At 43.4% G+C, this 60,948-nt stretch overlaps 1 protein-coding gene across 3 annotated transcripts; it reads left to right on the plus strand.

Annotated features, from left to right (window-relative positions):
- Window positions 1–32,691: 32,691 nt before the first annotated feature.
- On the plus strand, window positions 32,692–58,804 carry LOC143767705 (uncharacterized). Of its 3 annotated transcripts, none has more exons than XM_077256215.1 (7): window positions 32,699–32,789; window positions 33,057–33,206; window positions 33,336–33,515; window positions 33,598–33,721; window positions 33,805–33,902; window positions 39,700–39,790; window positions 58,520–58,804. In XM_077256215.1, exons 2-7 carry the CDS (start codon window positions 33,129–33,131, stop codon window positions 58,801–58,803), a joined length of 855 nt encoding a protein of 284 aa, XP_077112330.1. In that variant the 5' UTR covers window positions 32,699–32,789; window positions 33,057–33,128; the 3' UTR covers window position 58,804. The 3 variants fall into 3 exon arrangements, with proteins under 3 accessions (XP_077112328.1, XP_077112330.1, XP_077112329.1); XM_077256214.1 differs by having other exon boundaries at window positions 32,703–32,789; window positions 32,994–33,206; XM_077256213.1 differs by having other exon boundaries at window positions 32,692–33,206.
- Window positions 58,805–60,948: the final 2,144 nt, after the last annotated feature.

Raw genomic sequence — 60,948 nt, forward strand, 5'->3', positions numbered from 1 at the left:
GGCCTTGACCCCAATCGGAGGTGTCATGTTCTGGGACAGATATGTTTCACGTATAGCCCTCTTGATCCAATTGGAGATGGTACTTTTTGCCACCTTCCTCCCCTTATTCTGACCTGACAGATGGACGAACAAATTCTGATCAACTCCTAAGGGGCTGGTTTGCTCAAGGTAGTGTAAAATAGTCCGCCTAACATTAAGAGTATGGAACTTTTCTTCTTTTGAATTTGCCGGATTCTAGCAGAAGGAAGGGAGGATAATGTCCTGAGATCGGTGAAAATCGGGCACCACTTTCGGAAGAAAAGATGGATCAATACGGAGGATTATAGAGTCATCTGTAATTATTAAATAGGGTTCTCTAATCGATAAGGCTTGCAGCTCCCCCACACATCTTGCTGTGGTTATCGCTACCAGGAAGGCAGCTTTGTTTGAAAGAAGTTGAGGAGTACATGAAGACAAAGGCTCAAGCGGCGGGCGTGTGAGCCCCCTGAGGACTAAATGTAAAGGTACCGTCACACTAAACGATATCGCTAGCGATCCGTGACGTTGCAGCATCCTGGCTAGCGATATCGTTTAGTTTGACACGCAGCAGCGATTAGGATCCTGCTGTGATATCGCTGGTCGTTGAAGAAAGTTCAGAACTTTATTTGGTCGTCAGACCGGCGTTTATCGTCAGGTTTGACACCAAAAGCAACGATACCAGCGATGTTTTACGCTGGTAACCAGGGTAAACATCGGGTTGCTAAGCGCAGGGCCGCGCTTAGTAACCCGATGTTTACCCTGGTTACCAGCGTAAAAGTAAAAAAACAAACAGTACATACTCACCTGCGCGTCCCCCGGCGTCCGCTTCCCACACTGACTGAGCGCCGGGACTGGAAAGTGAAAGCACAGCACAGCAGTGACGTCACCGCTCTGCTGTTAGGGCCGGCGCTCAGTCAGTGCGGGAAGAGGACGCCGGGGGACGCAAAGGTGAGTATGTACTGTTTGTTTTTTTTACTTTTACGATGGTAACCAGGGTAAACATCGGGTTACTAAGCGCGGCCCCGCGCTTAGCAACCCGATGTTTACCCTGGTTACCCGGGGACCTCGGCATCGTTGGTCGCTGGAGAGCGGTCTGTGTGACAGCTCTCCAGCGACCAAACAGCGACGCTGCAGCGATCGGCATCGTTGTCGGTATCGCTGCAGCATCGCTATGTGTGACGGTACCTTAAGTCCCATGAAAGTACAATGGGTTGTTTCCTGGGATGTGATCTGAGAGCTGATATCACAAATCTTCTGATCCAATGGTGGTTGGCTAGGTCCTGGTCGAACACGGAGCTGAGAGCAGAAACCTGGACCTTTAGTGTGCTATATCTAAGGCCTAACTCTAGTCCCCGCTGAAGGAAGTACAATATTTGTGAAATATTTGGATGAAGCGGATCTGGACTCTTAGGAAGGCAGAAAAAAAAGAAAATTTGGTCCACACTTTATTATAGATCGCATTAGTAACTGGCTTCCTGGATCTTTGCAAAGTAGCAATTACAGCATCCAAAAGCCCTTTAGTACTCAGGACCTGGGCCTCAGTAACCAGGCAGCTAGGTTCAACTTTTGAGGGTTTAGATGTTGAAGGGGCCCCTGAAGAAGATGGCTTCTAATGGCAGTCCGTCTACCTGTAACTCGATGATGAGGTTGAATGTTGTGAATTCCGTTCTTGGGCTCCCTCCGGTGGCTGTAAACGGTATTTTTGTGAATTCGGCCCTTGGGCTCCCTCCTGTGGTCTTAAGTGGAACTGCTGCTCTTTGGACTTAGCATTAGCAGCTGTATCCACTGATCGTCTCTCCTGGATTTGTATTTAGTCTGGCTCTGGTCTTTAGTCCGTGCCAGCTGTCAATGTTCTTGGCTGGAGTCAGATCTCTCCTTGGATTTCTCTGATAGTCGGTCCATTTCTGCAAAGCTAAGTCCATGTTTGTTCTTGTTGTCCACTAGTTGTGGACATAATCATTCAGTTCATTTTGTGCTTGTTTTTGTCCAGCTTATCAGTATGAATTATTCAGTTTAGCTGGAAGCTCTGGGGAAGCAGATTTGTCCTCCACACCGTTAGTCCGGTGTGGAGTTTTTGCAATCTCTGCGTGGCTTTTTAGCTTTTAATACTGACCGCACAGTACCCTTTTCTGTTCTGTCTATTTAGTTAGTCGTGGCCTCCTTTGCTAAATTCTGATTTCATTTCTGTGTATGTCATTTCCCTCTCCACTCACAGTCAATATATGTGGGGGGCTGTCTTTCCTTTGGGGAAATTCTCTGAGGCAAGTTAGCTTTCCTTTTCTACCTTCAGGGGTAGTTAGATCTCCGGCTGTGACGAGGTGTCTAGGGAGTGACAGGAACATCCCACGGCTACTGCTAGTGTTGGTGCTAGGATCAGGAACTGCGGTCTATATAGTTCCCACCTCCCCAGAGCTTGTCTCATGTGGTTCCTTAACCACCAGGTCATAACAGTTGAACCAGCTTCTAACTGGTCCTTCTACCTGTAACTCGATGATGAGGTTGAACCAGCTTCTTTTTGGCCATACTGGAGCCACTAGTATGGTCAGAACCTGGTCCTCCCGAATCTTCCGAAGGGTTTTTGCCAGTATTGGGATTGGCGGAAAAGCATAGGCCAACTGGAAACTCCATGGCTGTACAAGGGTGTCCACTCCTCTGGAGTTGTCCCTGGGATTCAGGGAAAAAAAGGCTTGGACCTGCGTATTTTGGCCTGAGGCGAACAAAATGATTTCTCGTAGGCCCCATCTGTCCACCAGCATTTTGATGGCTCTGGAAGGGCCCTTTTCCTATCTGTGGCCTTTTCCAGAATTTGATCCAAAGCAGGACCAAACACATAATCGCTTCTAAAGGGAATTGAGCATAGCTTAATTTTTGAGGTGATATCCCCGCTCCACATCTTGAGCCAGAGGGCTCTTCTGGCAGAATTAAGGTACCGTCACATTAAGCGACGCTGCAGCGATATAGACAACGATGCCAATCGCTGCAGCGTCGCTGTTTCGTCGTTGTGTGGTCGCTGGAGAGCTGTCACACAGACAGCTCTCCAGCGACCAACGATGCCGAAGTCCCCGGGTAACCAGGGTAAACATCGGGTTACTAAGCGCAGGGCCGCGCTTAGTAAACCGATGTTTACCCTGGTTACCATTGTAAATGTAAAAAAAACAAACACTACATACTTACATTCCGGTGTCTGTCGCATCCCCAAGCGTCCGCTTCCCTGCACTGTGTAAGCGCCGGCCCTAAAGCAGAGCGGTGACGTCACCGCTGTGCTCTGCTTTACGGCCGGCGCTGACACAGTGCAGGGAAGCGGACGCCGGGGAACTCGACAGATGTAAGTATGTAGTGTTTGGTTTTTTTTACATTTACAATGGTAACCAGGGTAAATATCGGGTTACTAAGCGTGGCCCTGCGCTTAGTAACCCGATGTTTACCCTGGTTACCAGTGAAGACATCGCTGAATCCGCGTCACACACACCGATTCAGCGATGTCAGCGGGTGATCCAGCGACAAAATAAGGTGCTGGCCTTCTTGCTCAGACCAACGATATCACAGCAGGATCCTGATCGCTGCTGCGTGTCAAACACAACAAGATCGCTATCCAGGATGCTGCAATGTCACGGATCGCTATCGTTATCGTTGTTAAGTTGTTCAGTGTGAAGGTACCTTTAGACTGGACTAAGGATCTGGCAGCAATCCTAATTGACTCCATGGATACGTCAGCTAGAAAAGCAGTAGCCTTTTGGAGAATGGGCAGAGAGTCCAGCAGTTCCCCTCTTGAGGTACTCTGTGAAATATGCGTTTCCAGCTCATCCATCCATCGGAAGAGGGCTCTGGCCACACAGGTGGAGGCTGTATTGGATTTCAACCCCGAGGTGGATGTTTCCCATGATTTCCTCAATAAGTTTTCTATTTTCCTGTCCATCAGATCCTTCAGCAGTGAGAAATCCTCAAAGGGGAGCAAAGTTTTTTTTGCTACTCTTGCCACCTGTATGTCCACTTTAGGTACGTCCCATGTAGAGGAACCAACTTCTAAGGGAAACCTATGTTTAAATTCTGAGGGGGTGGTCAGATGTTTCTCAGGGAGCTCCCACTCCTGAGATATTAGATCCAGGATGTTTTTATGCACTGGGAAACCCATTTGTCTCTCCAACTTCAATCCTCCAAACATTTCGTCCTGTATGGACTGAGGAACTGACTCCTCCTGCAACCCCATAGTGCTATGTACAGCACTCACTAGGTCTTCTATATACTCAGAAGAGAAAAAATATTTTCTCGCCTCCGTAGTCTTAGATGATGAAGATTCTCCCCATTTCTCTGAAGATGATGAATAAGAGTGCTCAGACTCAGAGCCAGAGTCCTCAATCAGAATTTTCCTTTTTTAGAAGGAGATGGACCTGGCAGTGGAGGTGGCAGAGGGGGAGGATTGAAGACAGCTAGAGAGGACTGGACCTCATGTTTAACCAGGGCATGGATTTCTTCAAGGAGAGAGGGCTGTTCAGCTCTGACAACTTTATCCGTGCACCCCTGAGAAAGCTTCTTCTCTCATAGAGAGGGAAGCTTCAAATTGCAGATGGCGCATTTGGGAGTCTTTTTGGCCAGGGCTTTCTGGGCAGACTTGTCTCCCTGAAAAAGAGGGAGAGTGGTGAAAGAAGGAACCCTTAACACTACCTGTGGCCTCGGACCCACCCAGCATCAGACTTACTGGAGCCGGGGCAGCGCTGGGCTCTGCAGATGCAGGGCAGGAAGCACCTTCCATACTGAAGGGATCAGTCTTACCTGGAGGTGTCTTCAGGCAAGTTTATAAAGAAATAAACCCTGACCCCAGCGCAGATGAAGAAATTTCCCTCCTCCTCCCCGGGTCCGAGAGAAGGCCTACACGTGCATTGACGTACTCCATGTGGCGTTCGGAGCTCCGGAGGCCGCAGAAGGCTGAAAATCCGGAAGTGTATGCATTCCAGCAGGTGGAACGCAGGGTCCAGAAGTGACGTGCGTGCTGCGATGACGTCACTTCCGGGACGCCGAACACCGCTGCTGAGGAGGAAAAACCGGTGAGCTCATGGAGGCCACCAACTGGGGATCACTGGCCCGCTTTACCTCCCACGGAGGCGCAGGTGGGCCAGGAAGGTTTCAAATTCCAGGGAGACGGGAGGAGCAAAGGAGGAGGAAGGCAGAGCTCACGATCACCACTGCCTGGCAGGAAAAAAAACAGGTACAATGCAGTCGCCGGCCATGCAGCAAACGAAAACCTCTCCATGCTCCATGGGGGACAGGAAAGACACTGGCGAATAAGAGGTAGTATGGGCCTTTTAACCTCTTGTGCTTCCTGTCCCCCATTAGGGAATGGAGACATCCTCCTATGCTGTTGTGGAAGGTGACTAGAGAAAATTGGCCTGAGGATAAAGTTGAAGATTTAGCTCGCCGGTCACGCTGCTGCCTGTCTCCCTGCACTACAGTCACCTACTACAAATATACTCCAAGTAGCTCTCACAAGAATTTTTGTGTTTTTGAGATGATTTATGGACGATTTGCAAAAGCAAAAGCACAACTCTTCTAGCAGCTGATCACATTCTCCCTACGCTAGCACTGGTTGTGTTCTGAATACAATGTGCAGAAAATGGCGGCGGCAGGGCTTATATAGAGCATATGAATCATAGGCTGTGACGCTGCGCGGTCAGCCAATCATAGTAATGCCACAACCAAGAAGGCTGTGGCATTACTGTGATTGGCTAACATGCTGGGCGAGAGATCCGAATATTGCGGGGCTAGTAGAGAAGTACTCGATATGTACCGTATTACTCGCCTGGTACCGAATACTTGCAAATATGCTCGCTCATCCCTACTTAAAGGCCATTTACCAGATGATTATGATAAATACGTCAGAAATATGAAAATTAATCACAATTTTTCTAATAATAAACCAACAAAACTCACGACAAGGAGGATCAAAGAGCAAAAAGCCAAATCAAGAATTGCACTAATTAAAAATGAGGAAAGAGAAAGACATGAACACCGAAAAGATAAATCAAAAGCATTTCCAGAATACTATGAGGCATTATATAATATAAAAAATGACAAACAACTCATCCAACAGAAAAAAGCATAAAGAACTTAATTAAGAACCTTCAGTTACGAAAATTAGATTGTGAACAACTAGATAATCTAAACAAACCATTTACAGAACCTGAAATAAAATAAATTATAAGTAAGCTAAAAAACAATTAGGCCCCAAGCCCAGATGGGATCAGTAATGAATATATAGCATACACAAACAAATTAACCCCTCACATACCTAGAGTATTCAACAACTTTTTAATTGAAGGAAACATTCCAAAAGAAACGGTAGAGGCAATTATAGTAGTCATACCAAAAAAAGTTGATCAAATATTAGTAAAAAGTTACTGGCCCATATCACTACTAAATTCAGACATCAAAATATACTCAAAAGCTATTGCCAATACACTAAAAAAAATATTACCCAAAATTATACACCGGGATCAAGTAGGATTTGTATATGGTTGGCAGGCCTCTGATGCTAACAGAAGGCTTATCAATCTCATTGCCTAGTAGATATTGAGCAAATGCCTTCTCTGCTCCTCTGTTGTGAACACTGTTCTCGGACTCCCTCCTGTGGTTGTGAGTGGTACTGTGTGAGTTATATCTTTGGGCTCCCTCTGGTGGCTCTTTTGTCATTCTGCGGGTCTGTGGCTGGGATCAGCTGCCTCGTTACCTGCTAGTCAGGTTTCCTATTTAACTCACCTGGACTTTCATTTGTTGCCTGCTGTCGTTGTATTCAGTGCTGTTCTGATCTCTCCTGACTTCATTCGTTTTCAGTCTCTCCAAGAGAAGCTAAGTTTTTGCTCGTTCATTTTTTGATCATCTGTGTTCTATATGTTTCTCAGTATACGATGAGTTCTGTCCAGCTTACTAATATGTGATCTTTCGCTCGCTGGTAGCTCTGGGGTGCAGAGTTTCTCCCCTCACATCGTTAGTTGGTGTGGGGGTTCTTGCATTCTCTGCGTGAATATTTTTTGGATAGGGTTTTTTACTGACCGCACAGATTCTTTGCTATCCTCTTTCTGTTTAGTGATTAGTGGGCCTCCTTTGCTGAACCTGTTTTCATTTCTGCGTTTGTGCTTTCTCCTTTACTCACCGTTATTATTTGTGGGGGGCTGTTCTAAACTTTGGGGTTATTTCTCTGAGGCAAGTGAGGCTTTTATTTCTCTCTAGGGGTAGCCAGTTTCTCAGGCTGTGAAGAGACGTCTAGGATTTTAGGAACGTTCTACGGCTGCCTATAGTGTGTGCGGTTAGGATCAGGTTTGCGGTCAGTCTAGTTAACACATCCCCAGAGCTCGTCCTATGTTCTCGTACTTAGCTGGTCAGATCTGTGATCCTAAGCCACTAAGGATCATAACACTCCTCATCCTGGATGCAGAGAAGGCATTTGATAGGATTAATTGGGGATTTCTCCCACCCTTGAAAAATTAGGCCATCATGAATGGAATAATGGCACTGAATAAAAATCCCACAGCTAAAGTAATAACAAATAACTATGCTTCGGAAATCTTTAACATCACTAATGAAACAAGACAAGGTTGCCCTCTCTCCCCCATATTATTTGCAAGAGTAATGGAAATATTTGCAGAATAAATGTACTAATTAAAGGTATTTCAACAAAAGTCAGAAACTTCAGAATAAGTCTATTTGCAGAAAATGTAATTCTCACCATAACTAATCTTCCGGCACCTTTGCATCTTTTCCGTACCTCTCAATCCTTTCCACCATTGTCTGTTTGCCCGCAGGTGGAGATCTTTGTCAGAGTTGTGAGAAATGAATTTGAACATCTTAATGATGAGATTAAATGAGAATCTCACAAAAGCCCAAAGAAATGCCATTAAGGAAGTTTCATATTTTAAAGATATGGTGATAAAGAAGGCAGAAATATCGTTTTATGGCCAACAATTGCTTATGAAAAAGAGGCATTCAAACAGTTAAACTCCTCAGCCTGTTATAGGAATCTTAGTTCAAATCCCGTACACTATTGTAAAATAGAACTGGTAGACATTGTGGAAGGAGGGGTTGAAAAAGGCGTGATTACAAATAAATTCAAAGATTATTTGATACAAGGCTGTCCAGTTACACCAACGTTCTATCTTCTCCCTAAAATTTACAAGGACCCCCAAAACCCACCAGGGAGACCAATAGTCTCAGGGATAGGGGTCTTTGTGAACCCCTATGTAAATATATTGACTACTATTTGCAAGGATATGTTGAAACTCCATCCTATACAAGAGATACGACGGATATTTTGAGGAAATTGGAAGGGGTTCACTTGGAAGAGGATACGCTTCTGGTAACCTGCGATGTGGAGTCCCTGTACACTTCAATAGGGCATGACCACGGGATGAGGGCAACATAATTCTTTTTGACCATGACTAATATGGACCCTGATTTGATTGATTTTATCCTATTATTTATTATATTTTGTTTTGACACATAACTTTCTTGTGTTCAAGGACCACCCCTTCCTACAGCTCCGGGGCACTGCAATGGGGGCCTCTTGTGCGCCGTCATATGCAAATTTGTTCCTGAGGCTGTGGGAAAGGGAAGCGGTCCTTGACATACCGGGTCATAATCACCTCATCTCGTGGTCACGTTATATAGATGATATTTTTTTTCAACTGGCAGGGCTCCACATCGCAGTTTGAGAATTTTCTTCAGCTTCTTAATTGTGCTGATTTAAACATCAAGCTTACATGGAAATATAGTAAAACACAGAATTTCTTGACATCCTGATTCTAAGAAAAGCAGACGGCACTGATGTTTTTCGTAAAAGTACATCGAATAATGTATTATTGCACGCTGATTCATCCCATTTGCCACAGTTGAAAAAATCCATACCAGTGGGTCAATTTTTGAGAATACGATGTATTTGCTCCAATAATCTTGTGTTTCATTAACAATCCAAAAGCCTTTCACATAGATTTATAGAGCGTGGCTACAAACCAAGAGATATTAAAAAAGTCTATTCTAGAGCCATTAACACTAATAGGCAGTCTCTTTTGACCTATAAGTCAGAAAAACGAAATTGTGGTAATAATGAGATGAAACCCTGTTTTATCTCTACTTCAACTCAAATTGGAAACAGATGAAAGATATTGACAAAAATTTGGCCTATCCTTCTAAAGGATAAGGACCTTAGATACCATCTCACCCATACACCCTCAATTACGTGGAGAAGATCCCATAATTTAAGTGACATTTTGACTCAAAGTCACTATGTTCCACCAAAAAATAGTCAATTTCTATTTGGAAGTAGAGGTCCACCATGGGGTTCATACGCTTGTGGCACATGTTCAATCTGCAAATACATTCCTAAAACTACCCAATTTGTAAATACCAAGGGTGATAAATCTTTTACATTGAATACAGTGGCTCCCTCTGGCCTTAATAAATATGTTAGCTTCAAGTCTTTTCTTTAAACATCTATTTTTTTTTTATATTGTAAATTATATGTACTAATTGATACTTTTTAACTAGTTTTTCAGATTTGGAGTCATTCCATCTTTTCCCACTATCAAAAGATTTCCTTTTACCTTGGTGATGTTTGTGTCGGTGTCTGGTGTTGTGAAGGTCCGGTTGGTGCTCCGCCTTGCTGTGTACTTCTGGGCTGCGCCAATAAGAACCATATGAAAAAGAAAAAGAGGATAATTGTTATTATCATCTTGTTTTTCTTTATTATTTGTGTTTTTACAATTATATACAATATTAGAACTATTTTGGAGTCTTGATACCTGTTATCTAATAATCATTATGCTTGTTAATTTCTATATTCCAGTTTTGACAATTGATGTTCGTATAACTTTAATATATTTATTGAAGCTATTTGATGCTCGTATATTTTTGATATATTTATTACAGCTGAGGGTTGTTTTGGATTTTCGGGTACATCCAGACGCACCGTACATGTGCACTGCTTTGGTCCGGCGTTCGGCTCGGCTTCCGGTTACCGGGGGGATGACATCGTTCCTCCCTCCGGTTGCATACGGTGCTGGCTGCTTGGTTCGACTGTCTGTGAGTGAGGCATCACAGTCCGGTGCACCGATTGGTGCAGTCCTGCATGACCTTATAGAAACACATGTGACCACATCGAGCAGTTTAATTGGTTAAAACGTCAAAGGTCCTTGCGGGAACGCTTACCATTATTTAAATTGTTCATGTAACTTGATCACATGTTTCTATTAGAGCCTTCTATTGGTAAACCCCTTGGAAGGTCCTTGGATTATAAAATCATTATGCCAGCTAACGTGATACACGCTAAAATACACCGGTACTGCCCGCTTTTAGCTCTATCACTTTGTAAAGTTACACACCGGTCCTTCACTTATTATTTGCACTATATAGGGAACTCCTTATTTTGTGTTAATCACGCCTCCTGACGAAGCCCTTTTGGCAAAACGTGCGTCGAGGTGCCCGACAGAGCAGCAGCAAGGGATATCCACCTTTTCCAGCTATGGCCACAGGTACTAGATAAACGCATTAGATAGCATGTTTAGCCACTGTGTATACACAGGCTGGTGATTGAACCTGGGCAATGGTTTAAAACTATTAATGACTTTTTCTCTTAATAGTATTGTATAACAAACTATTGTCCTTCGGTTCAGTCACTCTCTTAGACCTGTTACACAACTTAAAATCTTAAATATATTCATGGCTATCTATACACTGTGTTCCAAATTATTATGCAAATTGGATTTAAGTGTGATAAAGATTTAATTGTTTTGTTTTTCAAATAAACTCGTGGATGGTATTGTGTCTCACGGCTCAATGGATCACTGAAATTAATCTTAAACACATGTGATAATTGGTTTTCCAGATGATTCTAATTAAAGGAAAACTACTTAAAAATGATGTTCCACATTATTAAGCAGGTCACAGTTTTCAAGTAACATGGGAAAGAAATAGGATCTCTCTGCTGCCGAAAAGCATCAAATAGTGCAATGCCTTGGTGAAGGGATGAAAACATTAGAAATTTCCCGAAAACTTAAGCGTGATCATCGTAGTGTTAAGAGATTTGTGGCTGTATCTGAGCACAGATGTGTTTATGCTGATAAAGGCATAATGAGGAAGATTTCTGCCAGGCAAGTTCATCGGATTAAGAGAGCAGCTGCTAAAAAGCCATTACAAAGCAGCAAACAGATATTTGAAGCTGCTGGTGCCTCTGGAGTCCCTCGAACCTCAAGGTGTAGGCTCCTTCAAAGGTTTGCTGTGGTGCATAAACCTACTATTCGGCCACCCTTAACCCCTTAATCCCATATGATGTACTATCCCGTCAAGGTGACCTGGGACTTAATTCCCAGTGACGGGATAGTACGTCATAGCGATCGGCCATGCTCACGGGGGGAGCACGGCCGATCGCGGCCGGGTGTCAGCTGCCTATCGCAGCTGACATCCGGCACTATGTGCCAGGAGCGGTCACGGACCGCCCCCGGCACATTAACCCCCGGCACACTGCGATCAAACATGATCGCGGTGTACCGGCGGGTTTCCCTGAGACGATCGATACAAGGGAATGTACTCACCTTGTACCGAGCGTCTCCTCCCTGCAGGCCCCGGATCCAAAATGGCCGTGGGGCTGCATCCGGGTCCTGCAGGGAGTACTTCCAGGTGCCGTGCAGGCACTGGTAATCCTGCAGCGATGTGAGTGAGATCACCGATCTGATAGAGTGCTATGCAAACTATCAGATCTGTGATGTCTCCCCCTGGGACAAAGTAAAAAAGTAAAAAAAAAATATTTCCACGTGTGTAAAAAAAAAAAAATCCTAAATAATGAAGAAAAAAAATATTATTCCCATAAATACATTTCATTATCTGAAAAAAAATCAAAACAATAAAAGTACACATATTTAGTATCGCCGCGTCCGTAACGACCCAACCTATAAAACTGTCCCACTAGTTAACCCCTTCAGTGAACACCGTAAGAAAAAAAAAAACGAGCCAAAAAACAAAGCTTTATTATCATACCGACGAACAAAAAGTGAAATAACACGCGATCAAAAAGACGGATATAAATAACCATGGTACCGCTGAAAACGTCATCTTGTCCCGCAAAAAACGAGCCACCATAAAGCATCATAACCAAAAAAATAAAAAAGCTATAGTCCTCAGAATAAAGCGATGCAAAAATAATTATTTTTTCTATAAAATAGCTTTTATCGTATAAAAGCGCCAAAACATAAAAAAAATATAAATGAGATATCGCTGTAATCGTACTGACCAGACGAATAAAACTGCTTTAGCAATTTTACCAAACGTGGAACGGTATAAACGCCTCCCCCAAAAGAAATTCATGAATAGCTGGTTTTTGGTCATTCTGCCTCACAAAAATCGGAATAAAAAGTGATCAAAAACTGTCACATGTCCGAAAATGTTACCAATAAAAACGTCAACTCGTTACACAAAAAACAAGACCTCACATGACTCTGTGGACCAAAATACGGAAAAATTATAGGTCTCAAAATGTGGAGACGCAAAAACTTTTTTGCTATAAAAAGCGTCTTTTAGTGTGTGACAGCTGCCAATCATAAAAATCCGATATAAAAAACGCTATAAAAGTAAATCAAACCCCCCTTCATCACCCCCTTAGTTAGGGAAAAATAATAAAATTAAAAAAATGTATTTATTTCCAAAAATGTATTTATTTCCATTTTCCCGTTAGGGTTAGGGCTAGGGTTAGGTCTAGGGTTAGGGTTAGGGCTAGGGTTAGGGCTGGGGTTAGGGTTAGGGCTAGGGTTAGGTTTGGGGCTAGGGTTGGGGCTAAAGTTAGGGATAGGGTTGGGGCTAAAGTTAGGGTTGGGGATAAAGTTAGGGTTAGGGATAAAGTTAGGGTTTGGATTACATTTACGGTTGGGATTAGGGTTGGGATTAGAATTAGGGGTGTGTCAGGGTTAGGGGTGTGGTTAGGGTTACAGTTGGGATTAGGGTTAGGGGTGTGTTTGGATTAGTTTCAGGTAGAATTGGGGAGTTTCCACTGTTCAGGCACATCAGGGGCTCTCCAAACGCGACATGGCGTCCGATCTCAATTCCAGACAATTCTGCGTTGAAAAAGTAAAACAGTGCTCCTTCCCTTCCGAGCTCTCCCGTGCGCCCAAACAGGGGTTTACCCCAACATATGGGGTATCAGCGTACTCGGGACAAATAGGACAACAACCTTTGGGGTCCAAGTTCTCTTGTTATCTCTGTGAAAATAAAAATTTGGGGGGCTAAAAATCATTTTTGTGGGAAAAAAAGGATTTTTTATTTTCACGGCACTGCGTTGTAAACTGTAGTGAAACACTTGGGGGTTCAAAGCTCTCAAAACACATCTAGATAAGTTCCTCGGGAGGTCTAGTTTCCAATATGGGGTCACTTGTGGGGGGGTTGTACTGTTTGGGTACATCAGGGGCTCTGCAAATGCAACGTGACGCTTGCAGACCAATCCATCTAAGTCTGCATTCCAAATGGCACTCCTTCCCTTCCGAGCTCTGCCATGCGCCCAAACAGTGGTTCCCCCCCACATATGGGGTATCAGCGTACTCAGGACAAATTGGACAACAACTTTTGGAGTCCAATTTATCCTGTTACCCTGGTGAAAATACAAAACTGGGGGCTAAAAAATCATTTTTCTGAAAAAAAAAGAATTTTTATTTTCACGGCTCTGCGTTATAAACTGTAGTGAAACACTTGGGGGTTCAAAGCTCTCAAAACACATCAAGATAAGTTCCTTAGGGGGTCTACTTTCCAAAATGGTGTCACTTGTGGGGGGTTTCAATGTTTAGGCACATTAAGGGCTCTCCAAACGCAACATGGCGTCCCATCTCAATTCCAGTCAATTTTGCATTGAAAAGTCAAATGGCGCTCCTTCCCTTCCTTGCTCTGCTATGAGCCCAAACAGTGGTTTACCCCCACATATGGGGTATCGTTGTACTCAGGACAAATTGCACAACAACTTTTGTGGTCTAATTTCTTCTCTTACCCTTAGGAAAATTAAAAATTGGGGGCGAAAAGATCATTTTTGTAAAAAATATGATTTTTTATTTTTACGGCTCTGCATTATAAACTTCTGTGAAGCACTTGGTGGGTCAAAGTGCTCACCACACATCTAGATAAGTTCCTTAAGGGGTCTACTTTCCAAAATGGTGTCACTTGTGGGGGGTTTCAATGTTTAGGCACATCAGGGGCTCTCCAAACGCAACATGGCGTCCCATCTCAATTCCAGTAAATTTTGCATTGAAAAGTCAAATGGCGCTCCTTCCCTTCCGAGCTCTGCCATGCACCCAAACAATGGTTTACACCCACATATGGGGTATCAGCGTACTCAGGACAAATTGCACAACAACATTTGGGGTCCAATTTCTTCTCTTACCCTTGGGAAAATAAAAAATTGGGGGCAAAAAGATCATTTTTGTAAAAAATATGATTTTTTATTTTTACGGCTCTGCATTATAAACTTCTGTGAAGCACTTGGTGGGTCAAAGTGCTCACCACACATCTAGATAAGTTCCTTAAGGGGTCTACTTTCCAAAATGGTGTCACTTGTGGGGGGTTTCAATGTTTAGGCACATCAGGGGCTCTCCAAACGCAACATGGCGTCCCATCTCAATTCCAGTCAATTTTGCATTGAAAAGTCAAATAGCGCTCCTTCACTTCCGAGCTCTGTCATGTGCCCAAAAAGTGGTTTACCCCCACATATGGGGTATCGGCGTACTCAGGACAAATTGTACAACATCTTTTGGGGTCCATTTTCTCCTGTTACCCTTGGTAAAATAAAACAAATTGGAGCTGAAGTAAATTTTGTGTGAAAAAAAGTTAAATGTTCATTTTTATTTAAACATTCCAAAAATTCCTGTGAAACACCTGAAGGGTTAATAACCTTCTTGAATGTGGTTTTGAGCACCTTGAGGGGTGCAGTTTTTAGAATGGTGTCACACTTGGGTATTTTCTATCATATAGACCCCTCAAAATGACTTCAAATGAGATGTGGTCCCTAAAAAAAATGGTGTTGTAAAAATGAGAAATTGCTGGTCAACTTTTAACCCTTATAACTCCCTAACAAAAAAAATTTGGGTTCCAAAATTGTGCTGATGTAAAGTAGACATGTGGGAAATGTTACTTATTAAGTATTTTGCATGACGTATCTCTGTGATTTAAGGGCATAAAAATTCAAAGTTGGAAATTTTCAAACTTTTTGCAAAATTTCCGTTTTTTTCACAAATAAACACAAGTTATATCGAATAAATTTTACAACTATCATGAAGTACAATATGTCTCGAGAAAACAGTGTCAGAATCGCCAAGATCCGTTGAAGCGTTCCAGAGTAATAACCTCATAAAGGGACAGTGGTCAGAATTGTAAAAATTGGCCCGGTCATTAACGTGCAAAGCACCCTCGGGGCTTAAGGGGTTAAACAGTGTTCACAAGCAGAAATAGTTGCATTGGGCCCACACATACATGAAGACTAATTTCCAAACAGTCTTGTTTATGATAAGCGTTTGGCAACCCTGGATGGTCCAGATGGATGGAGTAGTGGATGGTTGGTGGATGGCACCATGTCCCAACAAAGCTGCAACGTCAGCAAGGAGGTGGAGAAGTCATGTTTTGGGCCGGAATCATGGAGAAACAGCTGATAGGGTCCTTTACCCCAGTACAGCACAATCAGTCACCTTTGTGCTGGAGGGAATGTGGGGAAAAAGGAGACATCAAGCCTATCTTTTTGGAATCTACCTTGATTAATAAAACATGGGAAAAAAGTGGAACAACCGATACAACAGATTACACACAATGATATAAGACTCTCTCAACAATTAACAATTCTAGCAATAGGGATAAATGATATACCAAAAGTAAATATCTATATAGTGTCATATATAATAATGGAAACAAATCACTTAATTGCATCCCATTGGAAAAGGAAAGAACCTCCAAAAATAGAGGACATCATAGAAAGAATAGCTACACATAATGTGTACTAATTTAACCACGCCATAAAACACAATCGATTTCCCAAATGCTCAAATAATTGGGCCCCCTGGAATAAAGAATTCACAACACCATTCACCTAGTCCCCTCTAATCACAAGAGAGAAAGAAAGAGAAAAGGGATAAAAAGAAAATCAGTATGAGAAGTCCTCGGGAGAATTAACAATTGGAAAAGAAATGTAGGCTTGGGATATAAGAGGTTGTTTTATTAAATGTAGAAATGTAATTAGAAGTAAATATATTGGTGGATATAGAGTTGGTATAATTGTATTTTCTTTAAAAATAGGTAATAGTATGTTTATAACTATTTAAACAGATAGATTTTTTTGCACTATGCAGCATTTACATTTTTTTCCTAGATTTGGATATACCCAGTCCTTTACCCTTCTAACCCCCCTCCTTGCCCTTCCCCTGCCTAGCTATTCCATTACAATAAATAATATGTTTAAGTATAGTAAAATATTGAGAGAAGATATACTTAAAAGTTAGAAGTCATATGCCAGATGCACCGCTTGTTGTTGTTAAAAAAAATTGTTTTTTTTTTTCTTTTTGGAATAATAAATAAAAATCTTTTGAAACAGAAATGTGTATGCAGCGCCCCAGAGTCCTGGTCGTTGCAGTACTGTAGCTCCGCCACTAAGGGGGGCTATGGTACGTCTGATGGCACTGAAGGAGTTCACCTGACCAGGTATCACAGACACCAATACACTTCACAGTCTGGCCTCCAGGGGGAGCTAAGGGTAAAACTGGGGGTTAGATAGAAAGTCAGGGAGAAAGCTGACTGGGTTGGAACCAGGCAACATCCTGTGGCAGAGGGTGTTGCAGGGGAAGATTCAGGGGGGTCCCTGTCAGGGGTGGGATCCTGACAGAGGCCTAGCGAACAGAGAGAACGTTACGGGACCGCGCCTGCACTTGATTGCGGCGGTACCCCAAGGAAGGACAAGAAGCGAGGTTTATTGTGCTGAGTGAGAAACGAGATCAACGCAACAAGGAGAAACACCAGTAGGAGTCGTGCTGTAAGACGAGGCAACATCCTACTGAGGCGCGCAGCCGGAGGCCGGAACGCAGAGGAAGTATAGAGCTCCAGGCCTAACTTCAAACCTACGGCAGGACAGTCAGTTATAGGCGGGCTGTCTCACTCAAATCACCTAAGAAGACATAGGGGGCAACAATAGGAGAGGGGCGACTCTAGGGTCCCGGAAGACCTCCGAGCCTACCCGTCATACGGGTGCGTCCTAGCCATATCATCTGGGGGACGAAGAAGAACATCATAATCGAGTTGTGACTCCTGCCTGAGCCAAAACATTCCCAGCATAACATATTATTCTAAAGCCCCCGTCTCACATAGCGAGATCGCTAGCGATATCGCTGCTGAGTCACAAGTTTTGTGACGCAACAGCGACCTCAGTAGCGATCTCGCTATGTGTGACACGTACCAGCGATCAGGCCCCTGCTGTGAGATCGCTGGTCGTGTCGGAATGGCCTGGACCTTTTTTTGGTCGCTGAGGTCCCGCTGACATCGCTGAATCGGTGTGTGTGACACCGATCCAGCGATGTCTTCACTGGTAACCAGGGTAAACATCGGGTTACTAAGCGCAGGGCCACGCTTAGTAACCCGATGTTTACCCTGGTTACCAGCGTAAATGTAAAAAAAAACAAACACTACATACTCACCATCTGATGTCCGTCAGGTCCCTTGCCGGCCGTACAGCGAGAGCGCAGCACAGCAGTGACGTCACCGCTGCGCTCTGCTCTCAGTGTACGGCGGCTCAGTCAGAGCAGGAAGCAGACGGCAAGGGACCTGACGGACATCAGATGGCAAGTATGTACTGTTTGTTTTTTTTTTACATTTACGCTGGTAACCAGGGTAAACATCGGGTTACTAAGCGCGGCCCTGCGCTTAGTAACCCGATGTTTACCCTGGTTACCCGGGTGCTGCAGGGGGACTTCGGCATCGTTGAAGACAGTTTCAACGATGCCGAAGTCGTTCCCCTGATCGTTGGTCGCTGGAGAGCGGTCTGTGTGACAGCTCCCCAGCGACCACACAGCGACTTACCAACGATCACGGCCAGGTCGTATCGCTGGTCGTGATCGTTGGTAAATCGCTATGTGAGACGGGGCCTTAACACAATGAGACCTTGTTTCAGGACAACGGTATTAGCACAAAGAATTTATATTTCCAAATGTGGGCTCCTGCCTAGGCCAAAACATTCCCAGACTATAGCCAGAACAATTCAGTAAGGGTCAAAAGAACCAGATAAAATACCAGGACATGGACATATCGAAATATAATTTTATTATTGTGCGTGACAATGGTTACAAAGATATATTAAAATTACATAAATCCATAAATATAAAATAATATATGAACATTAAATTTAATATTAAATTTAAAAGCTACAAAAAATGCGCAGCACCAGGAAGATCAGGATGAAGGAGTAAAATTACTACTCCTAAATCCAGCCCCACTAAAATAACAGGAGATCTTAGATTACGCTAACCCCATGTAATTGGAAATTTCTCTGCTAAATCCAACTCAATAAAAAATAAAAAATAGTAAAAAAGTGCATAAGTGCCAAATCCAGATGAGAGTGACTTAGCCAAGTCCAACTCAATAAAAAACAATGTAAAAGTGCACAAGTGCCAAATCCAGATTAAAGTGACCAAATATGATTTTAAGTTAATACCAATCACTGCATAAAGTGACAAAGTGCACAAAGTGTAAATAGCGCAAAAATTTATCCACACAGTGCGTAATAAAGTGCCAATACACGTTGGAGATAGCTAGCTATAGAAAAAAGGGGGGGTGTGAGCGGTTATATATTAGTCTATACCTGCGGGGGCTGAATCCTGGACCTGCGCTTCTCCCGACGCGCGTTTCGGATTAAATATGTCCTTCTTCAGGGGGAGTAGCTCCATATAGATATCGGGGGCTTTTTATAGTGTCTTAATTCCAACCACCGCGACCCGGGTGTGTGCGGCGCGTGCGCAGTCAGGAGGACCAGAAGTTCCGGCCCCTACGTCACATGATCGGTCGCATGGGGCCGGAGTACCCAGCGTTACCATAGAACCATGGACGCAGGAAGCCGAAACCTCAGGACACAGACCACGCAAGCGCTCTAACAGGGGCGCAGTGTGGGAACCATATTGCAGTGAAGTAAACAAACTCCTATATAGTGGTTGATGGCTGAATAACTCAAAAGGGGGATTTTGTACAATAAGTGCATATGGCAGTATCAACATGAGACAGGTGTTAAATATACATAATTGTGATAGAAAATTAAATATTCTATTTATCTATCGTGACAATAACTAAAGAAGAAACAAAAAACAAAAATAAGAAATAAAAAATAAAATAAAATATGTAAATACCTATACAGAGCAACACTTTACAAGAATAATCATATCACAAAATTAATTATTTTATATATCTATAATGGCAATAAGCAAAAGAAAAAAAGAGAATTAATATACAGAACAACATTTTATAGGGATAATCATGACAAGGTCCATTTATCCATTTAGACTGGATCAGTAAGTAAAAACAATAATAGCTCATATATAATCACATTGAACAATTTTATCCTATATATACATATGTATAGTGAGTTTCCAATAGATAATAATAATGGTAAATCTTTTCTTCTCTTCTATAGGTACGAACTACTTCTTCCAGAGTCTCCAATGCGGGGTCCACATCAGGTAAGTTGATCAACTAACCGAATCATGGATCCATCCTCATAGTGGAATAGAGTAAAGCTACTATATAGGGAAATATAGTGAAAATTATTAATATTAGAATCATTATTTTATCAGCCAAAATCAATAATTATGAAAAGACAATATGAAGAAACATTAAATAAATTAAATTAAAGCCCCATAAAAAAAATTTAAAAAAAATATTTATTAAAATCTAAAATTTTTTTTTATATACTATTAAAATCAATTAAAAAAGAAATAAATAGTCGCTAATATTCTGATGGTTATTACAAGAATGGCACAAAGCTGAGATTTTCGTTAAGACCCTTTGGTGATACAGTATCAAGAGTCCATATCCATTTAGTTTCTTTCTTAGCCAAAGCTACGCTTATTTTGCCCCCTCTCTCATTGGTTCTTATCATGTCTATACCAATTATCTTCAATAGAGACGCATCACATCCATGATGTAATTTAAAGTGCTTTGGGATAGTTTTTAACACTGATAGGTCATCTATTTCTTTGGCAGCCAGAATGCCCCGAACATGTTCCCTGGCACGAACCTTTAGCTGTCTCGTTGTCATGCCCACATAAACCAGGGAACAGGGACATGTGGCGTGATAGATTACAGTTTTCGTTGTACATGTTATGGCATGCTTAATTTTGTATCGGGTTGTTCCATTAAAATTACAGAATGAATCAGTTCTTATAATGTTGGGGCATGCGACGCATTGGCCACACGGTTTGCAACCCAATGTTGCCTTGGCTGCCGTTAAGAAGGAGGGGATAACTGGATTGTAACTGTAATGGCTCTTGACTAATTCGTCCTTCAGGTTCCTTGACCTACGATAGGTAATATTGGGTCTTTCCCCAATGTATTGAGATAGAACCGGATCGGCCTTCAAAATGGCCCATGACTTCGTTAGGTAGGATCTCATTAGTTCGGTCTGCCCGTGGTATTGTGTAATGAATCTAATTACTCGATCAGATTTTTCAGTTTTATTCCCGTATAAGGCTTGATGTCGTGATATATGTCTCGCCCGATTATACCCTCTCTTAATCGAGCGTTTACTGTACCCGCGTTCCGCGAATCGTTTTTTCATATCCAGGGCTCGTTTTTCGAAATCTATTTCATTTGTACAGATCCTACGCAGCCGCAAAAATTGACCTATTGGTATGGATCTGATCATTGTTGGGGGATGCGATGAAGATGCATGAAGAAGAGAGTTTACTGCCGTTGATTTGCGACAGATGTCGGTGTATAAACAACCACTGTCATCTTTATAGATACCCACATCCAGAAACTCCATGAATCTATTGTCACACTTATATGTCAGATGGATATTTAGGGAATTTGAATTAAGCTGTTCCATAAATGTATGGAGAGATTCAACAGACCCCTGCCATATAAAAAATATGTCGTCAATGAACCGCACCCATAAAAGGATGCGGTCCACTGGCGACACTGACTCAGTGTGAAAGAGGTCCCTCTCCCACAGCCCCAGGAACAGATTAGCATAAGCGGGCGCAAAAGATGCGCCCATTGCTGTGCCCTGGAGCTGTAGGTAGAGTGACCCCTTAAAAAGAAAAAAAATTTTTGTCAGAGAGAACTCAAGGAGTTGTAACACAAATTTTTTCATGGATGTGGGTATGAGTGATGCCTCCAAAAAATACTCTACCGCTCGTAAGCCATCATGATGTCGGATCTTGGTATACAAGCTTTCAACGTCGCAGGATACCAAGAGTGCCTCTCTATCCACATGTAAGCCATCAATTTTCTTCAAGAGATCATTGGTATCCTTTATAAAGGACGGCAAATTTTCGACCAACGGTTGTAATCTTGAATCAATAAATTTGTTGATGTTTTCAAGATAATTACCACACCCGGATATGATGGGTCTACCCGGTGGGATCCTTTGATTCTTATGAACCTTTGGTAGTAAGTAGAATGTTGACACCGTTGGCTCAGAAATTTGGAGGGCCGAAAATAAGTCTCTATTAATGATCTCAGCATCAAGGGCTTCCTTTAAAATCACTAGGAGCTCAGTTCTAAATTTATCCAGAGGATTAAATGTTAATTTTTTATAGGATGTACCATCCCTCAATTGGCGAAATACCTCATGTTCGTACATTTGTTTCGGCCAGATCACTATATTTCCCCCCTTGTCAGCGGGTTTAATGACCACATCAGACATATTGCTCAGTTTTGTAATAGCTATTTTCTCATCTTTATCTAAGTTATCATTAGTGGGAAAACGTGGAATCTTGTCAAATTCCTTACTAACAGTTTTCACAAAAATGTCAATGATGGGACATGCTGACAAGGGAGGAAATCTGCGAGATTTTGGCCGAATGGAAACTGGGATCTTACCTCCCACGGGTTCGTTGTGCTCTTGTGCCAATTCGTCCAGAATCTCTAGTGCCTCCTGCTCCGCCTCTTTAAATTACTCCTAATTTAAAGAGGCGGAGCAGGAGGCACTAGAGATTCTGGACGAATTGGCACAAGAGCACAACGAACCCGTGGGAGGTAAGATCCCAGTTTCCATTCGGCCAAAATCTCGCAGATTTCCTCCCTTGTCAGCATGTCCCATCATTGACATTTTTGTGAAAACTGTTAGTAAGGAATTTGACAAGATTCCACGTTTTCCCACTAATGATAACTTAGATAAAGATGAGAAAATAGCTATTACAAAACTGAGCAATATGTCTGATGTGGTCATTAAACCCGCTGACAAGGGGGGAAATATAGTGATCTGGCCGAAACAAATGTACGAACATGAGGTATTTCGCCAATTGAGGGATGGTACATCCTATAAAAAATTAACATTTAATCCTCTGGATAAATTTAGAACTGAGCTCCTAGTGATTTTAAAGGAAGCCCTTGATGCTGAGATCATTAATAGAGACTTATTTTCGGCCCTCCAAATTTCTGAGCCAACGGTGTCAACATTCTACTTACTACCAAAGGTTCATAAGAATCAAAGGATCCCACCGGGTAGACCCATCATATCCGGGTGTGGTAATTATCTTGAAAACATCAACAAATTTATTGATTCAAGATTACAACCGTTGGTCGAAAATTTGCCGTCCTTTATAAAGGATACCAATGATCTCTTGAAGAAAATTGATGGCTTACATGTGGATAGAGAGGCACTCTTGGTATCCTGCGACGTTGAAAGCTTGTATACCAAGATCCGACATCATGATGGCTTACGAGCGGTAGAGTATTTTTTGGAGGCATCACTCATACCCACATCCATGAAAAAATTTGTGTTACAACGCCTTGAGTTCTCTCTGACAAAAAATTTTTTTCTTTTTAAGGGGTCACTCTACCTACAGCTCCAGGGCACAGCAATGGGCGCATCTTTTGCGCCCGCTTATGCTAATCTGTTCCTGGGGCTGTGGGAGAGGGACCTCTTTCACACTGAGTCAGTGTCGCCAGTGGACCGCATCCTTTTATGGGTGCGGTTCATTGACGACATATTTTTTATATGGCAGGGGTCTGTTGAATCTCTCCATACATTTATGGAACAGCTTAATTCAAATTCCCTAAATATCCATCTGACATATAAGTGTGACAATAGATTCATGGAGTTTCTGGATGTGGGTATCTATAAAGATGACAGTGGTTGTTTATACACCGACATCTGTCGCAAATCAACGGCAGTAAACTCTCTTCTTCATGCATCTTCATCGCATCCCCCAACAATGATCAGATCCATACCAATAGGTCAATTTTTGCGGCTGCGTAGGATCTGTACAAATGAAATAGATTTCGAAAAACGAGCCCTGGATATGAAAAAACGATTCGCGGAACGCGGGTACAGTAAACGCTCGATTAAGAGAGGGTATAATCGGGCGAGACATATATCACGACATCAAGCCTTATACGGGAATAAAACTGAAAAATCTGATCGAGTAATTAGATTCATTACACAATACCACGGGCAGACCGAACTAATGAGATCCTACCTAACGAAGTCATGGGCCATTTTGAAGGCCGATCCGGTTCTATCTCAATACATTGGGGAAAGACCCAATATTACCTATCGTAGGTCAAGGAACCTGAAGGACGAATTAGTCAAGAGCCATTACAGTTACAATCCAGTTATCCCCTCCTTCTTAACGGCAGCCAAGGCAACATTGGGTTGCAAACCGTGTGGCCAATGCGTCGCATGCCCCAACATTATAAGAACTGATTCATTCTGTAATTTTAATGGAACAACCCGATACAAAATTAAGCATGCCATAACATGTACAACGAAAACTGTAATCTATCACGCCACATGTCCCTGTTCCCTGGTTTATGTGGGCATGACAACGAGACAGCTAAAGGTTCGTGCCAGGGAACATGTTCGGGGCATTCTGGCTGCCAAAGAAATAGATGACCTATCAGTGTTAAAAACTATCCCAAAGCACTTTAAATTACATCATGGATGTGATGCGTCTCTATTGAAGATAATTGGTATAGACATGATAAGAACCAATGAGAGAGGGGGCAAAATAAGCGTAGCTTTGGCTAAGAAAGAAACTAAATGGATATGGACTCTTGATACTGTATCACCAAAGGGTCTTAACGAAAATCTCAGCTTTGTGCCATTCTTGTAATAACCATCAGAATATTAGCGACTATTTATTTCTTTTTTAATTGATTTTAATAGTATATAAAAAAAATTGTTAGATTTTAATAAATATTTTTTTAAATTTTTTTTTATGGGGCTTTAATTTAATTTATTTAATGTTTCTTCATATTGTCTTTTCATAATTATTGATTTTGGCTGATAAAATAATGATTCTAATATTAATAATTTTCACTATATTTCCCTATATAGTAGCTTTACTCTATTCCACTATGAGGATGGATCCATGATTCGGTTAGTTGATCAACTTACCTGATGTGGACCCCGCATTGGAGACTCTGGAAGAAGTAGTTCGTACCTATAGAAGAGAAGAAAAGATTTACCATTATTATTATCTATTGGAAACTCACTATACATATGTATATATAGGATAAAATTGTTCAATGTGATTATATATGAGCTATTATTGTTTTTACTTACTGATCCAGTCTAAATGGATAAATGGACCTTGTCATGATTATCCCTATAAAATGTTGTTCTGTATATTAATTCTCTTTTTTTCTTTTGCTTATTGCCATTATAGATATATAAAATAATTAATTTTGTGATATGATTATTCTTGTAAAGTGTTGCTCTGTATAGGTATTTACATATTTTATTTTATTTTTTATTTCTTATTTTTGTTTTTTGTTTCTTCTTTAGTTATTGTCACGATAGATAAATAGAATATTTAATTTTCTATCACAATTATGTATATTTAACACCTGTCTCATGTTGATACTGCCATATGCACTTATTGTACAAAATCCCCCTTTTGAGTTATTCAGCCATCAACCACTATATAGGAGTTTGTTTACTTCACTGCAATATGGTTCCCACACTGCGCCCCTGTTAGAGCGCTTGCGTGGTCTGTGTCCTGAGGTTTCGGCTTCCTGCGTCCATGGTTCTATGGTAACGCTGGGTACTCCGGCCCCATGCGACCGATCATGTGACGTAGGGGCCGGAACTTCTGGTCCTCCTGACTGCGCACGCGCCGCACACACCCGGGTCGCGGTGGTTGGAATTAAGACACTATAAAAAGCCCCCGATATCTATATGGAGCTACTCCCCCTGAAGAAGGACATATTTAATCCGAAACGCGCGTCGGGAGAAGCGCAGGTCCAGGATTCAGCCCCCGCAGGTATAGACTAATATATAACCGCTCACACCCCCCCTTTTTTCTATAGCTAGCTATCTCCAACGTGTATTGGCACTTTATTACGCACTGTGTGGATAAATTTTTGCGCTATTTACACTTTGTGCACTTTGTCACTTTATGCAGTGATTGGTATTAACTTAAAATCATATTTGGTCACTTTAATCTGGATTTGGCACTTGTGCACTTTTACATTGTTTTTTATTGAGTTGGACTTGGCTAAGTCACTCTCATCTGGATTTGGCACTTATGCACTTTTTTACTATTTTTTATTTTTTATTGAGTTGGATTTAGCAGAGAAATTTCCAATTACATGGGGTTAGCGTAATCTAAGATCTCCTGTTATTTTAGTGGGGCTGGATTTAGGAGTAGTAATTTTACTCCTTCATCCTGATCTTCCTGGTGCTGCGCATTTTTTGTAGCTTTTAAATTTAATATTAAATTTAATGTTCATATATTATTTTATATTTATGGATTTATGTAATTTTAATATATCTTTGTAACCATTGTCACGCACAATAATAAAATTATATTTCGATATGTCCATGTCCTGGTATTTTATCTGGTTCTTTTGACCCTTACTGAATTGTTCTGGCTATAGTCTGGTTTTTGCTGTGGTCTCCACAGCGATTGTTACACAGTGCACCTGGGTGTCGCATATCAAATTTCTGTATATTTTTTTTACACATACAGGTTTATATAATGGGAATGTGATTTATTTGCAAATTATTTGAGGTGTACTGTGTGACATATATTCATATACATATTACTGTGTTCTGCACAGGTCACTTCCTTACATTCGGGAATGGATTTTAAGGCCAGGGAAATATCTTGGCAGGGTCAAGTAAATGCAGTATTCTCTAATGGGAGTATGACGAACATGGTTAGTGATGGTTGTCAATATGATGAATTATTGAAATTAATTAAAAATTTGACGTACAAGAGGACTAGAGCATGGTGGAGTAAGGCCTTCCTAGAGAATTACATTCAGCTTCAATTAATTCCGAGGGGGCTGCGGATGCATGTTACCCCAACCTTCCCTGTTAATGATGAGATTTTCATAAAAAATTGGGAGGAGACATGCAACATGGCTTCGAAACAGCTAATGGAACTATTGATAAAATATAATTCAAATAACATAGACACCATTGATAGATCTCTGGATGAAGCGTATATAAAGGCAAAGTCCTGTTTATCTACTGAACAGCTTGCATCCATGGACAACCTATTGGAAAAACAAATGGATCAATGGATAAAGAACATCCAGAATACTCAGAAGAATAAACTGGCGAGAGATCAGGATGATCTGGCTAAAGGCAGGATCTATAGGTGGCGTAAACAACACCTGAATTAAACTACACGTGGTCGCATTAACTCAGCTTCGTCTAATCAAGCACTGGTGGATGTCTCTGGTGCCTCCTCCTCCGCCTCTGTATCTACTTTGGCTTCCATTGACTCTACTCCAAAGAGAAAGCGGGAACCACGCTATGCACCGGTGAAACGTAATTTCAGATATTCACCAGAGAACCAGAGGAGTAATTTAAAGGTGATTAATTTGAGTACCCATACCCTATCTGAAGTAGAGATTAATGTCCTAAAGAAAGGTTTGACATTCTGTCCTACAGCTCAATTTGATAAATTTATAGCTATAAAAGACCTACACTTATTTGCTAGGAAACTTTTGTTTAAAAAACACTTTCATAATGAAGAGATATTACAATTGTTCCCTACAGAGGCGGAGCAGGAGGCACTAGAGATTCTGGACGAATTGGCACAAGAGCACAACGAACCCGTGGGAGGTAAGATCCCAGTTTCCATTCGGCCAAAATCTCGCAGATTTCCTCCCTTGTCAGCATGTCCCATCATTGACATTTTTGTGAAAACTGTTAGTAAGGAATTTGACAAGATTCCACGTTTTCCCACTAATGATAACTTAGATAAAGATGAGAAAATAGCTATTACAAAACTGAGCAATATGTCTGATGTGGTCATTAAACCCGCTGACAAGGGGGGAAATATAGTGATCTGGCCGAAACAAATGTACGAACATGAGGTATTTCGCCAATTGAGGGATGGTACATCCTATAAAAAATTAACATTTAATCCTCTGGATAAATTTAGAACTGAGCTCCTAGTGATTTTAAAGGAAGCCCTTGATGCTGAGATCATTAATAGAGACTTATTTTCGGCCCTCCAAATTTCTGAGCCAACGGTGTCAACATTCTACTTACTACCAAAGGTTCATAAGAATCAAAGGATCCCACCGGGTAGACCCATCATATCCGGGTGTGGTAATTATCTTGAAAACATCAACAAATTTATTGATTCAAGATTACAACCGTTGGTCGAAAATTTGCCGTCCTTTATAAAGGATACCAATGATCTCTTGAAGAAAATTGATGGCTTACATGTGGATAGAGAGGCACTCTTGGTATCCTGCGACGTTGAAAGCTTGTATACCAAGATCCGACATCATGATGGCTTACGAGCGGTAGAGTATTTTTTGGAGGCATCACTCATACCCACATCCATGAAAAAATTTGTGTTACAACTCCTTGAGTTCTCTCTGACAAAAAATTTTTTTCTTTTTAAGGGGTCACTCTACCTACAGCTCCAGGGCACAGCAATGGGCGCATCTTTTGCGCCCGCTTATGCTAATCTGTTCCTGGGGCTGTGGGAGAGGGACCTCTTTCACACTGAGTCAGTGTCGCCAGTGGACCGCATCCTTTTATGGGTGCGGTTCATTGACGACATATTTTTTATATGGCAGGGGTCTGTTGAATCTCTCCATACATTTATGGAACAGCTTAATTCAAATTCCCTAAATATCCATCTGACATATAAGTGTGACAATAGATTCATGGAGTTTCTGGATGTGGGTATCTATAAAGATGACAGTGGTTGTTTATACACCGACATCTGTCGCAAATCAACGGCAGTAAACTCTCTTCTTCATGCATCTTCATCGCATCCCCCAACAATGATCAGATCCATACCAATAGGTCAATTTTTGCGGCTGCGTAGGATCTGTACAAATGAAATAGATTTCGAAAAACGAGCCCTGGATATGAAAAAACGATTCGCGGAACGCGGGTACAGTAAACGCTCGATTAAGAGAGGGTATAATCGGGCGAGACATATATCACGACATCAAGCCTTATACGGGAATAAAACTGAAAAATCTGATCGAGTAATTAGATTCATTACACAATACCACGGGCAGACCGAACTAATGAGATCCTACCTAACGAAGTCATGGGCCATTTTGAAGGCCGATCCGGTTCTATCTCAATACATTGGGGAAAGACCCAATATTACCTATCGTAGGTCAAGGAACCTGAAGGACGAATTAGTCAAGAGCCATTACAGTTACAATCCAGTTATCCCCTCCTTCTTAACGGCAGCCAAGGCAACATTGGGTTGCAAACCGTGTGGCCAATGCGTCGCATGCCCCAACATTATAAGAACTGATTCATTCTGTAATTTTAATGGAACAACCCGATACAAAATTAAGCATGCCATAACATGTACAACGAAAACTGTAATCTATCACGCCACATGTCCCTGTTCCCTGGTTTATGTGGGCATGACAACGAGACAGCTAAAGGTTCGTGCCAGGGAACATGTTCGGGGCATTCTGGCTGCCAAAGAAATAGATGACCTATCAGTGTTAAAAACTATCCCAAAGCACTTTAAATTACATCATGGATGTGATGCGTCTCTATTGAAGATAATTGGTATAGACATGATAAGAACCAATGAGAGAGGGGGCAAAATAAGCGTAGCTTTGGCTAAGAAAGAAACTAAATGGATATGGACTCTTGATACTGTATCACCAAAGGGTCTTAACGAAAATCTCAGCTTTGTGCCATTCTTGTAATAACCATCAGAATATTAGCGACTATTTATTTCTTTTTTAATTGATTTTAATAGTATATAAAAAAAAATTTTAGATTTTAATAAATATTTTTTTTAAATTTTTTTTATGGGGCTTTAATTTAATTTATTTAATGTTTCTTCATATTGTCTTTTCATAATTATTGATTTTGGCTGATAAAATAATGATTCTAATATTAATAATTTTCACTATATTTCCCTATATAGTAGCTTTACTCTATTCCACTATGAGGATGGATCCATGATTCGGTTAGTTGATCAACTTACCTGATGTGGACCCCGCATTGGAGACTCTGGAAGAAGTAGTTCGTACCTATAGAAGAGAAGAAAAGATTTACCATTATTATTATCTATTGGAAACTCACTATTCATATGTATATATAGGATAAAATTGTTCAATGTGATTATATATGAGCTATTATTGTTTTTACTTACTGATCCAGTCTAAATGGATAAATGGACCTTGTCATGATTATCCCTATAAAATGTTGTTCTGTATATTAATTCTCTTTTTTTCTTTTGCTTATTGCCATTATAGATATATAAAATAATTAATTTTGTGATATGATTATTCTTGTAAAGTGTTGCTCTGTATAGGTATTTACATATTTTATTTTATTTTTTATTTCTTATTTTTGTTTTTTGTTTCTTCTTTAGTTATTGTCACGATAGATAAATAGAATATTTAATTTTCTATCACAATTATGTATATTTAACACCTGTCTCATGTTGATACTGCCATATGCACTTATTGTACAAAATCCCCCTTTTGAGTTATTCAGCCATCAACCACTATATAGGAGTTTGTTTACTTCACTGCAATATGGTTCCCACACTGCGCCCCTGTTAGAGCGCTTGCGTGGTCTGTGTCCTGAGGTTTCGGCTTCCTGCGTCCATGGTTCTATGGTAACGCTGGGTAAAACATTCCCAGCACAACATATTATTCTAACACAATGAGACCTTGTTTCAGGACAACGGTATTAGCACAAAGAATTTATATTTCCAAATGTGGGCTCCTGCCTAGGCCAAAACATTCCCAGTACACCATATTATTCTAAGGTTACTGTCTCACAGTGGCACTTTGGTCGCTACGACGGCACGATCCGTGACGTTGCAGCGTCGCTTGACTATCGCTCCAGCGTCGTAGACTGCGGTCACACTTTGCAATCACGGCGCTGGAGCGATAATTTCATGACGTAGTTGCGATGTAGAAGTCATACGGAACATTGGGAATATCGTGCACACCTTTGTTACACGCTGCGATCATGCCGCCACAGTGGGACACTTGACGACGAAATAAAGTTTCAAACGATCTGCTACGACGTACGATTCTCAGCAGGGTTCCTGATCGCAGTAGCGTGTCAGACACAGCGATATCGTATGGATATCGCTGGAACGTCACGGATCGTGCCGTTGTAGCGACCAAAGTGCCACTGTGTGACAGTACCCTAACACAATGAGACCTTGTTTCAGGACAACGGTATTAGCACAAAGAATTTACATTTCCAAATGTGGACTCCTGCCTAGGCCATAATATTAACAATGCCAAATATTTTTGTCCAGAAATGTGGCCTTCCATATATCAGGAACATGCTATTAGCACAAACAATTTGTATTTTCAAATGTGAACTCTCGGAAACAGCAAACTATTAACAAAAAATGATTAGATCCTGAAATGTGGCTGCATTCTGGAAGACAGTATTAGGCCGGGGTCACACTGGCGACTTAAACGGACAAGTGCAATGTGATTAAAAATCACATTGCACTCGGACCAATGTTAAGCTAGGGGGCAGATCCCAGCAGCCAAATTTTAAGCCTATGGGAGTGAGTGAGACAGCGCACATCACTCGGATATCATCCGAGTGATGTGCATTATACGCTGACCCCGGCAATGGAGATGGAGAAATTCATTTCTCCGCCTCCTCCACAGCTGTGCTCCGATCCGCTCTCTGTGAGAGGCTCGGAGCACAGACGCATGACACTCGGCTCCCGATCGCAGCAGAGCAGGAACCGAGGGTCATTAGCATATTGCATCCGATGCTCTTGCATCAAATACAATACGCTAGTGTGACCCCGGCCTTACAACAAAAAACAGATTCTTTGATGTGGACTCCTGGCTCACGCACAATATTAGCAGCACAAGAGTTATATGCTGAAATGTGCCCTGGTGTCACACACTGAGCAAAAGCGACTGATCTGCTGGAAGGTTTCACAGCCACACAGGATCCTATGTATCTGAACTAGCTATCAACCACCTAGATAACGTTCTGACCTTCCTGTAGCAGGAGCAGCCTCTCTGCTACACTGACAAAATGGCGCTAAAACAACATGTCCGCTCTTTATATGGAGAGGGACGTGTGACTTCAGCAGCCAATGACACAAGCCCTTGAGTCTGGACGTTGTGGATGTTATATGCGCACTGATTGGCTGCCGGAATCTCCACACATTGAGATAAGGGGGAAAACACACGTGCCGCTCCTCTAATCTCTCCACACCCCCTCCCCTCAGCAAACGTGTCCCCTGTGCCCCCCGCTCATCATACAGCAGCACTATCCTAGGCAAAGTCATAACAAAAGTATTAGTGGAAACGCGATGATTTACCGAACTGTGACCGAAGTTTGCCGACTTAGAGTAAAAGTAAAAATACTCAAGAAAGCGAACATGAATCCGAATGTGTTACGTTCTGCCGAATTTGAGCTTGGTGAATGTTTTCTGAACAAGTTTGCTCATCTCTACTCATACACACACAGCTCCTCTCCGCACACACACACGGCTCTGCTCCGTACACACGGCTCCGCTACATACACCTCGCACACACACACTGCTCAGCTCCGTACTCCTCATACACACACAGCTCCGCTCCATACTCCTCCTACACACACAGCTCCTCTCCGCACACACGGCTCAGCTCCGTACACACGGCTCCGCTAGATACACCTCGCACACACACACTGCTCAGCTCCGTACTCCTCCTACACACACAGCTCCTCTCCGCACACACTGCTCCGCTCCGAACTCCTCATACACATGCAGCTCTGCTCCGTACACCTCCTACACACACGGCTCCGCTCCATACACACATGGCTCCGCTCCATACACACATGGCTCCGCTCCATACACCTCGTACACACACGGCTCTGCTACATCCACACTGTAAACCCCTCCTGACCCCACACTTAAACTTCCCCTCATCCAGCACCATGACAACCAGCACAGCAGAGTCCTGCATACACTGAGGCCCCTGATCATGTGACCCCTGACTCCTCCCCTCCTGTGACCTCATCACAGGTCCTGTGCGCACAGAGCAGCCATATATGTGGAGTGCGGCTCTGCGGGTGGAGGTCGGTGCTGGAGGCTCCATTATTCTCTATAGGCTCCACACCAGAACTGTAGCAGGTAAAGACCCCAATATCCACAGGTGTCCCTTCTAATTGGGGGGAAACTATCCCCTCTAATAATCCACGGACAGTTCTGACAAACACGGAAAAGTGCCCCTTTATGGAGGCTCCATTATTCCCTATGTGGAGTGCGGCTCTGCGGGTGGAGGGATGTGGTGATTCCCCATTACTTGCGCATTAATACTAGAAATATATTGCACAGGGGATATCGCAGCCAATTCCCACAAGAAAAATCCTGGAAACCTCGGCTCATCTTCTCATTCAGGTCCCTACAATATCGGATCCTCTCAGTGAAGATCTTCTATATAAGAGAATTTTCCTGATTTACCCATCAAGGATGAATATGGACAGAGACAAGATGGCGGAGAGGATATTACACCTCACCCTAGAGATCCTCGTCCGGCTTACTGGAGAGGTGAGAGATTCTGATGACGTCACATTACATCATTCTTATCTATGGGAATAACAGATGGACAGAACTGGAGAGGTGAGGACTCTGGAAATGTCTGTAGTGAGATTTATTAATGTGTCTCTCCATAACCAGGATTACACAGTGGTGAAGAAGACCTCTAGTGAGCGCTGTCAGGACCCTGTGTCTGAGGGATGGGGAAGACCCCTGAGCCCAATCACGGAGCCTCCACCTCACCCACTGATACATGAGGACATCAATGACCAGAAGATCCTAGAACTCACCTACAAGATGATTGAGCTGCTGACTGGAGAGGTGACACTGCTGGGAATGCTGGGACATTATACAGTAACACTATGAAGGGATCGGGGGATGACGGTATCATTGTATGTGTAAGGTTCCTATAAGGTCTCAGGATGTCGCTGTCTATTTCTCCATGGAGGAGTGGGAGTATTTAGAAGGACACAAAGATCTGTACAAGGACGTCATGATGGAGGTTCCCCAGCCCCTCACATCACCAGGTAATAGACAGGACTAAGTACATACAGCCTATAATTATCTGTATGTAAAGAATGAATTCAGTCCCTGTATGTGTTTCCTCCAGATCTATCCAGTAAGAGGACAACACCAGAGAGATGTCCCCATCCTCTTCTTCCACAGGACTGTAACCAAGAAGATCCCAATGTTCCTCAGGATCATCAGGTAGATGGAGAGAAGGTGTCATGAGATCTCCCCTATGATGTGTAGATGGTTGTGAAGGTCTTGTGCTCAGTCTTGTTTTATCCACCAGTAGTACATGTTTTATACTTGTGTAAGGCTAGGTTCACATTGCGTTAGTGGGTGATCGCTAACGGACAGCGTTGCACGGCGAAAATGTCGCAATTAACGCCGTGCAACGGGTCCGTTAGCGCACCCATTGACAGCAATGTAAATTTCGCCTGCAGCGCATCACTAGCGCGTGCCTTTTTCGGCTCGCGCTAGTGATGTGCCGTTCTTCTGTGACGCGCCTCGGATGCTGCTTGCAGCGTCCGCGGCGCGCCCGAGGTCCGTTCCCCGCTCTCGCAGATCGGGGATCTGCGAGAGCGCGGACGTTAACACGACCCCTGAACGCGGCCCCTAAATAAACATTGCGTTAGCGCAATCCGCTAGCGCTAAACGGATTGCCCTAACGCAATGTGAACCTAGCCTAACACAGGTCGACACAAAAAAAATATTCTTTGTAATCATAGCAGTGACATTGTCCTTTTCTGAATCATCTTTTTGTCCTGATTTTAAAAATGTGTATAGTTTTTCTATAGCACGTATAGTTTCCATGGAGCAGCGTCATTATTATAAGGTATAGGAAATATACTGGCGACATTAAGAAAACAGTAATCTACATATCAGAAAAAAATGCTTCACTTTACAAAACAGTTTTTATTGAACCAAAATAATTTCATATGCAAAATAGAAACCAAAATATGAGCAGAAATTAAAAGTGCTTGACATTAGACTGTCGTTGATACAATTTTTCCGGGTTGTCCCTATATAACATCCGACAGTAATCTGCCATCATTAAGTCATTCCCAAAACCCTGGTAGCGGTGTTCCATTAGTTTAATGTCCTGGTGAAACCGCTCGCCTTGTTCATCGCTTACATCCCCTAAATTTTGAGGGAAGAAATCTAAATGTGAAAGCAAAAAGTGCATCTTCAGAGATATGCGACATCCAAGACACTGGTATGCATTTAGCAGTTCCTCAACACCTTCAATATATTCTGGAGATTTTTGTTTTCATAAGAAGTTTTCACAGATCCACATGAAGCTTTTCCAAGATCTCAATTCCTTATTATTCGGAGTTCCTTAAAACACATCATCACTCATAACCTCTCTGATCTGAGGACCAACAAATACCCATTCATTCAGTGTTGCTGGTGAAATGCTGGAGAATTTTCATGAAACGTACTGGAGCCCTTGTGAATTTGTCTTTGCCATGGCTTTCACAAAGCTTTTAATCAATCCCAACTTTATATGTAGTGGAGAAAAAAAGATTTTTGCTGGAGCAACTGAAGGATTATGCTGAACATCGTCTCTACCTGGAACATAGATGTTTCTCTGTCCCCAATCACTACGAACATAATGCTCTACTCTATTTCTACTGTCCCATAAACAGACCAATCACTTTCAAATCTCCACAGATATTCCATTCATGATGCTTATATTGTATAGCATACAAAACAACTGACAGATTTTAATAACTTTCCTTAAGATGACATGAGTGAATAATGGGGATTGATGGTTTCATATTACCATTGTGAAGCGACACTGCTTTCAAACTTCTCTGGGATAAGTCAATAAACAATCACCAATCTGCTACAAAATACTCTTGATTCAGTTCTTCAAAGAGGCCATTCACCTTGTTACAGTACAGCATTGGGCCATCAACTGTGAACAATTGTGTTAAAGTGTTACTTCTAAAATAAAAATTTTTGAAGTGTTTCGGTAACAACACACTTTGACATCATCATGAAGAAGATTTTTCTGTTTCAACCTAGATGCAAGAAGTTCAGCTTTATCTTTTGACAATGAAGGGTCTCTCATGAGATCATTTAATTTATGTTGAGTACAGCGTTCTGGCTGCTCCATCAGGTACATATTCATCTTGACTTGAGGTCTCCATGTCTTCGCCAGTAGCTTCAACTTCATAGTCTTCATATTCTACTTCATTTTCATCCAATCTGGACAATGGTGGTACAGGAACTGGCAAGGTTCCATTATGTGGAACTGGCCTAAACGCAGATTCAAGTTCAGGGTAATTAATCTTATGTTTGTTCTTTGTAGAAAATCCCTTCAGTTTGACAAAACAAAAGTAGCAGTCATTATTATGATTTTTGTGTTTTCTCCAAATCATGGGAAGAGCAAATGGCATAGTCACTTTCTTCATATTCAACCAGTCACGAAGACCATTTGAACAACTTGAGCATATCACATGAGGGGCCCAGTTTTTGATTTGATCACCGAGTGGACACTGAAAGTACATATGGTACATCTTTTTAATATCATGAGTGATTGAACGTACTTGGCCTTTTGGTATAAAAGAACAACACACATAGCAGAATCTGTTCGGATGATTGATACACTGTCGGGGCATTTTTCTCCTTTAAATCAGATCAAACAGTAGAGTAAGTTCAGTTCAATGGTGGTCACAAACTAAAGAAAAATGTGATGAGCCGACCGACAATACAGCTCTGTCAAAAAAATAAGAGACCACTGCAAAATTTTCAGTTTGTCTGATTTTTCTCTTTATAGGTATCGTATATACGCGAGTATAAGCTGAGACCCCTAATTTTGCCACAAAAAACTGGGAAAACTTAATGACTCGAGTATAAGCCTAGGGTAGGAAATGCAGCAGCTACTGGTAAATTTCAAAAATAAAAATAGGTACCAATAAAAGTAAAATTAATTGAGACATCAGTAGGTTAAGTGGTTTTAAATATCCATATTGAATCAGGAGCCCCATATAATGCTCCATACAGTTTATGATGGGCCCCATAAGATGCTCTATACAAAATACGCCCCATATAATGCTCCATACAGTTTATGATGGGCCCCATAAGATGCTTCATACAAAAATATGCCCCATATAATGTGGCACAAAGGTTAATAATGGCCCCATAAGATGCTCCATAGAAACATTTGCCACTTACAATGCTGCATAAAGGTTGATTCTGGCCCCATAAGATGCTCCATAGATTATGCCTCATATGCTGTTGCTGCGATTAAAAAAAAAAAATGGCATACTTACCTCTCGTCGCTCTGTCCCCGTTCCACCGCTGGGCGCCACTCCATCTTCCGGCTCTCTGACTGTTCAGGCAGAGGGCGGCACGCACACTAAACACGTCATGGCGCCCTCTGACCTGAACAGTCACAGCCAGAGGATGCGGAAGACGGAGTGGCGCCCGGCGGTGGAACAGAGACAGGTGAATATCGCGCAATGCTCACCCTCCCCGTTATACTCACCTGCTCCCGGCGCGGTCCCTGCTTCTCACTGACAGATAGTCTCGGCGCCGGCAGCTTGTTCCGGTGTTCAGCGGTCCCGGATACTGCTCATTAAAGTAATGAATATGTGGCTCCACCCCTATGGGAGTGGAGTCGCGTCCATATTCATTACTTTATTGAGCGGTACCACGTGACCGCTGAACACAGGAAGACCTGCCGGCGCCCGGAGACCATCGGAGATGCAGGGACTGCGCCGGAAGCAGGTGAGTATGTGACAGCTGCCGCCCCCCCCCCGCTAACCCCATGGGACAATGACTCAAGTATAAGCTGAGAGGGGCACTTTCAGCCTGAAAAATCTCGGCTTATACTTGAGTATATACGGTATGTTTTTTAGTAAACTGTAAGTTGCTCTTTTATTCTATAAACTACTGACATCATGTCTTCGAAGTTCCAAGTAATAAATTTTGTATTTATTTTCTGAAAATGAGAAATGGTCAAAATAACCAAAAATGCAGTGCTTGCAGACCTCAAATAATGCAAAAAACAAGGTCATAATTATTTAGAAACAACAATACTAATGTTTTAACTCCAGGAAGCGTTCAGAAATTAATATTTTTGTGGAATAACCATGATTTTAATGACAGCTTTCATGCATCTTGGCATGCTTTCCACCAGTCTTTCACACTGCTTTTGGGTAACCGTATGCCACTCCTGGTACAAACATTTAAGCAGTTCTTATTTGTTTGTGTCACACTGCAGCAATGCAGGTATGTGCAGACTCCATGAGGGGGAGTGGGTGAGAGAAAAAGACGTTGCACTTGCCGCACCGCAGCCCAGTGCACACTGCACCCCAGTGCACACTGCACCGTGCCACCAGGTGGTGACAGAGTGGTCAAAACCAGCTAAGTCAGTAACGGTCCGTAATAGAGTACCGTAGTTTAAAGCGGAAAACAGAACTTGTAGTCAAAATACAAGCCAAGGGTCAGAACCAGCCAGGAGCAAAGGTACCGGAGATGTGAGACAGAGAATGGAGTCAGAGTAAGCCAGTAGGTCAAAAGCCAGACAGATATGTGGCAGCAAAGATGGGAGACAGGAGACGAAGTCAGAGGCAAAAGGAACACTGGGGTTTAACAGGTTAGCAGCCCCAGCAAGCCCTAAACTATCACTGACACAAGCTGCCAGCAAGAGCACCAAGAAATAGCCACTCCCAAATCAAAGAGTCACAAGCCATCAAACAAAGAAGAACTGCTTAAATGTTTGTACCAGGAGTAGCATAATGTCACCCAAAAGCAGTGTGAAAGACTGGTGGAAAGCATGCCAAGATGCATGAAAGCTGCGATTAAAAATCATGGTTATTGCACAAAATATTGATTTCTCAACTCTTCGTGAGATAAAACATTAGTATTGTTATTTCTAAATGATTATGAACTTGGGTTTTTGTTGTTTTTTTTTTTGCATTATTTGAGGTCTGCAAGCAATGCATTTTTTTTTCTTTTTGTTATTTTGGCCATTTCTCATGTTCAGAAAATAAATACAAAATGCATTGCTTGGAACTTTGGAGACATGTTGTCAGTAGTTTATAGAATAAAAGAGCAATTTACATTTTACTCAAAAATATACCTATAAAGAGAAAAATCAGACAAACTGAAAGTTTTGCAGTGGTCTCTTCATTTTAGCCAGAGCTGTATGTAGATATTTCCCCAGAGATGACAGAGGCAGCTTCTATTTAGAACTGATTTTACTGGAGGTAATCTGGTAGATAACTATATACAGTTGTGAAGTAACTGGGTCAGCCTATTCCTTACAGGTGAACATTTGCAGACAGCTAGTTTCTCAGTGTGATATTGGCTGCTTTCAGGTTCTCTCTCTGGAGACCCTCACTCAGTTAAACCTCAGTGGCTGAGCTGTTTTCTTCCCTCTGAGGTGACTTGCCCTCCCAGAAATAGAGTGAAAATCCTCACAATGGCGGCTCTCCGCTGCCTTCCCTTCTATCTCCTTGTGGCAGGGCTCAGATCCCTGTAGAGGCCTGTCTCTTGTCAGTTTCGCATACCAGTCCTTGCTGCCATCACATCCTTTTCTGACTGACTCAAATCTTACCGACTCATAAGTTAGCTCCTCCCCATAACATGTGACTTTCCGAGAAGCCGTCATTGGTTGACTGCACTGTCAATAATCTTTCCCATAAAACTTACTAAAACCTTTACTAATGATGTTCCTGTAAGAGAATTCACATTTAAGTAAGACAAACAAAGAAATGGGAATAACATAGAAAAACCACATACATTGAAAATGCAGAAATAACGTAATAACAAAAATACTTCTATCTCAGAAAATTTGTGATAGAGCAAAACTAAGCATATTTTTGGAATCAGCACATCAAACTCCATAAAACAGACATATTACCTTTGCTAATGATATTTTTGTGTTGACCAGTGTAATGAGAACGGTGGAGATGGCAGGATTAGAGCTGACCATAGATGTGACTTCTCCATCTGTCTGTGACTTTCACAATATTTATTTCAGGGTGAAGATCTGACCCATATTAATACTACAGAGACATATGTGAGGGGTGATGAGCGGTGTAAAGAGGAGTTTCTTGCATATGACTACCCAGGTGAGTATTAACCACTAAATGCAGAGAAGTCACAGATTCTTTTCCATCACCATCTGTGGCTGCTTTCAGTGGTGTAGTGTAGCCGCTCCAGAGTCGCCATTTTGCTTCTAGACCACGGCATAGTCAACCACCCAAAACTGTTCAAATGACTTTGGGTATTGAATGCCCTTTTCTTAAGAACTTACAACCTGGTAGATCCAACTGAAGTAAAAAGACGCTGACCATTACCTGCCCAGAATTGTAAACTACAAAGTCAAATGACAGCGTACGTAGAATGTGCTGACAAGTTAGAAAATCACTTGAAGAAAAATATTATGATGGGCCAGTAAGAGAAAGCGGAGGGTAATGATGCTGTTGGCTTCCTATAACCCTGATATCTTATTGGATGAATCTCCCTTCTCTCCCTTCTGTGCTGCTGAATGTGATCATATGGTCCCTACAAGACCAGGTCCAGTCTTTCTAGCCAATCTTCAGTTTTATGATTGAACTAGCTGTACTACCCGGCTTCGCCCGGGATAATAACTGCTGTTAGCAAAATAGAATGTGTTAACAAAAATGTATTCTACACACAAAAACCACAAAACAAATACATAGAAATGTAATTATTAAAAGGCAAAAATAAGCTAATAGAAGCATTTCACAACATATATTTCAACACCAGAGATATTCCACACAGATTTAACTAAATTGGCCAAGTAATGTGAAGTAATCTTCTACTACTTATTCGAGAGCCTTTTGATAAACGACATTTTTAGTTTTTCCTTCAGGTGCAAAGACGGACAGATTTTTGGCTGTTCCATCTCTTGAACAGACCACATAAAGTTGACCATGAGAAAAGCATGGAGATTGTAAATCGATTCCAACTACTTTCAAGGACTGTCTCTGAGCCTTGTTGATGGACATAGCAAATGCCAGTCGAACAGGAAACTGGAGGAGTTTTTAAATCAAAAGGCAAATCAGTTGGAATGAAAACATCTTCCCCTGTGGCACATCCTGTCAAAATGGTTGCCTCAATTACATGTGGAAATGGGTTCTTAATCAAGAGTCTTGTTCCATTACACAGCTTTTGGTGGATCCAAATTTCTCAATAGCAGAATAGGTGCTCCAGGTTTTAGAAAGAGGTTGTGAGGAGGAAGTCCTTGTGGCTCCAAGGAATTGAGGATCTCAGTTGGATAAAATGCTTAAGCAGGGTCTATTACTGTATCCACTGACTTGTAGGTTGTGCACACACCTGGAAGGAGATTTAGAATTTGAAGATTGATCTTGTTGACGCTGTCTGTAACCGGGTCTACCGAGCTGGAGTACCTTTTTCAGTACCACCCCGTGTTTCAAGAGGTCCACTCTGCTTTGGCTGGAGTCTGAATGAAGGATGCTGGCTGGAATTCCTTGATTACATGGGCGCATAAAAAATCTCACTTCTTCCCCACGTATTTCCAGTCTGACAACACTTTATTCACCGACACAGAATATATCCCACAGATACAGAGGGTAGGCCAATTGAAAAGCGGCAGGCCAGACATACATTACAATAGCCGCAGGGGGCCGGAGCCTGTCGATATTTACTGTGGGAATTACAAAGGTGGGGGAGGTCAGAAGGGGGATATCTTGTCCCCTCTGCCCAGGGGCGCAGCCTGTGGGCTGATAGATTAGGGACATGCATCTCACATGGAACCTATTATACATACATATACCTGCACAACATATTCTGGGTGCTGAGGAGTTCCGTAACACGGCTCCCCTTTCCAGCGACGCGATCGGCATACACAGTCTGATCCTTAACGGATCGGTTTGGGGATGACCGAAGTTTATGGGGTTGGTACAAGTTCCGTTTGTCGACTTAGTCCATCGGCGTTACCGTTTTGTTTGCTGGGTCTGTAGTGGATGGTGAAGTCCAGAGGTTGTAGGGCTAAACTCCACCGCAGTAATCTGGCGTTGTCTCCGGAGACCTGATTAAGCCAGACTAGGGGATTGTGGTCGTCCATACAAATATGGTTGCAACTTTTTGAGTGCCCATACTACCGCCAGGCACTCCTTCTCGATGGCCGCATAGCTTACTTCACGGGGCAGTAGTTTCTGACTCAGGTAAGCTACCGGGTGTTCTTGGCCTTCCGTCCCGACTTGACTCAGTACTGCCCCCAATCCAAACAAAGAAGTGTCTGTGTGAACAAGGAAACGTTTAGTTGGATCGGGTGCGGCCAATACAGGGGTATTGGTGAGGGCGTCCTTTAGCTGGCGGAAGGCTTCCTCACACTCTGGGGTCCAGGTTACCTGGCGGGGCTGGTTCTTACGGGTCAGATCAGTGAGGGGCTTGGCTACGCTGCTGTAATTGGGAACAAATTTCCTGTAATACCCCGCTGTCCCTAGAAACGCCATGACCTGGGTTTTAGTGCGTGGAGTGGGCCATTTGGCTATGGCCTCAATCTTGGCTGGTTCTGGTCTCTGTTTCCCACTTCCCACCCAATGCCCTAAATACTGAACCTCTGCTTTGCCCATGTGACAATTGTTTGGGTTCAGGGTGATTCCGGCCTTGTGGATCCTGTCCAATACTGTCTCTAGGTGATTTAGATGCTCTTCCCATGTCGCACTGTAGATGGCGATGTCGTCCAGGTAGGCACAAGCATAGTCCTGGAGACCATCCAGAAGCCGGTCAGCCAGCCTCTGGAAGCTCACCGGGGCAGTCTTCATCCCAAATGGCATAACTCGAAATTGGAATAAGCCGAACGGGGTGACAAATGCCGACTTGGGAATAGCGTCAGGACTAAGGGGAATCTGCCAGTAGCCTTTGCATAGATCGATGGTGGTCAAATACTTTGCCCCCGCCAGCCGGTCTAACAACTCATCCACACGTGGCAAGGGATACGCATCCATCACTGTTTTCTCATTGAGCTTACGATAGTCTACGCAAAACTGTGTAGTCCCATCCTTCTTGGGCACTAACACTACGGGGGATGCCCAGGAACTATCTGACTCTTCAATGACCCCTAAACGCAACATCTGTTGTATCTCTTGTCACATCCCTTCTCGTACAGACTCAGGGACGCGGAAGGGGGGTTGTCGCAGGGGGGTTCTGATCCTGGGTCTCAACCTTGTGTTGTGCCAGGCTAGTGTACCCTGGTCTCCCCGAAAACATCCTCTGTCGCTGCCTCAACTCCTCCGCCTGCTGTCTCTCCCGGGGACCTAGGCCTTCACCCAAGTGTACCTGGTCCCATGTTTTAGACGGAGTCCTTTCCCCTAAGACAGGGGTCCCCAACCTGTAGCTCGGGAGCCACATGTGGCTCGCGGTCCCATGAATTGTGGCTCACGGCTGTCTGTCAGCTTGGTGCATTAGATTCAGTTATAGCAAACAGGTATGAAGAGCACATCTGAAAATTGAGAATTTTGTGATCAGCCCTGCACAGAAGAGCAGATCTGGATGCACATGAACTGGTCTTAGGGGTTTTGAGATGATTTAAGTATGGTACGCTGGAGACAAGATGACACCACCTGTCAGAATAGGTGTTTGAAGCCGGATGTGACAGTGTCTTTGGAGTACTTTATAGGAGAATACTGAATGGGGGGTATTGTAGGAATCCCTGGACTGGATCTTGGCATTTTGCTTTGGGGTGGTTGATTTTTGTGGAAAAGCTTTGGTTACCATTATGCCTGTATTGGGGGCTTTAGTTGCCACTACTGTGAGGGGGGCGGGAGCTGAAATGTGGCTCACGACCCTCTGTCAGAGCTGAATGTGGCTCTCAAGGTCAGAAACGTTGGGGACCTCTGCCCTAAGACATCAGGCAAGGGAAGTCCAGCTAAATCCTCTGCTACAGGTGCACAGATGGCCACTACCTCTTCAGGGCGCTCCCGATAGGGCTTCAGCATATTCACGTGGAACATGCGGATAACCCTGGGGTTGTCACAATCGGCGACATTATAGGTGGTGTCGGCTATTTATCCCCACTACCTGGTAGGGCCCCTGCCATACAGCTTGGAACTTGTTCTGTCTAGTGGGCTCTAACACCAGTACCTTCTGTCCTATTTCCAAGGTGCGCTCTCTGGCCCTCCGATCGTACCATACGCGCTGGCGCCGCTGGGCCACCTGCATGTTCCCACGTACAGCCTGGGTCACCTCCTTTAGGCGGTCCCGGAATTCCAGCAAATAGGGTACAATAGGTACCCCTTCTATGATGCCCTCCCCTTCCCAGTGTTCTAGCACTAAGTCTAGGGGTCCCCTTACCCATCTCCCGTATACCAGTTCGAACGGGGAGAACCCCGTGGATTCTTGGGGCACCTCCCGATAGGCAAACAGGAGGTGTGGTAAGAATTTCTCCCAGTCCCTGTAGGTCCTGGTAAAAGTCCCAATGAGTTGTTTTAACGTCCCATTAAAGCGTTCACACAACCCATTGGTTTGCGGGTGGTACGGGGCGCTTCTAATGGACTTTACGCCGCACAGCTTCCACAGTTGGTTGGTCACCTCTGCTGTAAACTGGGTACCCTGGTCCGAGAATCTCCCGGGGAAATCCAACCCGTGAGAAAACCTGGAGCAGGGCAGCCGCCACCGTCTCTGCCAGTATGTTAGGTAACGCAACCGCCTCTGGATACCGTGTGGCATAATCTACCACTATCAATTTATACCTTTTCCCTGACGGACTGGGTTTGGCTAACGGCCCTATCAGATGGACCGCTACTTGGCTAAATGGTTCCTCCACAATAGGGAGGGGGCGTAATTTGGCCTTGTATCGATCTCCCCTCTTGCCAATGCGCTGGCAACTGTCATAGGTCTGGCAGTACTGACGAACATTATAGGTTACCCCCGGCCAAAATAAGTTTTGTGTCAGACGATGCCTGGTGCGACTGACGCCGAAGTGCCCGGCCAAGGGTATGTCATGAGATTCGCAGTAACTCCTGCCTATACTTCTTGGGAACTACCAGCTGTCGTTTTATAGTGGGGCTCGTCCCTGTGTGGTGCTGCTCTGTGATCCGGTAGAGGAGTCCCTGCTTCCATACAAACTGTTTTTCTTCCAGTACCCCTCTCCCCTCTTGTGCCTTCCCACGATATCCCTCCAATGAAGGATCCTCAAGTAACTCCCTCTTAAATTCATCTGGGGTGGCCCAAGAAATGTGTCTGGCTATGGGAATACGTGTAGGGCTGGGATGTCTTACCTGGGCCTCCTCTGAGTGTGATTCCGCCTCCGCGGCTCTAGCTTGTCTCTGGGTGGTCACAGGATATGTCTCAGCCAGAGGGGCAACCGAGAAGGCAGACACCATGGGCCCCAAGTCATTTCCCAGCAAGACGTCTGCAGGCAAATCCTCCATCAAGCTGACCTCAACAAGGCGATCCCCGACTCCCCAGTTCAGGTGCATCCTGGCAGTGGGCAGTCGATGTATGGCTCCCCCTGTTACACGAACTGCCACTGTCTGGTTCATCTTCTCTTGGTCTCGGACGAGATGAGGCTTCGCAAGGGTCAAAGTTGCCCCGGAATCTTAGTCCCTGCATACGTTTCCCATTAACCCACACGACCTGTCGATGCTGTTGATTATCTGCCCGGGCTGCCTGCTCGGGGTCTACTTCATGCAGCACTTCCTCCATCTCTTCCACCCCTTGGTTAGTCGTAGCCCCCAGTGCCGGGTCAGCTTCGCGTTGGTAGCAGTGTACAGCGGCCCGGCTGAAGGTAGCTGTTTGGCCACTGGGTATGCTGAGTCCGGTTGGGACATTGTCTTTGCAGGTGGCCCAGCTGACGGCAGGTGTGGCATCGCGCCCCAGGGGGACTGTGGTAGGCCGGGTTTCTAGCTGGTCCCCCTACAATCTTCGGTGGTTTGGGGTCCTCTAAGTCCATGGGCGGACCCCTAGTGACCATCTTTCATCCGGACAACTGAGGCCTCCTGGCATCATGATGTTCATCGGCCAGACGAGCAGCTTCCTCCAGAGTCGTTGGCCGCCTGTCTCGAAGCCATTCCTGTGTCTCGGGGTTTAGTCCATTTAAAGAATCGTTCTAACAAGAGCTGGAGGACGTCCTCCTTAGTGGTTGCTTGGCTCCCTTGTACCCACTGTAGCTGTGACCGCCATAATTTACAGGCCCATTCAGTGTGGGTATCGGTTACTCGTTTTATAAGTCCGCGGAACTTTTGGCGGTATGCCTCTGGTGTCAGCGCATACCGGGCCAAGATCACTTCTTTGATCCGCTCATAGTCCATACAGTCCTCATGAGGTTCCGTGCGATAGGCGTCCGCTGCCCGGCCTGTCAGCTTGCTGGCCAGAATCTGAACCCGTTCCTCCGGCTTCACTCGATGAAGGGCACACTGCCGCTCAAAGTCCTACAGAAAGCCATCAATGTCTTCCTCTGCCTCCCCCAACTGTCGGAAGGCATTATACTGGATCTTTTTGTGGCTTACTGTTGAAGGTACCTGGTCGGAGGCCAGAGCTCCCCCTGCTCGCTGACTCTCCTCTCTCCGCTCTGCCATCTCCATCTTGGCCAGCTCCACTTTGGTCCGCTCTGTCATCTCCATCTTGGCTAGCTCTATCCTGGTCCGCTCGGCCATCTTTTCCTTCAAATCAGTACGCACATCAGCCATCACCTCTCGTATGATCTCTACTGCAGGGTTTGGGCCATAGAACGCCAGTCTGTTCTTTACCTCACTCTGGAATTCAGTCTCCTCCACGTTCACATTGGGAGGCACTGCACTGTCGTGTTCCATGATGGCTGCTATCAAATCCGCTTTTGTTTTGTTGCTGGCGATTAACCCTCGGGCTTCCACCAGATCTTTTAATGTAGTCCTCTTTAACTTCTGGTAGTTGTTTTCCATTCATTCCTTTCCTCCTGTAGAAGGGGTATCACATCCCGCTGTCTGCCACCAGTGTAATGGGGTCTGCCGAGCTGGGGTACCTTTTTCAGTACCACCCCGTGTTTCAAGAGGTCCACTCTGCTTTGGCTGAAGTCTGAATGAAGGACGCTGGCTGGAATTCCTTGATTACATGGGCGCATATAAAACCTCACTGCTTCCCCACGTATTTCCAGTCTGACAACACATTATTCACCGGACACAGAATATATCACACAAATACAGAGGGCAGGCCAATTGAAAAGCGGCAGGCCAGACATACATTACAATAGCCGCAGGGGGCCGGAGCCTGCCGATATTTACTGTGGGAATTACAAAGGTGGGGGAGGTCAGAAGGGGGATATCTTGTCCCCTCTGCCCAGGGGCGCAGCCTGTGGGCTGATGCATTAGGGACATGCATCTCACATGGAACCTATTATACATACATATAACTGCACAACATATTCTGGGTGCTGAGGAGTTCCGTAACACTGTCATTTTTGAGAGCTAGAATAGCCCTTTCACACAGCCAGCCAGAATTTTTGAAGTGGAGTTGAATGTTTGGAAAAACCTTTGCTTTCAACCCCTCAATGGAAGTCACAATGCATCAAAAGTTGCTTGGGCAGGTGATCTGTCCAGTGGTTGAGCCAATTGAGTGGTAAACCAGTCCATGAACTTTAAATGTCGGCATAAATCCTGTTGTAAACATTTCTTTTGTTGCACCAAATGATGTAATTTGGAAGCAGGAGTTGTACTTTCCGATGTTGTCCAAGAAATGCTTTGATATTGTACTGGTACCTGTCATCAGAGACCTTAGGGGATCTGGTGGTGACAGGAGAGGTGGAAGTTTTATCTTGCCATTTGCACAGCATAAACCTGGCGGTTCATCTTTCCATTTCAGGACACTGCAGTACATGCAGACAACATCCATTTTTCCTATCTGAACTTTAGGATTATGCTGATAGTTTGTCTGACTGGTAACAAAAGGCAGCATGTTTCAAATCTCCAAACATTTCCTGTGCCCTGGTGGAAGAAATAGCAATTCTCTTAGTGGCAAGTTGGCCTTCTCTCTGCTGAGATGACTCATTGGCTCTTGAGGAAGCAGCTGCTGTTCTCATGTCAGCCTTGTTTCTCGGTCTTCACATTTTTCATTGGCCGGTAATGCAGCTTTTCTTTTCGCATCAGCTGACATTCGTGCCATGGAATTCCTTTTCTTATGAGGCATTATTGTGGTAAAAATAGTCTGTAACTGGCAGTTTCTATATCCTCTCACATAGAGGTAATGTGACGGACATCAGCCTTTCCACCAACACACCCTAACTGAATGCTATTACCTCACACAAGCTTTGTTATACTTAGAATGTCCTTTGTTGCCTATATTATCCAATCAGAGCTCAGATTAAATAACTGTAGCAAAATAGAAGCTGAGCTGTGATTGGTTGTTATTGGCAGCCTGATAAATCCCCAGCCAACAGGAAGCCCTCTTCCCTGGCAGTATATATTAGCTGATAGCTGCCGTATTTCCTATATGGTACATTTGTTGCTCTTGTAGTTTGTCTGCTTATTAATCAGATTTTTATTTTTGAAGGATAATACCAGACTTGTGTGTGTTTTAGGGCGAGTTTCATGTGTCAAGTTGAGTTGCGTGTGGCGACGTGCATGTAGCGACTTTTGTGTGGCTACATGTGTGTAGCAACTTTTTGTGTGTCGAGTTGCATGTGACAGGTTAGTGTAGCAAGTTGTGTGCAGCAAGTTTTGCGCATGGCGAGTTTGTGTGGTGGGTTTGAGTATGTGCAAGTTTTGTGTGAGGCAACTTTTGTGCATGTGGCAATTTTTCGGTGTGTTCAAGTTTTGCGTGTGGCGAGTTTTCCATGAGGTGAGTTTTGCATGAGCCTAGTTTTGCATGTGGCGAATTTTGCGCGTGGCGAGTTTTGAGTGGATCATTTTGTGTTTCGACTTTTATGTGGCGAGGTTGGTGTATGTGTGGTGAAATGTGTGCTGAGGGTGGTATATTTGTTCAAGCACGTGGTAGTGTGTGGGGCATTTTGTGTGTGTGTTCATATCTCCGTGTGTGGTGAGTATCCCATGTCTGGGCCCCACCTTAGCAACTGTACGGTATATACTCTTTGGCGCCATCGCTCTCATTCTTTAAGTCCCTCTTGTTCACATCTGGCAGCTGTCAATTTGCCTCCACTTTTCCTTTCACTTTTTCCCCATTATATAGATAGGGGCAAAATTGTTTGGTGAATTGGAACGCGCGGGGTTACAATTTCGCCTCACAACATAGCCTATGACGCTCTCAGGGTCCAATGGAAAAGACGAAGAGCTAGCACTCGACTATAGGTGGAGTTTGATGGTGCAGGTGAACGGAGCCAAAAGCTCCCTCAATACTGGAGAGAAAGTCAAATCACTGCACTCATCTTGTTGATTTTTGCTGAAGTGAATAGTTTATTAAAGATGAAGACGAAACCACAGGACAATTTTTAACGTTTCGGCCACACAGTGGCCTTGATCACAAACAGGTTTTAAGGAGCAATAAACTCCGGGTAGTGTAGATCCACTAATATAGAGTGGATGTGTCCGCTCAGATATCCAGCGTCTGAAAGCGTGATCCGCTGTGTCTTGGCGGTGGTGGCGGCAATGCCAGAGGCTGCGTTGGTGGTACCGTGGGAGGCGCCGACACAAACTGTGTCTCGGCGGTGATGGCGGCAATGCCGCCACCACCTCCAAGACACAGCTTGTGTCGGCGCCTCCCACGGTATCACCAACGCAGGCTCCCGGATCACGCTTTCAGACGCTGGATATCTGAGCGGACACATCCACTCTATATTATTGGATCTACACTACCCGGAGTTTATTGCTCCTTAAAACCAAAATCTCTCACTCCATCTGTCCCGGATCCTATGGTCAAATGATATACAGATAAAACTAAGCCAACCTAGTATTTGGCAGATGCCTCAGAACCATACTTACACTGTTCTGGATAACAGTATACTGGACTAAAGGCCTTATCCTCTCAACTTGGGGTAATACGGGGCCGTCTCCACCTATGAACATAGTAGAATACTTTGATATCACATGACGGAATGCTACCACAATAGGCACCTGTTTGTGATCAAGGCCACTGTGTGGCCGAAACGTTAAAAATTGTCCTGTGGTTTCGTCTTCATCTTTAATAAACTATTCACTTCAGCAAAAATCAACAAGATGAGTGCAGTGATTTGACTTGCTCTCAGGGTCCAGACGTGTGGCTGTAGCTGCGGCGGTGCAGATGCCAATCCCGGACACACACACGTGAATTTCTGTACAATGACTAAGTTTCCCTTTATCCTGACTTTTCAATGAGTTTTAAAACTGACACACAGTAGCTCCAAAGGTCCACCATAAATAAGTGCAAAGTGTGGGTATTTTTTTATATTTTACAGGTTCATTCTGTATGATAGTTTGATGACGTCGGATCGGTCTCCCTCACTTATGTGTATCTGTAACTCTCTGGTAGTCTTTAAAAAAAAAAAAGGTCTCCATTGACTTCCAAATGCCCGAGATCTAATTTTAAGACACCTCAGCTCTACAGTATTATAAAAAGTTCTCTTTGAATGTCTAGAAACTAATCTATCAGAAAATATTGGCCCTTAAGATAGTTTAATTGCCAGAGCCACCAAATCCCATACTCTAATTACCCCAAAGAGGTTTCACCACTGGTTACTCATTCATTACTGATGAAGACTGTTGAGTTTGATAATTTCAGTAGATGTTATGGTCTATAGTCAGTTATTGACTACAGCCAGTTTTGTGTTCCTAATCAGGACTCATTTTTCAAATCTGACATGTTTCACTTTATGTGGTGATAACTTTGGAATTTTTTCACAAAGAATAATAGAAAACAAATGGACCTTACAAATGTTTTTCCAAATTCTCTTGAATTCCACAATACCCTATATATGGTTGTACACTACTGTCTGGGCACATGGCAGGTTAAGCAGGGAAGGAGAGCCATGTAGCTATTCGATTACAGATCTACCTGGAATAGTTTTCAGAAACAATGTATTGGGGCACTGTTTATGGTCATGTGGCAGCTCAAAAGATGTCCGGCATGAACATGCTTGGCATTATCTACTCCATTTTCCATATCACAAGGATTGGCTTGCTCATCATCCTTTAATCCTTCTACATGGATCTTGACTTACACGGAGACCCCTAGGCTTATGCCATGGTGGTACCTGCTGTTCTGTGGTGTGAGATGGCAAGAAGAATAGTCATATAGCTGTGTCAAAACCAGGAGGACAGAGAAAATTCAAAATGTCAATATACCATTTTATTACCCACCACATAGTAACCAGATTGTGCTCCAGGAGACACCTACACCGTAAATTAAGTGGGTTCTTCTCACTGTATTATTTCCAAATATATGGATGCCAAATGTGGTGTGGGTTCACTGCAAGGCACAGAAGTGAGGGGGAGATTTGACTTTTGGGAGAGCGGATATTGCTGGATTGGTTTATGGGAGCGATGTTGCTATTCAGGAGCTTTTAGAGCCACTAATAATGTGGAAACCTGTTTTTAAGAGATGATGGACCTGAGTGGAGACTTGTTTTTAAGTCAGATGTGTAGACATTTTTATTAATATTATTTTCGCCTACATGACCTCTCCCCTGACAGCACCACCTGAGAAAGTGTATCTGCCCATCAAGTGACAGGAAACCTACTGAATGAATGGGAGTTAGCTCTCCTCGACAACAGTTGGTTTCCTGTCCTTGAGGGAGCTGAAGGAAGAGCGGTACTCTAAAGATTTTCTCTGGTCCAGAGCGTGTCCAGGGACAAGATGACTTCCGGATGGGGTATACTTCTACTGGCCAGGGCGTTGGTGCAGGCAGAGACCTCTTGGTAAAAGTCTCCTGCTGACAAGAGGTCCCTGGTCTGCGCACGCCGGGGCAGCAGGAGCACGCCATGCTAAGTGAACCGGGACATGCTTCAGGGACTGCACACGCGATGATGAGCACACTGGAAAGCATGGCTGCCTAGCTCTGACCAGTAGATGGGATGTAATATCTGGCATGTCCTGATGACGCAGTGAGCCAGACGTTATGCGGCTGTCTGGGTCTGATCATGCTCAGGGCTGGCTGAGGCTCCCTGCACACAGCGCACCGGATTTGAATTATGTATGACCTGAAAATCAGGGAGGTGCCGGCGGAGGTGTGACAGGACTATCCCTATATATAATGTGATGGTCACAAGAAGATGGCACCTTGCAGCAACTTCAAGCATGGATGTGGTTGAGAAGGCACAGCAGCAGGAACCGCAGCCACAGACACTGTCACCACAGCAGCGTCACCAGGAACACAGCAGTGGCAGTCAGGCAATAGGCAGAAAGACTACCCAGAGGAACAGGGTGGGTCATGAGTTCACCACCTCCAGGGGTAAACACACCTCCAGGTGAGAATAATCATGTGAACCGATCCTACCTTAATTTCCGGTACCCTAGACTGAACTTCAGAATGGTAAGTGATGTTCATGAAGGTTCACCATGTTAAATAGGTCCCTTTTCTCTGAAGATACTGACAATTGGGTATGGTCCATTAGGACAACCATAAGTATTGCAAATTCTAAAACTCCTACTACAGTTCAGGACATGTTTGGTAGTTTAAAACAGAAATGGAGGTGTTCATTTCCAGTCAAATGAAAAAAATTAAAATGCTCATTGAATAATGGACGTGATAAAAAGGGTCCGCTACTGCCTGCATAAAAAAGCAGTAACCCATTTCACGAGGAAGAAACAGGCTTATGGGAGAAGACCCCTAAGATTGATGTAGCAAAATCATCCAAAAAGGCCACCTTACCTTTTGTGGATCTGGGAACTCTTAGGGACCCCCTGGACAGTAAAGCTGAAATTTATTTAAACCAAACATGGTAATCTTTAGCAGGGGCATTAAAGCCAGCAATAGCAGCAACCTGCACAGCCAGATCTATGATGGTCTGCTTACAGCAACTCGATGATCAGATCCGGAATAACAGTCTGAGATAAAAGATGCTGGCAAATCTCCTGCTAATGCAAGATGCTGCTTGCTTTCTTCCTTCCTCGCGGATGCTTCCTCGGACGCAGTCAGGTTAGCGGCCAGAGCAGCGAATGTAACAAACGCTGCCCTTGGAGCATTGTGGCTCAAATCTAGCCGGTGGATGTCCACCGGCTTGTTTTTGGCCACTCCAGCCAAAAACATTTCCTCGTCTGTCCTCAATACCCCAAGTCGCCTGACCCTTGGGGGACACTCCCCTCCCAAAGCTAACTGTGCTTTGTGTGGGTGTTTCCCTCATGCTGAGACCCATCACCTATGATTGCATGTGAGACCCCCTGTGGTGATGGCGCCCCTGGGTCTACTATCCCCATCCACGCAATGTGCCTAGTTGCTGGCAGCACAATAGATTGAGACCTTGAGATACAGATGAGATTGCTAGAATGATTGCTTTACATTTACCTTTAGGTTTAGATCCATCCCGCACGTCCTCCTTTGCTTGCAGTCACTGAATGAAAACATTGATTCCTGAGGCTAAACTGACAAGCAAGCTAATCAATAATAAAGTCCATAGAAGAATAGAAAGTATGACGGCACCAGGATGAATGGTTTTTGATGTCAATTAAAGTGGGCAGTTCGCTGCAATAATCAAAGTTTCATGTGGCAGACAGACCAACCGTGGACAACTATTGCACTGTGGTGCACAACCAAGCAGTAATTCATATTAGAACATCCAGAGAAAACAGAAAAGGTGGCACTCACCCAAGCGATGTAAATAAAAAATCCTTTAGGAAAGAAGGCGGCAAAAAAACACTATAGCAAACTGGATCAAGCAGTCTATTTGTCTGCCTCTCTGAAAGCACATTCTACCCGAGCGATGGCAACATCATGGGCAGAGAGGGGGAATGCTTCATCAGAGCAGATATGCAGAGCCGCCAACTGGTCGCCCATCCATACGTTCACCAGACATTACCTGCTAAATTTCAATAGGGATTTAACATTTGGCAGACGTGTTCTGCAGGCCGTGATCCCTCCCTAGAGAAATTAGCTGTTGGTACTACTCCGAAGTGGCTGTCGTGGAAGGTTCCTAGAAACCGAATTACCTGTAAGAACTAATTCTATTATTCTAGAGGTTACAGTACATCTTCAGGAGTGGAATGTTTTAATAATTACATACTTGGACGATTTTTTGGTGGTGGGCAGATCGATAGAAGAATGCAATCACCAAGTGATGCAAGTCAGAACCAGCTAGGATAGATATTAAATTCTGAAAAGTCCAAACTGGAACCACTAAGGATAAAGTCTTTCTTAGGGTTTATCTTGGACTCAGGAGAACAAATGTGTCATCTACGGTAAGAAAAGGAGACCAAGGTCATAACCCTAATAGCAGCAGTGACCAGACTGGTTATGACTCTTAAAGAAGGCAATGCCACTGCTGGGGACAATGACTTCCTGTATTCCGGTAGTCCAGTGGGCCCAGATACATTCCAGGAACTTAGAGCAGGACATCCTGAAAGGAGAAAAGGAAGCTCAAGGGCTATTTAGAAGGGAAGATTACACCTTTCTGGGTGACTATCAATTCCATGACCTGATGGCTGGAGTTGGAGACTCTATCACAGGGACTTCCTTGGTCCTATCAGATTATGGACATGATCATGAAAGATACCCGCTCGGAGGGTTGGGTAGCACATATCCAAGATTGCATAGTTCAGGGAATCTGGTCGGAGACAGAAAAACATTTTTCCTCGAACATGAAAGAACTACTAGCAGTGAAGAATACAGTGGTGAAGCTCCTTCCTTATCTAAAGGGGCATCATATTAAAATTGTCGGACAACATTTGCATGCATCAACCATTAGGGGGTACAAAATGTCGTCCCCTGATGTTAATGACAGAACAGACTCTTCGAGTCGTGAAACATTATCAATTAGTACTGACCTCACTGCACATAAGAAGGAAGGAAAATGAGAGCGCAGACTTCCTTAGTCAGAATACACTAAGGCAGGGTGAATGAGAACTGAATCCAGTAATATTCCAGCAAATTGTGGAACGCTGGGGACAGCCAGATATAGACTTGTTTGCCAACGAGCGAAACCAAAAAAATGGAAAGCGTGTGCTCTCTGAATCCGAAGGAAAGTCCCTATGCAGTGGATGCATTACACATTCCCTAGGACTTCAACATAGCCTATGCCTTCCCCCTGTTAAATGTTGATTCCGGCAGTATTGAAAAAGATTCAGGAAGAGAGGGCAAGCGTTATTCTAATTACTTCTTTTTGGCTCAAGAGACCATGGTTCATGTGGCTGAGCATGATTTCTGTGTCGGATCCTTTTGTCCTCCAAGATATCCTGGATCTCCTCAGGCAGGGCCCAGTTTGTCATCCTCAGGGGTCTGACCTGCATTTGACGGCCTGGAGTGTGAAAGGTCGCTATTAATCCAAAAGGGCTTCTCCCCGGCCTTAGTCTCTACCCTGCTTCATAGCAGGAAACCAGTAACAACTAGAGTGTTTGGTAGGACTTGGGCAAAATCATGGTCTAGTTCAGGGCAATCCTTAAAATGAAAAATTCTAATAAAGGCCATTTTAGAGTTCCTTCAGAAAGGTATGGAGATGGGCTTGGCCACCAGCACGCTTAAGGTGCAGGTGTCAGCTCTAGGAGCCTTATGTACTGTATGCTCAAGTATAAGCCGAGATTTTCAGCCAATTTTTTTAGGTTAAAAGTGCCCCTCTCGGCTTATATTTGAGTCATTGTCCCAGGGGGTCGGAGGGGGAGTGGCAGGAGTGGCGGCTGTCACATCATACCTACCTGCTTCCGGTGCGGTCTCTGCACTTCCCTGCTTCTCTGATAGTCTCCGGCGCCCGCAACTCTTCCTGGTCACATGGTACCACTCATTAAATTAATGAATATGGACGCGACTCCACTCCCATAGGCGTGAAGCGCATATTCATTACTTTAATGAGCGGTACCATGTGACCGCTGAACACGGGAACAAGCTTCCGGCGACACCATCGGAGAAGCAGGGATTACGCCAGGAGGGTGAGTATGATTGGGAAGGGTGAGCCATGTGATATTCTCCTGTTCCACCGCCGGGCTCTGTCTTCCGCGTCCTCTGGTTGTGACGTTCAGGTCAGAGGATGTGATGACGTGGTTATTGCGCGCTCTCTGCCTGAACAGTCACTGCAGAGACCCGGAAGACAGCGGTGCACAGCAGTGGAACGAGGACAGGTGAATATTGCAAGTGCCGGGGGCCTGAGCCTGCAGCGACCCCGGCACCTGGCTCCCAGCGACGAGAGGTGAGTATGTCATATTATTTTTTTTATCACAGCAGCAGTAGCAGCATATAGGGCATATTATTCTGTGGAGCATCTTATGGGGCCATCAACCTTTTGTGCAGCATTATATGGGGCATAATATTCTATGGAGCATCTTATGGATCCATCATTAACCTTTTGTGCAGCATTATAGGGGCATATTTTAATATGGAGCATCTTATGGGGCCCATCATGAACATTATGGGGCATTATATGGGGCTCCTGATTCAGAAACGCTTAATCTACTGATGTCTCAATTAATTTTACTTTTATTGGTATCTATTTTTATTTTTGAAATTTACCAGTAGCTGCTGCATTTCCCACCCTATGCTTATACTCGAGTCAATAAGTTTTCCCAGTTTTTTTGTGGCAAAATTAGGGGTCTCAGCTTATACTTGGGTCGGCTTATACTCGAATATATACGGTAATTATAAATTAGTGGCAGATAGGTGGATAATTAGATTCAGTATGCAATGTAATAGGTCTGGACTGATACCAGCCCCAAAAATGCCTCCTTGGGATTTAAACCTGGTCTTGAAGGCTTTAACGAGCTCTCCCTTTGAGCCCTTAGACAAATTACCATTCAAGATACTCACCCTAACAACGGTAATATTGGTGGCCTTAAGATCAGCCCGCAGAGTTAGTGACTTCCAGGCTCTATAAATTAACCACTTGTTTACACAGATCACGGAAGATAGTTACCGTATTCTTCGTATTATAAGACACTCCAGATTATAAGACACACCCCAAATTTTGAGGAGAGAAAAAAAAAAAAAGAAAAAAAAAATAGATATATATATTTTTAAATAAAATGGTGGTGCTTCTTGTAATCCATGTGTCTTATTGCTTACTGGGGGTGGTGGCTGCGGTGAAGCGGGGTCGCTGCTGCAGGAGGCAGGAGTGGGGTAATGCTGCAGGCTGGGATGAGGGGGTGCTCCAATGTGCGCCGCGCTGCTTCAGGTGTCCAGTGCTGTTGCAGGGGTCTTTGGTACTGCGGGGGCCCTGCTGACATTTTGTGAAAGGCCAGAGCCCCCACAGTTCCATGGTTTCCTATGCAGTGGACTCTTGGAAAATGGCCTCCAGGAGGCGGCACATGCGCAGATGGAGATCTTGGCACCAAGATCTCAGGAGATGAGATTTCAGCGCTGAGATCTCAATCTCCTGATATCTTGGTGCTGAGATCTCCATCTGCACATGCGCCGCCCCCTGGTGGCCATTTTCCCAGAGTCCACCGCATATGAAACCATGGAACTGCGGGGGCTCTGTCCTATCACAAAATGTCGGCAGGGCCCCCGCAGCACCGAAGACCCCCGTAGCACCGACAGACACTCCCTCATCCCAGCCAGCGGCCTGCAGCAACGTTACTAGAAAGGTGTATCTGCGTTATAAGATGCACCTCCATTTTCCCCTCAAATTTTGGGGGAAAAAAGTGTGTCTTTATAATCCGAAAAATACGGTATATTGAAACCAGACCCAGCATATCATCCAAAAGTGGCATCTATATTTTATGGGAGCCAAGAAATTGTTCTTCCCTCTTTCTTTAGCAATCCTAAAAATGCAGAGGAGCAGAGATTTGACACGCTAGATGTTAAACGGGTCTTGGTGCAATATTTAGCCATATCAAAACAGTGAAGAAAGAGTAAATCCTTATTTGTGTAATTCCAAGGAGTTAGGAAAGGTCTTAAAGTAACAAGGGCAACCGTAGCTAGATGGATTGGGGACGGCATTAGCTTTGTCTACTCCTCTAGTAATACACCAGTTCCAAAGAACTTGAAGGCTCATTCCACCAGGGCCATGGCAACTTCCTGGGCTAAGAAGGTGGAAGTGTTGATCGACAGGATATATAATGCAGTGCCATGGTCCTCTCCTACCTTCTATATAAGCATTAGCAACTTAATCTGTCTTCTTCTGATGACCTGTCCTTTGGGAGAAAGGTGTTGCAAGTGGTGACCCCTCCCTCAGGTACTTTGGTCTATGTAAATCTCTCAGGTGATGCTGTCATGAGAGAAGGGGGAAAATCTTAGTTACTTACCAGTAACAGGAATTTATAGAACCCTTATATTCCCTCCCTTTTTATCACTTGTTGGTGTGCACTACATAGGAGTGTTTAAGAAGAAATGTTGATTGGTGATTGCTGTGTTATTAACTATCTGCAGGTCCTCTCATGTTATGAAATCCAACTGATGTGGAGGAGAGGTACCACCATTTTATTCAATAGGTTTCCTGTCCTTTATTGGCAGACACCATCTCTCAGTGCTGTCAAGGGCTCTGTAAAATCCCATTACCTGTAAGTAACTAAGATATTTCCATTGGCAGATGATGGACCTGTGTGGGGACTTTTGTTTTGCGGGATGAGAAGAAATTTTTTGGTATTAGTTTTTCCTACATAACATTGTTGGCTTTTTATTCCTTGTTTGGGTGGCAGAATGAACAAACAGTTGTACACCGCTCCATCCTATGAGGTTTTCTATTAGACTATGAACTGTCATTGTCTTGGTAAATAAATCAATATTTTCACATAACTTGCTATTTTTATGGACAGTTTAGGTAGAAATGTTAAAAAATAAAAAGATCACTGATATTTTATTCAAAAATGATAATTCATTTTATTCTTGGCAGATGACTGTACCAGGAGATCAGAGGGACAGCTGACGTCTTCAATTTTTAAATCAGATGATCTTGAGATCCCACAGGACACAGTTGAAGTGAATTCCATTGCTCCCGATATACCATCATCCCTTCATAGCAAAAATCTGTCACGTGATTCATTACCGACTACTAAGCAAAATCAGAGTCCCAAAATAAGCATTAAAAACCGGATTGCTCCTAATGCAAAGAAGCCATTTCCTCATTCAGAATATGGAAATGGTTTTCCCCTAGAAAAATGTTTTCTTAAACATTAAAAAAAAAACACAGCAAAGAATACATTTTCTTGTTCTAAGTGTGGGAAGTGGTTTAACCACAAATCAGATCTTGTTAGTCATCAGCGAACTCACACAAGGGTGAAACCTTTTTCATGTTCAGAATGTGGAAAATGTTTTAACCAGAAATCCAATCTTGTTATTCACCAGAGAACTCACACAGGGGAGAAGCCTTTTTCGTGTTCAGAATGTGGGATATGTTTTAACCACAAATCAAATCTTGTTACTCACCAGCTAACTCACACAGGGGAGAAGCCTTTTTCATGTTCAGAATGTGGGAAATGTTTTAACAAGAAATCAAATCTTGTTACTCACCAGCTAACTCACACAGGGGAGAAGCCTTTTTCATGTTCAGAATGTGGGAAATGTTTTAACCTGAAATCACATCTTGTTAGTCACCAGCTAACTCACACAGGGGAGAAGCCTTTTTCATGTTCAGAATGTGGGAAATGTTTTAGTCACAAATTAGGTCTTATCAAACATCAGAGAACTCACACAGGGGAGAAGCCTTTTTCATGTTCAGAATGTGGGAAATGTTTTAACCAGAAAACACATCTTGTTAGCCACCAGCGAACTCACACTGGGGAGAAGCCTTTTCATGTTCAGAATGTGGGAAATGTTTTAGACAGAAATTAGGTCTTAAGATACATCAGATAACTCACACAGGGGAGAAGCCCGTTTCATGTTTATAAAGTGGGAAATGTTTTGTAGATAAATCAACTCTTGCTACACATAAGAACTCGCACAAGGAGAAGCCTTTTTCCTGTTCAGAACATGGGAAATGTTTTAGCCGGAAAGCAAATCTTGATATCCACCAGTGAACTCACACAGGGGAGAAGCATTTTTCCATTCAGAATGTGGGAAATGTTTTATACAGAAATTAACTTTTTTTAAATTCTTTTTATTGAAAGATTCCGCAGGATAAGGTTACAAACACATAACAGGGCAGTGTAAGGTCAGAATAATCCATACAGTCGCCTTCCACAATAACATGGATGTAACATCACACTCTCAATAATCGAGTAAGCAAATAAAAAAAAACGAACATACAGAATGGAACATAGCATATTGAGACAATTTCCATTGCAGATCATTGCACACTCAAATTAACAGGTTCTTTATCAGAATTCACAACTCGTACCAATTTGGGTCATATATACCATATACTTTTATACTACATATACCATTACTTTCATATACTGAAGGGATATACATCAGGGTACGTGTCGTGAGATAGATGGAGTCATGGCATTAGGAGAGGTGCATTAAGGGTGAATCACACCATCTCTCCCATATCTTATAACATTTCTGGGGACATCCTCTATATCTATGTAATATATTCTCATATAGTATAATATCATTCACTATTTTTTTCCACTGATTAATAATAGGAGCCCCCCCCCCCCCCATCAACCTTAATGCTATTGCTTTCCTAGCCATAAATAGAACTTACCGGAGAAATATTCTGTCATAATGCACCCACTATTCTTCATCTACAATTCCCAAGATACACAATTCTGCACTACAATCAATTGGTATCCCAAATATCTGTCCTAATTTAGTTATCGCTTCACTCCAGTATCTTTGTACTATCCCAGAATTCCAAATAAGATGCCAGAAATCTGCTCCCGACTCCCTGCACCTATGACATTCATCAGTTACCAGTCTGCCAAATCCATGTAGTCTACTCGGGGTCAGGTAGGATTGGTGAAGTATATATAGTTGAATTAATTTATTTTTTGCGGCTGGCGACACAATCGAATATGTCTCTAGAGCATCATTCCACTGATTATCAGTGATAAAGGGGATTAATTGCCACCATTTAAGGTACCTTCACACTAAACGATATCGCTAGCGATCCGTGACGTTGCAGCGTCCTGGCTAGCGATATCGTTTAGTTTGACAGGCAGCAGCGATCAGGATCCTGCTGTGATGTCGCTGGTCATTGAATAAAGTTCAGAACTTTATTTGGTCGTCCGATCGCTGTGTATCGTTGTGTTTGACAGCAAAAGCAACGATACCAGCGATGTTTTACACTGGTAACCAGGGTAAATATCGGGTTACTAAGCGCAGGGCCGCGCTTAGTAACCCGATGTTTACCCTGGTTACCAGTGTAAAATGTAAAAA

This window comes from Ranitomeya variabilis, chromosome 4 (assembly GCF_051348905.1).
Source record: "Ranitomeya variabilis isolate aRanVar5 chromosome 4, aRanVar5.hap1, whole genome shotgun sequence".
In the NCBI taxonomy this organism is placed as follows: Eukaryota; Metazoa; Chordata; class Amphibia; order Anura; family Dendrobatidae; genus Ranitomeya; species Ranitomeya variabilis.

Excerpts from the sequence above, each read along its gene's own strand:
- LOC143767705 (XM_077256213.1), top strand. The coding sequence starts at position 33,129 with ATGAATATGGACAGAGACAAGATGGCGGAGAGGATATTACACCTCACC. Across the intron at positions 33,722-33,804 it reads CCAGCCCCTCACATCACCAG|ATCTATCCAGTAAGAGGACA; the intron begins GTAATAGACAGG and ends TGTTTCCTCCAG. Across the intron at positions 39,791-58,519 it reads TCTTGCATATGACTACCCAG|ATGACTGTACCAGGAGATCA; the intron begins GTGAGTATTAAC and ends TATTCTTGGCAG.